The 72,089-nt window shown below is 30.9% G+C and overlaps 3 protein-coding genes across 6 annotated transcripts in view; 2 read left to right on the top strand and 1 right to left on the bottom strand.

Moving 5' to 3' along the window:
- The window catches only part of LOC143079456 (AP-1 complex subunit gamma-1-like), a 42,396-nt gene extending 21,089 nt beyond the window's left edge, over positions 1-21,307 (top strand). For all 3 annotated transcript variants that reach the window (XM_076254801.1, XM_076254800.1, XM_076254799.1), the window contains exons 18-23: positions 52-193; positions 1,396-1,522; positions 2,069-2,170; positions 2,863-3,023; positions 3,721-3,819; positions 17,802-21,307. In XM_076254801.1, coding sequence (XP_076110916.1) covers positions 52-193; positions 1,396-1,522; positions 2,069-2,170; positions 2,863-3,023; positions 3,721-3,819; positions 17,802-17,903 — 733 coding nt within the window. In that variant the 3' untranslated portion in view covers positions 17,904-21,307. The remainder of the gene's footprint in view (positions 1-51; positions 194-1,395; positions 1,523-2,068; positions 2,171-2,862; positions 3,024-3,720; positions 3,820-17,801) is intronic.
- A 5,180-nt stretch (positions 21,308-26,487) lies between these two features.
- LOC143079454 (epimerase family protein SDR39U1-like) lies at positions 26,488-38,621 on the bottom strand. Its single transcript, XM_076254798.1, has 6 exons — positions 38,339-38,621; positions 36,809-36,915; positions 32,023-32,108; positions 29,970-30,091; positions 29,108-29,254; positions 26,488-26,925 (listed from the first exon to the last, which is right to left on the bottom strand). Exons 1-6 carry the CDS (start codon positions 38,352-38,354, stop codon positions 26,516-26,518), a joined length of 888 nt encoding a protein of 295 aa, XP_076110913.1. The 5' UTR covers positions 38,355-38,621; the 3' UTR covers positions 26,488-26,515.
- A 168-nt stretch (positions 38,622-38,789) lies between these two features.
- Positions 38,790-68,512, top strand: LOC143079453 (E3 ubiquitin-protein ligase AMFR-like). Of its 2 annotated transcripts, none has more exons than XM_076254797.1 (15): positions 38,790-39,196; positions 40,136-40,228; positions 41,651-41,815; positions 42,107-42,259; positions 43,665-43,705; positions 44,790-44,922; positions 45,413-45,546; positions 46,229-46,339; positions 47,163-47,353; positions 48,447-48,562; positions 57,834-57,959; positions 63,802-63,867; positions 66,127-66,251; positions 67,063-67,185; positions 68,189-68,512. In XM_076254797.1, exons 1-15 carry the CDS (start codon positions 38,873-38,875, stop codon positions 68,460-68,462), a joined length of 2,175 nt encoding a protein of 724 aa, XP_076110912.1. In that variant the 5' UTR covers positions 38,790-38,872; the 3' UTR covers positions 68,463-68,512. The 2 variants fall into 2 exon arrangements, with proteins under 2 accessions (XP_076110912.1, XP_076110911.1); XM_076254796.1 differs by having other exon boundaries at positions 67,060-67,185.
- Positions 68,513-72,089: the final 3,577 nt, after the last annotated feature.

Genomic DNA, 72,089 nt, shown 5'->3' with positions numbered 1-72,089 from the left:
CACATCTGATGTACTCAGAAAATGTAATGATTTTACATCTGTTCGTTTCAGGTTCTCATTACTAGAACAAATGCCTTTAATAGAAACAAGTAGAAGTAAAAACATATTACATGAAAATAGTAGTGAAAACTTATTAAATGGTATCTCAGAAGAAGGAGATGTACAGAAAGAAAATAAAAAGAATTTACAAGAGGTAAAAAGAAGATTTTGTTGTATTATTGTATGGAACTACAAATATGAGGCTATAATGAGGGTCCTGAATTTAGTTTCATGTCAATATGCTTTACTTTGTGACAGGGTTTCAGTTTAATTGTTCAACAACTTCCTGTTTATGGGAATACTTATATATCTATAATACTAAAATAACGAGGTCCAATTTGTCAGCTGTCATGGGGTAAACACGACAAATCAAAGAATTCAACTTTATATATAGCTAATATAGGAAAATGGTGTAGATTAAAAATTAAACCACTCCAGACCCTTTTGTTTTCCACATAATTAATATTGCCAATAATTAACAAGTTCTGGGTTGAATCCGATACTGATACCAACAGTATATTCACCTGTTACCTATTACCTTATCTGTACGTTCCGCATCTGACAGGCACACCACCAAACGGTGTATTTAGGATTTTGCTATATACACGGGTCATAATCACAGGGTTGACACTACTAAATTCAATCATTGTCAAATTGTTCCCTATTGTAGTATTTTAATCAGTAAGACTTTCTAAGATAACAATACGAATACTAAAAATCTGGACTTAGAATAAGGCGTATAGGTACAGTTTTCAATAAGTTAGTGGGCATGACGTAAAACAGCGAATCAAAGAATTCAACTTTATTTATAACTAATATAGGACAATGCTGTTGATTAAAAAATACTCTTTTCCAGGACCTTTGGTTTTCCAAATAAATAATATTACCAATAAAAGTTCCAGGTCGACGGGTTCAAACAGAAAGATTTGAATGCAGAGAAAACTGTATCTTATAATCGGCATGACTTTATCAGATGGCAATACCAATACTAAAATAAGGCTTACACATAGTTATCAACTTTAATTCAGTCACGGACCCAAGATATCTCGGGTGTGTTCTAGTTATACTAAACCATACAGACCATTAATGAATTTTTTTGGTCACATTTTTCTGGGGAACTGCAAAAAAATACCTTCCAAAAATTTGAAACATAAAAAATGTTAAGAAACATAAATAATGATTTTTTCAAGGTGAGTTTGGGAATCAAGTAATGGTGCACATCATTTAGATTTCTACCTTACTATATTTGCATATCACCATATGTGGGTATAAGCTATGTTTAAATGATATAATACTGTCCTTGATTTTACATCTGTTATGCAATTTAATCAATTTGATTTGTCTGTTTAATTACAGAGTCAAAATATATTGGATATACTAGATGTGGGTTCTCCAACACAACCAGCAGAGCCACCTCCTAAATCAGGAGTGAATGATTTGTTAGATATACTAGGAGATGTTGCTAACGTTACCTCATCTACTGGTATGTATTTATACAATACTCTGGATAAATGATTAATCGTGGGATAATAAACGGTGGGATACCAGTTTTCATAGATTTCATGGGTATGGGCGAACCATGAATATAAATCTTCAACAAAGAACAAATCTTTTAAAGGCTTGTATGCAAACTTTGCAAAATCACGATTTTCCCTCAATCCGTGAAATTTGTACCAACACAGATATACGAATCCACAATATTTTAATTTTCTAGATCATTGAATTGTGTGCACTAAAAACTTTAAAATTTATGCTGTTGTGAAGTTGGTCAAATAATAAGACTGGTTACTGGATTTACCTGTAATATTTCGCAGCTGAAGGCTGATGTGGTTCAAAGAGTACAGGTCCAGTTGATGAACTTAAATAATGATAAAGAGTGTCCTGATTACCCCTTATTTTGATCTCTGACCATCACATTTTAATGATGGTTTCATCGAAATGATTTGACCAACATAGCAGTTGTTATATATACTCATTAGTTTAATCAATGTTTTATAAGGAAACTAATTGAATTATGTTTTTGTTTCAGCACCGGTTTCCATACCTAATACACAACCAGTGCCAATGGGTAATGATTTGATGGACTTATTAGGTGGTTCTCCAATAAATAACCAAATGAATGGAGGAAATGGTAAGTTTTATCTTACTTGGGGTTTGGTCAGATTTCATGTCTCCCAAAGTTTAGCAGAAATTTGTATTTGGTTTGACAATCATCTGATTGGCTAGGTACCAGCTAAGGTCAGGTCAACCTCTTCTTCAAATCTAATACTGTTATAAAATTTTATAAAAAGAAAATATTTATCCAGGTAAAAAGTGTTTATGTTTTGTATGTCATTGAAGAAATCGCATATGTCTGAGCACTGCCATGGAGAAATGTACCTGACCTTAACCTTTGGATGCTAACAATACCTAATAGTCAAAAGAAATGTCATAATACTGACTTCTGAAACTGGATAAGCCAATCAAAATTAATACAGCGTCTGTATCATTTTTTCGTATTACACTCTGTGCAGTGTGATAGATATCGCTTCATTCATTAATTAATAAACACATCAACTGTAACAGGAAAACAACAGAAAATTAAAAACACTGAAGTGCAACAAAAACAAACACCAACATACATTGAAACAGACTATTTGATAAAACTACCATATTCCCGACTTGATAAATACGTTTTAAGAAAAAAAAATGATGGGTTGAACCAGTATTTATGGTAAGCCAAACCTGTCGCTTATATGGCATTGTTAAAAATGCTGCTAAAATGATAACACTACTAAATACTTATCAAAACTTAATATGGATATATGTTATGATATATTTTAGGGTTCCCGCCAATGACTGCATTTAACAAGAATGGTTTACTAGTAGAATTTTTGATTGAGAAGGACATCTCTGATCCAGATGTCACATCAATAAATATCAAAGCTACAAACTCCACACAAAGTCCTATGTCAGAATTTGTCTTTCAAGCTGCAGTACCTAAGGTATCAAATATATATATAAGAATTCATGTTTTATGTTGTGTAAAATGTAACTTGTTATGTCTATCTGAAAATCACAAATGTCAAAAATAATTTTCACAAATGCAACTTCAAAATATTTATAGGATAGAACATTTGTGTTTGAGATAGAAAATTGCCTTTTCTATTTTTATGAAATGCAATCAAAACATAATGTTATTGACTTGATATCTAAATCTTACAAGGCTTATCACTACCTTTTTGATAAACAAAATACAGTGCATTGATCAAAACATTCTATACATCCCATTCATGACCGTTTCCAGATATTTATCAATGAACTATATACTCAGATATTCCAGTCACATAATGATGTTACACCTGTAAAGAAAATTACATAACTCTCCCATTGTCCAGAATTGTAGTTAAATAATGCAATATTTAATTTTACTTCACACTGATAAATTAAAGCTTTTTCATCTTTCGGTGCTTACAAGCACTTTGTTTGTAGAATTTAAATTTTAATCTGTTAAAATCACAATATATTGATTGAGGAATCAATAAACAAATGTGAAGAGATGTGAAATTGTATAAAAAACATTTTAGAAAAGAATAATATAATCAAATTCTAGATTATTCTCATGGTTTGTAGGATATATGCAAACAGACATGTGTTATTTAATAATTATTTACACTATCTGATATACCTTTTATTTTTCAGTCATTCCATTTACAACTTAATCCTCCTTCGGGTAATTCTGTACCGCCAGCCAACTCTGGTTCAGTTACACAATTAATAAAAGTCAAAAATCCTTCTAAGGTAAGTTCATAAACAAAACAGTAGAGAAAAATAATTCACTGGAATTCTAAATTATGTTGTTGAATATTAACAAATGATACTTTTTCAATATCAGCCCTAGAGCTGATACAGTTTGAGATGTAATGCTTGGGGTATTGTTGTTTTTCTGTCAAGTATTGATAATGATGAAGAAGCAGGTAAAAGCAAGACATGAAAAATATACCTATCAAAAAGTGTTGTCTGTCATAAATATACCCATCAAAAAGTGTTATCTGTCATAAATATACCCATCAAAAAGTGTTATCGCTCATAAATATACCCATCAAAAAGTGTTATCGCTCATAAATATACCCATCAAAAAGTGTTATCGCTCATAAATATACCCATCAAAAAGTGTTATCTGTCATAAATATACCCATCAAAAAGTGTTATCTCTCATAAATATACCTATCAAAAAGTGTTATCGCTCATAAATATACCCATCAAAAAGTGTTATCGCTCATAAATATACCTATCAAAAAGTGTTATCTCTCATAAATATACCTATCAAAAAGTGTTATCTGTCATAAATATAACCATCAAAAAGTGTTGTCTCTCATAAATATACCTATCAAAAAGTGTTATCTCTCATAAATATACCTATCAAAAAGTGTTATCTGTCATAAATATACCTATCAAAAAGTGTTATCGCTCATAAATATACCCATCAAAAAGTGTTATCGCTCATAAATATACCCATCAAAAAGTGTTATCTCTCATAAATATACCTATCAAAAAGTGTTATCTCTCATAAATATACCCATCAAAAAGTGTTATCTGTCATAAATATACCCATCAAAAAGTGTTGTCTCTCATAGATATAACCATCAAAAAGTGTTATCTGTCATAAATATACCTATCAAAAAGTGTTGTCTCTCATAAATATACCTATCAAAAAGTGTTATCTGTCATAAATATAACCATCAAAAAGTGTTGTCTCTCATAAATATACCTATCAAAAAGTGTTATCGCTCATAAATATACCCATCAAAAAGTGTTATCGCTCATAAATATACCCATCAAAAAGTGTTATCTCTCATAAATATAACCATCAAAAAGTGTTATCGCTCATAAATATACCCATCAAAAAGTGTTATCGCTCATAAATATACCCATCAGAAAGTGTTATCGCTCATAAATATACCCATCAAAAAGTGTTATCGCTCATAAATATACCCATCAAAAAGTGTTATCGCTCATAAATATACCCATCAAAAAGTGTTATCGCTCATAAATATACCCATCAAAAAGTGTTATCGCTCATAAATATACCCATCAAAAAGTGTTATCGCTCATAAATATACCTATCAAAAAGTGTTATCTCTCATAAATATACCCATCAAAAAGTGTTATCTCTCATAAATATACCTATCAAAAAGTGTTATCGCTCATAAATATACCCATCAAAAAGTGTTATCTGTCATAAATATACCCATCAAAAAGTGTTATCTCTCATAAATATACCTATCAAAAAGTGTTATCGCTCATAAATATACCCATCAAAAAGTGTTATCGCTCATAAATATACCTATCAAAAAGTGTTATCTCTCATAAATATACCTATCAAAAAGTGTTATCGCTCATAAATATACCCATCAAAAAGTGTTATCGCTCATAAATATACCTATCAAAAAGTGTTATCTCTCATAAATATACCTATCAAAAAGTGTTATCGCTCATAAATATACCCATCAAAAAGTGTTGTCTCTCATAAATATACCTATCAAAAAGTGTTATCTCTCATAAATATACCTATCAAAAAGTGTTATCTCTCATAAATATACCCATCAAAAAGTGTTATCTGTCATAAATATAACCATCAAAAAGTGTTGTCTCTCATAAATATACCCATCAAAAAGTGTTATCGCTCATAAATATACCCATCAAAAAGTGTTATCGCTCATAAATATACCTATCAAAAAGTGTTATCTCTCATAAATATACCTATCAAAAAGTGTTATCTCTCATAAATATACCTATCAAAAAGTGTTATCTCTCATAAATATACCTATCAAAAAGTGTTATCTGTCATAAATATAACCATCAAAAAGTGTTGTCTCTCATAAATATACCTATCAAAAAGTGTTATCTGTCATAAATATACCCATCAAAAAGTGTTATCGCTCATAAATATACCCATCAAAAAGTGTTATCGCTCATAAATATACCTATCAAAAAGTGTTATCGCTCATAAATATACCCATCAAAAAGTGTTATCGCTCATAAATATACCCATCAAAAAGTGTTATCGCTCATAAATATACCCATCAAAAAGTGTTATTGCTCATATATATACCTATCAAAAAGTGTTATCTCTCATAAATATACCTATCAAAAAGTGTTATCGCTCATAAATATACCTATCAAAAAGTGTTGTCTCTCATAAATATACCTATCAAAAAGTGTTATCTGTCATAAATATACCTATCAAAAAGTGTTATCGCTCATAAATATACCCATCAAAAAGTGTTATCTCTCATAAATATACCCATCAAAAAGTGTTATCGCTCATAAATATACCCATCAAAAAGTGTTATCGCTCATAAATATACCCATCAAAAAGTGTTATCGCTCATAAATATACCTATCAAAAAGTGTTATCTCTCATAAATATACCTATCAAAAAGTGTTATCTCTCATAAATATAACCATCAAAAAGTGTTGTCTCTCATAAATATACCCATTAAAAAGTGTTATCGCTCATAAATATACCTATCAAAAAGTGTTATCTCTCATAAATATACCTATCAAAAAGTGTTATCTGTCATAAATATACCCATCAAAAAGTGTTATCTCTCATAAATATAACCATCAAAAAGTGTTGTCTCTCATAAATATACCCATTAAAAAGTGTTATCGCTCATAAATATACCTATCAAAAAGTGTTATCTCTCATAAATATACCTATCAAAAAGTGTTATCTGTCATAAATATAACCATCAAAAAGTGTTATCGCTCATAAATATACCTATCAAAAAGTGTTATCTCTCATAAATATACCTATCAAAAAGTGTTATCTGTCATAAATATAACCATCAAAAAGTGTTATCTCTCATAAATATACCCATCAAAAAGTGTTATCGCTCATAAATATACCCATCAAAAAGTGTTATCGCTCATAAATATACCCATCAAAAAGTGTTATCGCTCATAAATATACCCATCAAAAAGTGTTATCGCTCATAAATATACCCATCAAAAAGTGTTATCGCTCATAAATATACCCATCAAAAAGTGTTATCGCTCATAAATATACCCATCAAAAAGTGTTATCGCTCATAAATATACCTATCAAAAAGTGTTATCTCTCATAAATATACCCATCAAAAAGTGTTATCTCTCATAAATATACCTATCAAAAAGTGTTATCGCTCATAAATATACCCATCAAAAAGTGTTATCGCTCATAAATATACCCATCAAAAAGTGTTATCTCTCATAAATATACCTATCAAAAAGTGTTATCTCTCATAAATATAACCATCAAAAAGTGTTGTCTCTCATAAATATACCCATCAAAAAGTGTTATCTGTCATAAATATACCCATCAAAAAGTGTTATCTCTCATAAATATACCCATCAAAAAGTGTTATCGCTCATAAATATACCCATCAAAAAGTGTTATCTGTCATAAATATACCCATCAAAAAGTGTTATCTGTCATAAATATAACCATCAAAAAGTGTTATCTGTCATAAATATAACCATCAAAAAGTGTTGTCTCTCATAAATATACCCATCAAAAAGTGTTATCGCTCATAAATATACCCATCAAAAAGTGTTATCGCTCATAAATATACCCATCAAAAAGTGTTATCTCTCATAAATATACCTATCAAAAAGTGTTATCTCTCATAAATATACCTATCAAAAAGTGTTATCTGTCATAAATATAACCATCAAAAAGTGTTGTCTCTCATAAATATACCTATCAAAAAGTGTTATCTGTCATAAATATACCCATCAAAAAGTGTTATTGCTCATAAATATACCCATCAAAAAGTGTTATCGCTCATAAATATACCCATCAAAAAGTGTTATCGCTCATAAATATACCCATCAAAAAGTGTTATCGCTCATAAATATACCTATCAAAAAGTGTTATCTCTCATAAATATACCTATCAAAAAGTGTTATCGCTCATAAATATACCTATCAAAAAGTGTTGTCTCTCATAAATATACCTATCAAAAAGTGTTATCTGTCATAAATATACCTATCAAAAAGTGTTATCGCTCATAAATATACCCATCAAAAAGTGTTATCGCTCATAAATATACCCATCAAAAAGTGTTATCGCTCATAAATATACCCATCAAAAAGTGTTATCGCTCATAAATATACCCATTAAAAAGTGTTATCGCTCATAAATATACCCATCAAAAAGTGTTATCGCTCATAAATATACCTATCAAAAAGTGTTATCTCTCATAAATATACCTATCAAAAAGTGTTATCTCTCATAAATATACCTATCAAAAAGTGTTATCTCTCATAAATATAACCATCAAAAAGTGTTGTCTCTCATAAATATACCCATTAAAAAGTGTTATCGCTCATAAATATACCTATCAAAAAGTGTTATCTCTCATAAATATACCTATCAAAAAGTGTTATCTGTCATAAATATACCCATCAAAAAGTGTTGTCGCTCATAAATATAACCATCAAAAAGTGTTATCGCTCATAAATATACCTATCAAAAAGTGTTATCGCTCATAAATATACCCATCAAAAAGTGTTATCGCTCATAAATATACCCATCAAAAAGTGTTATCGCTCATAAATATACCCATCAAAAAGTGTTATCGCTCATAAATATACCCATCAAAAAGTGTTATCGCTCATAAATATACCTATCAAAAAGTGTTATCTCTCATAAATATACCCATCAAAAAGTGTTATCTCTCATAAATATACCTATCAAAAAGTGTTATCGCTCATAAATATACCCATCAAAAAGTGTTATCGATCATAAATATACCCATCAAAAAGTGTTATCTCTCATAAATATACCCATCAAAAAGTGTTATCGCTCATAAATATACCCATCAAAAAGTGTTATCTCTCATAAATATACCTATCAAAAAGTGTTATCGCTCATAAATATACCCATCAAAAAGTGTTGTCTCTCATAAATATACCCATCAAAAAGTGTTATCTCTCATAAATATACCTATCAAAAAGTGTTATCTCTCATAAATATACCCATCAAAAAGTGTTATCTGTCATAAATATACCTATCAAAAAGTGTTATCGCTCATAAATATACCCATCAAAAAGTGTTATCTCTCATAAATATACCCATCAAAAAGTGTTATCGCTCATAAATATACCCATCAAAAAGTGTTATCGCTCATAAATATACCCATCAAAAAGTGTTATCGCTCATAAATATACCTATCAAAAAGTGTTATCTCTCATAAATATACCTATCAAAAAGTGTTATCTCTCATAAATATACCTATCAAAAAGTGTTATCTCTCATAAATATAACCATCAAAAAGTGTTGTCTCTCATAAATATACCCATTAAAAAGTGTTATCGCTCATAAATATACCTATCAAAAAGTGTTATCTCTCATAAATATACCTATCAAAAAGTGTTATCTGTCATAAATATACCCATCAAAAAGTGTTATCTCTCATAAATATAACCATCAAAAAGTGTTGTCTCTCATAAATATACCCATTAAAAAGTGTTATCGCTCATAAATATACCTATCAAAAAGTGTTATCTCTCATAAATATACCTATCAAAAAGTGTTATCTGTCATAAATATAACCATCAAAAAGTGTTATCGCTCATAAATATACCTATCAAAAAGTGTTATCTCTCATAAATATACCTATCAAAAAGTGTTATCTGTCATAAATATAACCATCAAAAAGTGTTATCTCTCATAAATATACCCATCAAAAAGTGTTATCGCTCATAAATATACCCATCAAAAAGTGTTATCGCTCATAAATATACCCATCAAAAAGTGTTATCGCTCATAAATATACCCATCAAAAAGTGTTATCGCTCATAAATATACCCATCAAAAAGTGTTATCGCTCATAAATATACCCATCAAAAAGTGTTATCGCTCATAAATATACCCATCAAAAAGTGTTATCGCTCATAAATATACCCATTAAAAAGTGTTATCGCTCATAAATATACCCATCAAAAAGTGTTATCGCTCATAAATATACCTATCAAAAAGTGTTATCTCTCATAAATATACCTATCAAAAAGTGTTATCTCTCATAAATATACCTATCAAAAAGTGTTATCTCTCATAAATATAACCATCAAAAAGTGTTGTCTCTCATAAATATACCCATTAAAAAGTGTTATCGCTCATAAATATACCTATCAAAAAGTGTTATCTCTCATAAATATACCTATCAAAAAGTGTTATCTGTCATAAATATACCCATCAAAAAGTGTTGTCGCTCATAAATATAACCATCAAAAAGTGTTATCGCTCATAAATATACCTATCAAAAAGTGTTATCGCTCATAAATATACCCATCAAAAAGTGTTATCGCTCATAAATATACCCATCAAAAAGTGTTATCGCTCATAAATATACCCATCAAAAAGTGTTATCGCTCATAAATATACCCATCAAAAAGTGTTATCGCTCATAAATATACCCATCAAAAAGTGTTATCGCTCATAAATATACCTATCAAAAAGTGTTATCTCTCATAAATATACCCATCAAAAAGTGTTATCTCTCATAAATATACCTATCAAAAAGTGTTATCGCTCATAAATATACCCATCAAAAAGTGTTATCGATCATAAATATACCCATCAAAAAGTGTTATCTCTCATAAATATACCCATCAAAAAGTGTTATCGCTCATAAATATACCCATCAAAAAGTGTTATCGCTCATAAATATACCCATCAAAAAGTGTTATCTCTCATAAATATACCTATCAAAAAGTGTTATCGCTCATAAATATACCCATCAAAAAGTGTTGTCTCTCATAAATATACCCATCAAAAAGTGTTATCTCTCATAAATATACCTATCAAAAAGTGTTATCTCTCATAAATATACCCATCAAAAAGTGTTGTCTCTCATAAATATACCCATCAAAAAGTGTTGTCTCTCATAAATATACCTATCAAAAAGTGTTATCGCTCATAAATATAACCATCAAAAAGTGTTGTCTCTCATAAATATACCTATCAAAAAGTGTTATCGCTCATAAATATACCTATCAAAAAGTGTTATCGCTCATAAATATACCCATCAAAAAGTGTTATCTCTCATAAATATACCCATCAAAAAGTGTTATCGCTCATAAATATACCCATCAAAAAGTGTTATCTCTCATAAATATACCCATCAAAAAGTGTTATCGCTCATAAATATACCCATCAAAAAGTGTTATCGCTCATAAATATACCTATCAAAAAGTGTTATCTCTCATAAATATACCTATCAAAAAGTGTTATCGCTCATAAATATACCCATCAAAAAGTGTTGTCTCTCATAAATATACCTATCAAAAAGTGTTATCTCTCATAAATATACCTATCAAAAAGTGTTATCTCTCATAAATATACCCATCAAAAAGTGTTATCTGTCATAAATATAACCATCAAAAAGTGTTGTCTCTCATAAATATACCCATCAAAAAGTGTTATCGCTCATAAATATACCCATCAAAAAGTGTTATCGCTCATAAATATACCCATCAAAAAGTGTTATCGCTCATTAATATACCTATCAAAAAGTGTTATCTCTCATAAATATACCCATCAAAAAGTGTTATCTCTCATAAATATACCTATCAAAAAGTGTTATCGCTCATTAATATACCTATCAAAAAGTGTTATCGCTCATAAATATACCCATCAAAAAGTGTTATCTCTCATAAATATACCCATCAAAAAGTGTTATCGCTCATAAATATACCTATCAAAAAGTGTTATCGCTCATAAATATACCTATCAAAAAGTGTTATCTCTCATAAATATACCTATCAAAAAGTGTTATCTGTCATAAATATAACCATCAAAAAGTGTTGTCTCTCATAAATATACCTATCAAAAAGTGTTATCTGTCATAAATATACCCATCAAAAAGTGTTATCGCTCATAAATATACCCATCAAAAAGTGTTATCGCTCATAAATATACCTATCAAAAAGTGTTATCGCTCATAAATATACCCATCAAAAAGTGTTATCGCTCATAAATATACCCATCAAAAAGTGTTATCGCTCATAAATATACCCATCAAAAAGTGTTATTGCTCATATATATACCTATCAAAAAGTGTTATCTCTCATAAATATACCTATCAAAAAGTGTTATCGCTCATAAATATACCTATCAAAAAGTGTTGTCTCTCATAAATATACCTATCAAAAAGTGTTATCTGTCATAAATATACCTATCAAAAAGTGTTATCGCTCATAAATATACCCATCAAAAAGTGTTATCTCTCATAAATATACCCATCAAAAAGTGTTATCGCTCATAAATATACCCATCAAAAAGTGTTATCGCTCATAAATATACCCATCAAAAAGTGTTATCGCTCATAAATATACCTATCAAAAAGTGTTATCTCTCATAAATATACCTATCAAAAAGTGTTATCTCTCATAAATATACCTATCAAAAAGTGTTATCTCTCATAAATATAACCATCAAAAAGTGTTGTCTCTCATAAATATACCCATTAAAAAGTGTTATCGCTCATAAATATACCTATCAAAAAGTGTTATCTCTCATAAATATACCTATCAAAAAGTGTTATCTGTCATAAATATACCCATCAAAAAGTGTTATCTCTCATAAATATAACCATCAAAAAGTGTTGTCTCTCATAAATATACCCATTAAAAAGTGTTATCGCTCATAAATATACCTATCAAAAAGTGTTATCTCTCATAAATATACCTATCAAAAAGTGTTATCTGTCATAAATATAACCATCAAAAAGTGTTATCGCTCATAAATATACCTATCAAAAAGTGTTATCTCTCATAAATATACCTATCAAAAAGTGTTATCTGTCATAAATATAACCATCAAAAAGTGTTATCTCTCATAAATATACCCATCAAAAAGTGTTATCGCTCATAAATATACCCATCAAAAAGTGTTATCGCTCATAAATATACCCATCAAAAAGTGTTATCGCTCATAAATATACCCATCAAAAAGTGTTATCGCTCATAAATATACCCATCAAAAAGTGTTATCGCTCATAAATATACCCATCAAAAAGTGTTATCGCTCATAAATATACCCATCAAAAAGTGTTATCGCTCATAAATATACCTATCAAAAAGTGTTATCTCTCATAAATATACCCATCAAAAGTTATCGCTCATAAATATACCCATCAAAAAGTGTTATCGCTCATAAATATACCCATCAAAAAGTGTTATCGCTCATAAATATACCCATCAAAAAGTGTTATCGCTCATAAATATACCTATCAAAAAGTGTTATCTCTCATAAATATACCCATCAAAAAGTGTTATCTCTCATAAATATACCTATCAAAAAGTGTTATCGCTCATAAATATACCCATCAAAAAGTGTTATCGCTCATAAATATACCCATCAAAAAGTGTTATCTGTCATAAATATACCCATCAAAAAGTGTTATCTCTCATAAATATACCTATCAAAAAGTGTTATCTCTCATAAATATAACCATCAAAAAGTGTTGTCTCTCATAAATATACCCATCAAAAAGTGTTATCTGTCATAAATATACCCATCAAAAAGTGTTATCGCTCATAAATATACCTATCAAAAAGTGTTATCGCTCATAAATATACCCATCAAAAAGTGTTATCGCTCATAAATATACCTATCAAAAAGTGTTATCTCTCATAAATATACCTATCAAAAAGTGTTATCTCTCATAAATATACCCATCAAAAAGTGTTATCTCTCATAAATATACCCATCAAAAAGTGTTATCTGTCATAAATATACCCATCAAAAAGTGTTATCTGTCATAAATATAACCATCAAAAAGTGTTATCTGTCATAAATATAACCATCAAAAAGTGTTGTCTCTCATAAATATACCCATCAAAAAGTGTTATCGCTCATAAATATACCCATCAAAAAGTGTTATCGCTCATAAATATACCCATCAAAAAGTGTTATCTCTCATAAATATACCTATCAAAAAGTGTTATCTCTCATAAATATACCTATCAAAAAGTGTTATCTCTCATAAATATACCTATCAAAAAGTGTTATCTGTCATAAATATAACCATCAAAAAGTGTTGTCTCTCATAAATATACCTATCAAAAAGTGTTATCTGTCATAAATATACCCATCAAAAAGTGTTATTGCTCATAAATATACCCATCAAAAAGTGTTATCGCTCATAAATATACCCATCAAAAAGTGTTATCGCTCATAAATATACCCATCAAAAAGTGTTATCGCTCATAAATATACCTATCAAAAAGTGTTATCTCTCATAAATATACCTATCAAAAAGTGTTATCGCTCATAAATATACCTATCAGAAAGTGTTGTCTCTCATAAATATACCTATCAAAAAGTGTTATCTGTCATAAATATACCTATCAAAAAGTGTTATCGCTCATAAATATACCCATCAAAAAGTGTTATCGCTCATAAATATACCCATCAAAAAGTGTTATCGCTCATAAATATACCCATCAAAAAGTGTTATCGCTCATAAATATACCCATTAAAAAGTGTTATCGCTCATAAATATACCCATCAAAAAGTGTTATCGCTCATAAATATACCTATCAAAAAGTGTTATCTCTCATAAATATACCTATCAAAAAGTGTTATCTCTCATAAATATACCTATCAAAAAGTGTTATCTCTCATAAATATAACCATCAAAAAGTGTTGTCTCTCATAAATATACCCATTAAAAAGTGTTATCGCTCATAAATATACCTATCAAAAAGTGTTATCTCTCATAAATATACCTATCAAAAAGTGTTATCTGTCATAAATATACCCATCAAAAAGTGTTATCGCTCATAAATATAACCATCAAAAAGTGTTATCGCTCATAAATATACCTATCAAAAAGTGTTATCGCTCATAAATATACCCATCAAAAAGTGTTATCGCTCATAAATATACCCATCAAAAAGTGTTATCGCTCATAAATATACCCATCAAAAAGTGTTATCGCTCATAAATATACCTATCAAAAAGTGTTGTCTCTCATAAATATACCCATCAAAAAGTGTTATCTCTCATAAATATACCTATCAAAAAGTGTTATCGCTCATAAATATACCCATCAAAAAGTGTTATCGCTCATAAATATACCCATCAAAAAGTGTTATCGCTCATAAATATACCCATCAAAAAGTGTTATCGCTCATAAATATACCTATCAAAAAGTGTTGTCTCTCATAAATATACCCATCAAAAAGTGTTATCTCTCATAAATATACCTATCAAAAAGTGTTATCGCTCATAAATATACCCATCAAAAAGTGTTATCTCTCATAAATATAACCATCAAAAAGTGTTGTCTCTCATAAATATACCCATTAAAAAGTGTTATCGCTCATAAATATACCTATCAAAAAGTGTTATCTCTCATAAATATACCTATCAAAAAGTGTTATCTGTCATAAATATAACCATCAAAAAGTGTTGTCTCTCATAAATATACCTATCAAAAAGTGTTATCTCTCATAAATATACCTATCAAAAAGTGTTATCTCTCATAAATATACCTATCAAAAAGTGTTATCTCTCATAAATATACCCATCAAAAAGTGTTATCTCTCATAAATATACCTATCAAAAAGTGTTAGGCCACAATTAAAAATATTTCAGTTTGCCCAAACCCGACCCATGATGACTGGGTGTGGGTAGGTAGGTAGGCAAATTCTTTTTTTTTTTTTTTTTTTTTATCAGAATTTGCATGAAAATATTAAAAGATCTGTACATCTTTTTTTTCCGTCAAACCTTTGTAGAGAAAACCAAAAGCCATGAATTTAAAACCTCTATAAATAAATTAGTCTACTATATGATTTGTATCCTGAGATGTTTATAACACTGACAATTGCTAGCTGTGTAAAAGGGCTTGTGGATTTATGAAGTGATTTTCAACAGTGCCATCAACACGATGTTTGTGTAAAAAAAATATCAGCTGATTATGTAATGATTAAATTTGTTTGCAGTTTTTAAATCCTATTTCTATTAAAATAGATTAAATGTCCTAAAATATTTATATGAATTATTATCTACCATCCTTAGTTTGTGTCTTTTTTATGTTTTGAAAACAAATTTGTATTTACATTATCACACAGGTAAACTAATTTGGCTATAAATAGATCAAAGCATGTTCTGTAGAATCTCAAAACTAAAAACGTATTTGTTATAACTTTATTTCTTTAAAAAATCAAGTTTAAATTTTTGAAAATAATCATTATTGATAAAATATAATTGCATAAAGTTAACGTTTTCTGAAGACTATTGATTTTTAGGTCATGGTTCTAGAGGCTTCCTCACAAATTTGTATACAAATCCAATATGGCGTCCATAACATGTTTTTACTTTTGCACATGTGAAAAAAATATTTCTGTCAAAAGTCAGATTTCTCTTGTCAAAAGGGATTTATATTGCAATAAATTATTCAGAGGGAGTTACATTCAGTTAAGATTATATTTCTGATTCTGTGAACAATTATAGTTTTATCAAATTCTCCCAAACAGCAATTAACGTACTGATCTTGTCTAATGAGACTTATAAATTTGAACTATTTGAATAAAAGGGCATCTAATTTACATGATAAAGAAAGATTATAATTAAAGACAACAATTTATCAAGAAATAATTCCTTTTTATTCTGTAAAAACAAAATCTTCTTGCAAGATTGTAAATTCGCAACTTCCGGATTCATTTCCTGTCAGAATAACATTGAAAATATTCGATTGCACATGGTTTTGAACAAATCTACCTGAATATTCTTATCAGATATTCGATAACACGATGAAATTAACATTGAGCATATAGGTAAGGGTTTGGTAGTACAGACAACTACAGGGTTAAAAAAAACTGTGCCACTTCACATGTTTTACTTTACGTTCGTTAAATCAGAAGATAAAAAGAGAGAACATCGAATATCGATTAACTGCGTCTTTTATACGCTTTCTTTTAATCTTATTCACAGTTACTTTCAAACGCAAAGATGACAAACATTAAGTTTTGTACGATGACGGAGCGGACCCAAAAAAAATCCGAAAAAAAAATTCTTCAAAAAAACGTCAAAAAAAGAATTTGAGTCGGCGGGTTTATTTTGGGTCGGTCGCGTTTGGGCAAACATACAATCTTTTTATTTTGGCCTTATCTGTCATAAATATACCCATCAAAAAGTGTTATCGCTCATAAATATACCCATTAAAAAGTGTTATCGCTCATAAATATACCCATCAAAAAGTGTTATCGCTCATAAATATACCCATCAAAAAGTGTTATCTCTCATAGATATACCAATCAAAAATTTAACTACAGTTCGCTAAAATCACATATCACAATGTGAAACAATGAAATAATGTCAGGGTTATTCCAGAAAAAAATGTATGGGGGGGGGGGGGCGGGGGGGGGGTTGGAAGGCACATTGTATTAATAAAACATGGGTGATGGGTATCAGAGCAACTTTTCACACTATAATGCACTATAATTCTCAATTACAATTGTCTGGGTGGCGGGTGCTGACAAAAACTGCCTTCCAACCCTCCCATACATTTTTTTCTGGAATAGCCCTCATAAAAATCCAACCATAAATATGAATAAGATGAACTATTTCTGTCTAAATAATCTTAAATACCAGATCTATATTTTATTCAATTATTAAGAACTATTTCTGTCTAAATAATCTTCAATACCAGATCTATATTTTATTCAATTATTAAAAGAAAACTTGACCTGTAAATTTAATATTTGAAAATTATATTTTTCAGCAAACCCTGCGTATGAGGATTAAAATTTCTTATAGTCATAATGGACAAACTGTTACAGACATGGGGGAAGTCAATTCATTCCCTGCGACATTGTGGCAATGATAAAACGTTTTACCGACCTTCATTCTTCATCTAGTGCAAGCTTCATTTGTGTCACATGATCACCATAGGATCTGTGAATGACAATTGTAGTAAATTATTGCTCATCATGTGATAATCTGTGTCCAAGACTTAATGTCGCTATTTGTTAAGATGTCAAAGTGGCTAATATATTCTTTAATATTATATGAGGGAATGTGGACTTTAGCATATTTAGAAAAGTTTGCAGGCAGATTGGATCTGAAGAATTCTGAAAATGTTTGCTAATGAAATACTGATTGACTTTTAACTGGATAATTTGGAGACACATTCTGATGAGTTTGTTGAATGAGATATCCAGCCAGCTGTTACATTTGTTATGTCTGTAATAGAAATTACACAAAATGTTTTTGATGTTTGAATTTTTAAACTGAATTCAGCAGTCTTTATCATTATCAGCATTTATTTATTACAAATACACGTTTCTTATGCAAAAATTTGGTATTAATGAGATTTTCTGTTCTTTCAGAAATAGATATCAGTATAAAAAAAGTATCAAAATTTTAAAGGAGCATTGAATAAAATACTTGGTTGTGTGGAAGAAGAATGCAATTGTAGTGACATGTTTTTTCTTAGCTTATTATGCCTTAAATGTTTAATCCAAAAAATTTAAGAATTAGCGTTTAAAGTCATTATTTCTATTGAGGTCCTGTTAGTCAGAGTTCAGACATAATGATGTTAGAATTTTCTGACTTTCTGGAGGCAGAATGAGTTTGGTTTTAGAATCAAATAAAGTAAAAGTCTGACTGAGTGCATTGTCCTCACTTAAATCACAATCCCTTTAGAATACAACCATTGTATAGCATATTAGTTTAGTAACTGCCATTGTTGATGACTTGTTAAAGTAAAACTCTTACATAGGCATTATAATGCTTGAAATCAATTGGTACTCAGTGTGGAAAAAACATAATCAGTGTATGGTTGTTAATATTTCACTTTTTTCATACATGATTATATAATTTCACCATTGTATTGAATTATTTTTCTTAACATTTTCATTTTTCACATTCATTGGCATTGTATCGTGTTTCTCTTGTACAATATTCCAATCTAGATCATGCAGTACTGTTTCAGCATTAAATATTTCTATAAATCATGGAGTCGATTATGCAATACTGGGATAAGACACAATTAGTCATAAATTGAAAAAAGTAACATGTTTGGAATACGGAACTGAACTTTATTCTTGTGCACGAATGTACTACTATTTCAGAATAAATTTAACTGCATATATTATTCGATTGAAAATATCTTAATATAATAAATTATACATATACACTAATTGCATGTCATACTAGTATAATTCAGCTGTGAAACCATTATGCATTGAACTCTGATAAGTCTAGATTAATTGTCTAAGCTCATGGGCACAATAGTAGAGGATTTGACAAAAGTTCACATAAATGCACAGTAGGAACAAAATCAAACCCATGGCAGGCACTATAGACTGCAGATAGTTAAGGTTACTTATAAATTTCTTAACACAATGTAGAAAAAATGCAGGGGTATACAAATGTAAATACTTATTTGGATATGATGTTCTAATTTTGGATGTTAAATTGGTTGAGGATTCACTAAAATATGAATGGTTCTGTATAACTAGATTCCACTGTAGTGTTGAAAATATAATGTATATGATGTTTTCTTTTCAATCCCTTTGTTAACATTAAAATTATGTTCAACTCTTAGTTTATTGAAATATAATTTTACTTCTGGGGAAGTATATGTGATAACAATCAAGTGCTGAGATAAAAAAAATAATATTGCTGTGGATTGATTTATATTCATGGATACCAACTTTAATGGAGTGCAAATTTTTTTTTTTTCATGGGTATTGAACTTCCTTAAAACTCTTCATAAAATATCCTTTAGAAAATTTATACTTCTTTGTTGAACATTAGAATTGTTGGTTCACAAGATTTACACTCTAAGAAAATTAGAATCCCACGAATAATAATGAATCCACAGTACACCCAAAAGTGCTACTATACATGTATAAACATTCCATCTGTATCTTTTATGTTTATTTTTTTTGGTAAAACAAAATTAAAATTTAATATAATTGCTATGGTATATCAGCAAAACACAAGAATGTCTATGAAGACATGTTGTTTGAGGCATTTGAAGAATTATTTGTACGAAGGAAGTATGAAAAGATAATTGTAATATTGTCTTAATATACATGTCTATTTGCTGGCTAATGTTAAACAACTACTAATCATTCAGTCAGTGTGGCTTTAAATGTAAACAGATATAGTTTCTATTAAATATCAATCTATTTATCATATGCATGTGATTTTAAAATAGTCCCTTTGTATTGACTTGTATAAGATAAGATATTTTTATTCCAATTAAAGGGCCCATGAATAGCTGATGAACATTGCAACTGTATGCTCCAATTCAAATCATTGATCGTTCAAAAAAAGAGGGGTTCCAACCCCCAGAACCCCACCTCCTGGATCTGCCACTGTGGTCCAAGGGTAAAATTACATTGAAATTATTTTGATAGATTGAAATTTCACAAATCCCCCCCCCAAAAAAAAAGCTTATACAGGATAGTCATTGCATACTTTGAATAATATAACTTGTTGGTAACTTGAGAACATGATATTGAAAATTTTGTTTTGATAGAATTCATCTGCATTGATGTTAAAGATGTACATTCCTATTCTGCTTTCAATTATTCATCTAATTTGACAGATAAATATTGTTGTAGTGTAAGTATTGAAACTTGGTACAAATGGCTTTAAAGAATTAAGCTGTTTATTAGAAAGTCAATATTTTAATAATATAAAGGTATGGAAACTTAAAAGATCAGAGGAAATTAATATTCAATAATTTCTATTGAATTAGGCAAATAGCTGTTGGATATCTTACAGGAAAAAAGGTTAAGGTTGGGGAGGGGGGTTACCTTTTTTCTTTCCTGACATTTTGTACCCATGGGTTGGTTTGCTTTAATAAGGAACCCTAGGACTTTGTATTAATATACATGCACAGTTGTCAAAAATGGATAATGAGAATAGTTATTCATTCTCTACTTTATTTCACTGTAGTGCTAACAAATGCAAAATAAAATGAAAAAAATATTCTTATCTATCAATAAAACTAAATGAAATGTTGCTTAGAGAAATTTTATTTTGCTTTATAACTGTGTTTGCCATTCTGTCAACAAATTATTGAATGTTAAGTTTATTTTATATATGTGATCCTTTGTTTACATTCTAATTTATATCATGCAAAATATAATGTACATATTGTAAATTTCAGGCAATGTGTAAAAAATGGAGATGCTTTTGATTGTTAATGTATTTGTATATGTATGAAGCAGAACAAAAAAGATCCATAAATAAACTGACAACAAAGAAAAATTGTATTCAAGTGTCTTTTTACCTAAACAGCCAAGGTCAATAACAGTTCCATTTACCTGTCAACTTCAACCGGGAAAATACTTTCGTAAAAGTTTTCCTGTCTTTGAAAAGGGAATGATTTTATATTTGCTTGAGTGTGCTCAGTTGTAGGGTTTAAGCAATTGTTCTATCTTCCATGCAGCAATGTCCTGTTTATCCAATTGTTTGAAATTTTACAACACTCTTTGAACACCATCAATTTATGAAAAAAAGTTCTTGGATTCTATGGAAATGAATAATTGAATAATTCAGAAGGGAAAAAAATGGGGACTGCTGCCAAAAGTTGCTGTGCAATAACTTATGGACTGTACAACCAATGCATATCAAATTTTAGTATATTGCACTCAATAACAAAATGGAGGACAAGGTCATTGTAAATTTCCATTTTACATTCCATTGATAAGTTATTGTCCCTGATAGATTGAGGTAAATTTAGATATTGAAGATTTTCACCTATACCATTTAAATCTTATCCTCCTTGATAAATTTGAAAATGACACTTTATTCCAAATCTGTGCAGTAACTTGTGAAAAGTAAAATCACAAAAATACTGAACTCAGAGGAAAATCAATTCGGAAAGTCCATAATCACATGGCAAAATCAAATAACAAAACGCATCAAAAACGAATGGACAAGAACTGTCATATTCCTGACTTGGTACAGGCATTTTCAAATGTAGAAAATGGTGGATTGAACCTGGTTTTATAGCTAGCTAAACCTCTCACTTGTATGACAGTCGCATCAAAACAACTGTTCCACAAATGCTTTTCAAATTTGTATACAAAAGTAAATAACAAAAATACCAAACTCCAAGGAAAATCCAAAACAGAAAGTCTGTCATCAAATAGCAAAATCAAAAGCTCCAACACATCATTAGAATACCAAACAAACCTGTTATATTCCTAACTTTTACAGGCATATCCTTATGGAGAAAATAGTGGATTAAACAAGGTTTTATAGCTGTTATTGATGACAAATGGAAATCAAGGTCAATATTGTAAAATTTGATTTAGTAGTTCATGACTATGGTCCTTGATAGATTGGAAAATGGATCTTTGTGGTTTCCATGCAATAACTTGTGAACCATTCAACCAAACGTTTTAATTTTAATATTTTGTTAGCTACTGTAGTCAAGTTCATTATTGATGTTTCATTTACCCCTCATTAGTCATGGTCTTTGATAGATTGGAAAATAGCACCTGGTCTTATCTTGGCAATAATTTATGAACTATTCAACTAATAGTTCAAAGGAGTAGGTCCGGTAAGACCTCAAATTTCAGGTTTATGTAACGAAATATTTTGGACACTTCTTAGTGTCTTTTTCAATTGATTCAATTAGTTTATGTGAAAGTCATTAAAAACGCTCCGATTCAAGCTTAAATATGAAAAATCTATCAAATATGCAAAAAATCGTCACTTTTCAGATGGATTTTGTCAAAAATGAAAGTGGCCGCATCTGTGTTCATCCTCAACCTTTATATATGTTATGTATTATCATCAAATACAACTTACATTTCAATATTATGAATGAACACGAATGCGGCCACTTTCATTTAAGACGAAAACTGTCTAAAATTTAACTAAAATGCTAAAATTGTGAAGATTTCAGTAATTTAGCAATGATAGTAGTACCTGATATATGTGCATTGTATTGTCAAAAACAGCCCATATTTGTTTAGAAGGAGCATTCTGCTTTCCAATAAATAGCTAAAGGATTACATTTTCACAATTTTGTAAAACTGCTATATTTTGGGGCCAAAAAGGGTTCTTACTGAACCTACTCCTTTTCCTTTTTCTGCCAAACTATTAAAGACGGGAGCAAATAACCAATAGCCTGCAGCACCACTACTGAGTGACATGTTCATCTTAAAATATTTCCATACACCAAATATAGTTGACCTATTGCATATAGTATTAGAAAAAAAAGACCAAAGCATAAAAGCTTATCTTTGACCTCTGAAATATGAAAATGAGATCAAGGTCAGATGAAACCTACCAGTTGCACATGTAAACCTTACAAACAATGCATACACCAAATATAATAGACCTATTGCTTATAGTATCTGAGATATGGACTGAACCACAAAAACTTAACCTTGTTCACTGATCCATGAATGAGGTCGAGGGCAAATGAAAACTGTCTGATGTGCATGAGCACATTGCAAGTTACGCACATACTGAATAAAGTTATTTAATTCTTTTACTCATAATAAGAAAGACATTAACATTCCAAAAAAATTTTAACTTTTTTTCAAGTAGTCGCTGAACCATGAAAATAAGAACAAGGACAATGGACATATGACAGATAGAAACTTCATAGCATAAGGCATATATATATATATATAGATACAAAGTATGAAACATCCAGATTTTCCACCTGAAATATAAAGCTTTTTTATACGACCGCAAAAATTTTAATTTTTTGGTCGTATATTGCTATCACGTTGGCGTCGTCGTCCGAATACTTTTAGTTTTCGCACTCTAACTTTAGTAAAAGTGAATAGAAATCAATGAAATTTTAACACAAGGTTTATGACCACAAAAGGAAGGTTGGGATTGATTTTGGGAATTTTGGTCCCAACATTTTAGGAATAAGGGGCCAAAAAGGGCCCAAATAAGCATTTTCTTGGTTTTCGCACTATAACTTTAGTTTAAGTGAATAGAAATCTATGAAATTTTGACACAAGGTTTATGACCACAAAAGGAAGGTTGGGATTGATTTTGGGAGTTTTGGTTCCAACAGTTTAGGAATTAAGGGCCAAAAAAGGGCCCAAATAAGCATTATTCTTGGTTTTCGCACAATAACTTTAGTATAAGTAAATAGAAATCAATGAAATTTTAACACAAGGTTTATGACCACAAAAGGAAGGTTGGGATTGATTTTTGGAGTTGAGGTCACAACAGTTTATGAATTAAGGGCCAAAAAGGGGCCCAAATAAGCATTATTTTTGGTTTTTGCACCATAACTTTAGTATAAGTAAATAGAAATCTATGAAATTTAAACACAAGGTTTATGACCATAAAAGGAAGGTTGGGTTTGATTTTGGGAGTTTTGGTCCTAACAGTTTAGGAATAAGGGGCCCAAAGGGTCCAAAATTGAACTTTGTGTGATTTCATCAAAACTTGAATAATTAGGGTTCTTTGATATGCCAAATCTAACTATGTATGTAGATTCTTAATTTTTGGTCCCATTTTCAAATTGGTCTACATTAAGGTCCAAAGGGTCCAAAATTAAACTTAGTTTGATTTTAACAAAAATTGAATCCTTGGGGTTCTTTGATATGCTGAATTTAAAAATGTACTTAGATTTTTAATTATTGGCCTAGTTTTCAAGTTGGTCCAAATGGGGGTCCAAAATTAAACTTTGTTTGATTTCATCAAAATTGAATAAATGGGTTCTTTGATATGCCAAATCTAACTGTGTATGTAGATTCTTAATTTTTGGTCCAGTTTTCAAATTGGTCTACATTAAGGTCCAAAGGGTCCAAAATTAAACTAAGTTTGATTTTAACAAAAATTAAATTCTTTGGCTTATTTGATATGCTTTATCTAAATATGTACTTTGATTTTTGATTTTGGGCCCAGTTTTCAAGTTGGTCCAAATCAGGATTCCATATCAAGTATTGTGCAATAGCAAGAAATTTTCAATTGCACAGTATTGCACAATAGCAAGAAATATCTAATTGCACAATATTGTGCAATAGCAATTAATTTTCAATTGGAGTTATCTTTCTTTGTATAGAATAGTAGTTGATAATATATGTTGGAAATTTGCCAGACATGACTATGATGTCATTTTCTATTTTTATTTGCCAATAACTTTATGTAAATAACTTCATTGGAAATTTGCCAATATAAAATGTTGCTGATGAAGCTTTTTTTCCTTATCTTATCTAAAATGTTTTTAGATAATGTATGTTGGACATTTGCCAGACATGACTATGATGTCATTTTCTATTTTTATTTGCCAATAACTTTATGTAAATAACTTCATTGGAAATTTGCCAATATAAAATGTTGCTGATGAAGTTTTTTTTATTGTTTTATACAATAAACAATGTATATTCACTTTTACTACCAACCAATCTTTACCATTCAGTGATAACAAGCACTTTATTTTACATTTTAATATTTTATGATGTATTTAAAAGAGTAGTTATTGTTGCAAACTCCATTAGAAATTTGAATTGATATCAGTTTTGGAAAAAGGGAAACGGGATGTGAATAAAAAAAAAAGGGGGGGGGGGGGGGTTTAAATTTTTCTCATTTCAGATTTCATAAATAAAAAGAAAATTTCTTCAAACATTTTTTTGAGAGGATTAATATTCAACAGCATAGTGAATTGCTCAAAGGCAAAAAAAAACTTTTAAGTTCATTAGACCACATTCATTCTGTGTCAAAAACCTATGCTGTGTCAACTATTTAATTTTAGATTTAAAAAGTTTGAAGAAGAAATCTTTAATTGATTTGTAAAATCTTGACATTTGTTTTGTGTAAAAAAAACCCATGTAATGTCAAAAATTTGATCACAATCCAAATTCAGAGCTGTATCACGCTTGAATGTTTTGTCCATACTTGCCCCAACTGTTCAGGGTTCGACCTCTGCGGTCGTATAAAGCTGCGCCCTGCGGAGCACCTGGTTAAGAAGTAAGCTAATGCAGCCGCCTCAACACTATCCCTATGTCGGGCTTTTTGGGACAGAAGACGAGACTCGACAAAAACTATTTCACCTAATTTCATGAAACTTATAGTTTATATCTATTAATATAGAAGAGATGACTGTGGAAATGTCCTCAGCTCTGAAGGTAGATTGACTTACTTCTGTTTCCTTATGTGCTTTTCTCATGAAATTCTGTGGGATTTTTCTAAGGAACTACAACTCAAAGCTTCTTAAAATTTGTTATCAGTCTTCGTGTGAACATGCCATACGAAGTATGTAATGCTTTTCCAGATTCTCAATTTCCTGTTTTCCAAAGTTTTATATACATGTATACATTTACTAACAAATAATAATCTGCATCTGGATTTATTTATTATTTTGGATACCAATTTGAATTGAAAATGATATTTCCTTTGAGAAACATAGGATTGATAATACAGTGTAGGTCAATTATCCTAAAAACAAACACTTTGAGACAAAATAGAAAACAATTTTTAATCATTCACACTTCAACTAACACAATTTTTGCATGCAGATTTCACATCAAAATATTTATACTGGTACCCTGATTCTAATGTTTTTTGAGGCTTAACATTTTGTCCCTCTAATATGACTTTAGCACGGTCACTACCAAAAACAATGTTCATAACAAATCCAGGTGTTGGAAAAATGGCGGGCCTACATAATGCACCTGCAAATGCTTTTGTAAAGTCTGCATTTGTTGCTGATTCAGCTGTTCCATTTAATATGCCACGAACGTTATCATTATTTATTGCATGCATGAAAATTCCAGCTAAATCTGAAACATGTATCCATGGCAACCATTGGTCACCACGTAAACCAATGGTTCCACCAAGACCTAAATAAAATGGGAAATACAACTGCTGGATCATTCCACCATCTCTTCCGAGTACCACTCCTGTTATATAAAAAATAAATATACTTGAATCTTTTTTCTATATATACTTGCATATGGAGCATTTCTACTAATTTTTGTGCTGCCTTTTATTTGATAGCATTGTCTTACTGTATTTGATGTTCACATTGACTTACAAAATATAAAAAATATACCTAGGAAATTACCAATATATGAACAAGGAACTTTCCCTTTCTTTTGACCAGTTTGACAACTAGCCTTTGACTATAGATAATTTTGTCTTAACTATCTTAATTAAGTTGGACTGTTCTTGATATGAACTATATAAACATTGATGTTTTGTTTTTGTTGAAGGAAAATTCTTCCTGCAAAAATACCTTAGACCTTTCAAGGTTATATTCTTGTCAAAATACCTATGATCTTTCAAGATTAATATAACTAACAAAGCAGATCACCATTAAGTTAGCTTTTTAACTTTATGATCTTGGACAAACAATTCAGTTCTCTCATTCTTTCAAGCTTTTTCTAATATGCCAGGAGGATTTTGAAAATAAACAACTTGGCCTTGATTATCACCAAAATAAATGGTTTGTTCTGTGGTAGTTTGAAAATAAATTACCTGACTTGCAATGTATTGAAAATAAATAACTCAGCAGGAATCGAAAGTATGAGATGGCACCAGATTCTTCATAAATTCATCTTTTTTCCCCAAAACATCGAAGAATCTTCCCAATTTTTTTAATAATAAAAGTATAAATATTATTTAAATATACCTGAAATGTCTGAAAATTGGTTTCATTCAACTTGAGGTATATTGTCTCAGGAAACCTTACCTCGCTTTTATTTTAGCAGGGCCATAACTACATTGAGACAAATGCCTCATGTAGGAAATTTCAAAATCAAATGCTTATCTCCATATCAAATTGTGTTCACAGTGAGTGCCTTGCAAGAAGCAAGTTCTGTTTTCCCTCAGACATAGCCCTGATTTTTCGTGATCAATGTTTCTTATTTATTTGTCTTTTGTTTATTGATTGCACTTCTGTATTCTGTTCCTGTTGCATTCCTTTTGTAATCTAGTAATTTTGTTATGAACTTGATCATGAGTTTAAAAAAAACCAGCAGCCACAGACTTAACTGTGTGAATTCCATTTTTGCTTTATCATGCACATTGGTCTATTGATGTTGTCCCTAGAAACTTAAGTCTTACACTGAATTTATAAATTTTGCTTTGAGATCAAAATATTGTCAAAAAATTATTAAAACAAAACTTGCATTTTCAGATTATAAAAGGGTCTTTTGAACACCAAGAAAGCCTGATTTTGCATTATTTGTTCTATATAGCTTCTTAGGCCTTCAGTGGCTCCAAAACCCTACAAAAAAAATGTTGCCTCGCTCCGCTCGGCAAAATATGATTGATAATACTTTTAAAAGAGGTAAGTTACAACCAATGCATGTATATGCAGTTGAGAATATAAAAAGATTCATTTCTGCAGAGGATGATGATTAGTTTTGATTAAATGGTACATAATAACTTGACTTAACATGTATTATTTATAATAAACAAATCATTTAATAATTATATGTTTTCGAATATCATAAATATAGTTGTGAAAATGAATAACCAGTCCCTTGCTTTAATGAAAATGAAAAATCTTGCTTCAATAGTGCAGAAAATGAATAATTTGTCCTCTTAGTTGGCGAAAATAAATAACCGATCAAAAACAAATCCTCCTGCCCCCCCCCCCCCCCCCCCCCAGAATATCAAATGGTCGTCCCCTTACTGTGATCTTAACTTTAACCTATAACTTTAAAAAACACGTGAATTTTGTTTAAAAATTCTTGCAATGATAAAACCTATTCCAAGACTGAATTGTACTCCCTTATAATTATCAAACTATAACATGTCTGTAGTTGCACACTTCTGATTCTGAAACTGGTTCTCAATTAGGATCTACAACTGTTTCATCTGAGCTATCAACATATTTTACACTTAAGGTGGTTCAGGTGTCTTCCTCCATCTTGAATTTTGAAGATAACATTGGTCTAGATCTTTGATGAAATGTTCAAATTTTAATTAAGACGCCCAAACCACCTTATTTCAATCATAAATGTTATGAGATTTGAGTAAATTTAATAGAACTGAGAATGGAAAAGGGGAATGTGTCACCAATGGGTCTGTACATTCCCAATCACTTTAAGTTATCAAAGACAAAGTATAAATTACCTGATCTAACAGTAACTTGTCTACAGCTATGAGATTCTGGTAATTTGGCTGCCTGTTCCCAATCTACTACTAACTGTGACAGGAAATCATATGGTTCTACATCACTGTCCTCTGTGTATTGTAACGTGGGGTTTGGTTTGTATATTGCTGTAAATCAAACAAACATAATGAAATTAAACTGTGTTCTTTGATATTGATAAACTTTGGAGAGTGGAGGTTTATTTCAGAATCATCCAGTCCTACCATGTGGTTTGTAAGTACAACTCCGCCAGATTGATACTGATGAAACTTTACACAATTGTAGAACATCAACTGAGAATATGCAGAAAGGAACATATACCTGTCAAACATTTTTAAACTAAAATAATCAAATTTGAGGGGCAGGGAAATCCTTTTGTAAGCCAACTCACAGTTCTAGTTTTCATTTTTCATGTCAATTTATCTTTGTATTTTGAAGAAATGTGTGCCACATATAGAGCAGGATCTGCTTACCCTTATCTGGGATCAATTCCAGTTTCTGGGTGGGGGGGAGGGGGGGGGTCATGTTTATTTTTGACTTATGAGTTTGAATTTTCCTTTGGTATCTTCACACCTCTTAAATTAACATTATAAAATTTACATGATACAATTTAAGACTGGTGTCCCTATCACTTGTATTTATTTGTCATGACTTCAATCAAATCTAATTTTAAGTTTTCAGTTACATGAAAAAAGGCAGTGTGGTAACCTCTTAATGTTGTTTTTCTTTAACTAGAATTAATGGGTTGGTGTCGGATCAACTTTCACACAGGGTCTCTTAAACTTTTGCAAAATAAAGATATAAAAAAATCAGTTGTATGTACAGAACACTGAATATACCTACCAACACCAGAAATTGTAGCAAATACTTTCGGAGGGATCTTAGATGATACTATTGCATTAGCTAAGGTTTTTGTTGTTTCTACTCTGCTACTGACCACTTCATCTTTAAATGCTTGATTCCACCTGCAAAAAATACATGCAAAAGTCTCAATGAAATAGATTTAGTCAATGTACAATAATAACCAAGTGCAAAATACTTAGTGGGGTAGTTCCACTTAAATTCTATCTTTATGTTTTAAGAGAATACTTGTCCAGTCTTATTACATAATATGAAAGTATTGTTTTCGTCATTTATGATACATGTGATATTTAAAAGTTGTGTTTCAACTTTCTATTGTAGCCAAAAAAATGTCAATGCACAAAAAAAGTGACATTATTCAGCAACTCACAGGGCTCACACTACTTCAGAATTATAGGGAGAAGTGACTTCTCTTTTTGAAACTGATAGGGAGAAGTGGTGAGATTTGAAAGAGAAGTGCTCATTCGCGCAGTCCGCTACAATGTTTGGATTTTACAATAGTATAAAGGGCCATATGTAAATAATGTTCTTTTTATATTGTTCAATTCATATCTGAGTAAAAAAAATACAATTAAAGTAACATTTGAAATTAAAAGTTGTTTAAGTTTTACTAAGGTTCTTGTGAGAAACTTATTCCAACTAAATATCTAGCACTAAAAAAAAAAAATATTTTAAAAAATGTAAAGAAATTATAATATATCATTTATATTACAATTTAATTAAAAATTATCTTGTGTATGAAATTCAGTGTTTCTCATAAAAAAATATAAAAGTTATTAAGCTGGGCCATAATATATTGAAATTAGTATAATAGTCTCAGAGTTAAGCAACTGTAATCAATAGTTTGAAACAATCCATAAAAAATATAGGGAATTATATACACCAATTAATTAGATGTAACCAAAAGTCTCTTAATGTGTGTGGAATGCGTAATTTTTCCCTTTGGGATCAATATTCTTCTGTCAGCTGTTCCGTCCGTGCGTCCGTAGTAATTATTGTAAAAGTACGGATTTCGGTCATAGCTGGTCCGGTTCAGATCCGTAGTTTAGAAATCGGTCAATGGCGGACGAATGCAAGAAAATTTACAAAAATAAACGATGTTTGACAAGTTATTTGAAAAGGAACATGACGTTTTTAATGCAATAAATGGATTAAACATTTACTGGAGGCAACTTTTATCACGGTTAAATGAAGTAACAAACTTATTTTGCCGCTGAAATTTAGGTTTATGTACGTTTTTGAGTAACAACCACCGGAACTTCCGAAAATGCATGAAGTGATAAAAAGTTGTATTTTTATCAAATAACCTGCTACACACTGCGAAGACAATGCTTCAACCTCTTTTCTAAAGATAATGAATCGTTTATGTCTGAATTTCTTTAATTATCAATAAAAAATTGATGTTTCATCAACTTGGTAAAAATTGAAAATGTCCGATGACGGAAGCGACTGAAAGCGAGTATCGTCAAGAACAAGGCGACTTGATTTCGCTTTTGGGGGTCGGGGAAAGCGAAGTGACGGTCAGGAAGGCGACTTCTTCGCCCAAGTCGCCTGGTAGCGTGAGCCCTGCTTGAACTCACCCTCCTCTTTAAAATTTGTATACTTTATTGAAGTTGGAAACATCATTTTATCCTTCTTTGAAATGACATTAAAAAGGTGATTATATAGAGGAATCAGTTTGGAGAATTGTGTTAAAGTGAGGGAAATATTTATATATAACAGAATAAAATAAATGATTGAGCTTTCAACATCTGAAAAACTTGATACATTACTATCTCTTAATGTAGATTCACTATATACTGCCAACTTGAAATGTGCAATAGCAAAACTAGTGATGTAGCCAATGAAATTTTTCCGATAGTGTGTGTGGTTCAAGCTTTTTGAAATTTTCATATTTTTGTCAAAGGGTGACCGGTCAAAGTAAATATTTTTTCAAAATTTTATGAAAATTAAAAGAGCCAAATCAATTTTAGTCAAGGAGTTTGATACCACCTTAAGCATTGTTTAGGCAATTGTACAAGGTATGAGATCTTACCTTTTAAGAGGATTAAGTATATTAGCTCCAGCTAAATTCACTACAGCTGTAACATCATCTGGTATTCCATTTTTATTTATATCTTTCTAAAAAAATACAATATTAAATATGGACCATAATTTGCTATTGGGCTCCGTTTCCTATAACTATAGAAAAGTGATAAAATTTGAATTACTGTAAGAAAAGTTGTAACTACATCTAAAGATGCCATTATTTTTATTAACATATCCAGGTGTAATGATAAGTCGTTATCCTAAGGCTATTTTTTTTTTATTTTTTTTGTACACTTAGCTTTCATTTTTTATTACCATGCATTATCAAGCTTGGTAACTCATAATTATTTGTCAGTAACTAAATGTACGATGCTGTCCCATACTGAACCTTCTGACCTTGTTTGTTTACATTTAAATTTCAATGGCGTCAAAATCACGTGATGTCAATTCGTTCTACCCAATCAAAACGAGCAGCTATATCCTCCACTAAAAGTCCCAACCTCAAACGCACGAGAACAGCAAAAAACTCATTGTCAATAGAAAGACTTCTAACACGTCCCCGATTACCAATGTGGCCTGTTGTAGAAGTTTGTTTCCCTCTCCAGTATGTAAGTCTCTCTGCTTTTGGTCTTAAGTATTCTAATAAAGCATTGAATGTTGCAATATTAGGAAGTCCTGTATAAAATTGAACATTTTCATCATTTGTCAGCAAGGTCTCCATACAAAATTTGTGCTTCGACAGTTCATTTTTGAGTGTTTCTTTCTCCTTGTGAACAGTCTGTAGTTTTGAGGATAGTTCCGATATCAATTTCTGTTGTTGTCTACATTTGATTTGCAGCAAGCTTGAAGTTGTTGTCACCTGAGTAGCTTTCTGAACTGTTGTTATGGCATCCACAGTTTGCTGTACATGTACATGGTTTGTTTGTTGAAATTTATTTTCACATCTTGGTTGACATTGAACCCCTGTTTCTGTTACTTTAGTTGCATTCGGATGAACCCAAAATTTATGGTAGGCATGGTCTGATGTATATGTGTGCACATTTTGTCCTGGAATAATTAACGTTGCTGTATACAGAGAAGGGTCAGTGCTTTCTACTTCCACTTCATGTTGCACGTCATTAATATCAATAGGATACGATATTTGTCCAGTTCTAGTCAGTTTCTTCTTCTTACGCTGTGTCCCATGTTCAACGGCCCGGTCAAACTCAATAGCCCTTTTGCTTGCCTGTGTCTTTCTTTTTGGCGTTTCCGCGTTTGAACTTGCCAAAGGTAAATTCATTGTAGGAACATAGTCAATATTAGTTGGATCTGCATTTTTTCTACCTAGAACGAAGTGATGTCCACAAATTTTAGTATTATCTGTAACTACGAATTTATATTTTCCTGTAAGGGCACGGCCAGTAGCATGAATCCACGAGTTTCTTCTAGACAACGGAGCCTTTGGAAATTGATGAAATGCGTAGCCCTTAGGTAAATCTGACCGTCTGTTGCTGCACCCGACAACACAACAGTAGTCTCTTCCACCCATGTCAAAATATGTTCATTTATGTATTAAACTATCTTAAATTTGCCGAGTTATAACATGACCTAGTTGTTTTGATCAATAATAGCGTCCAGGTAAAGGTAAACAGTGATGCACGTGACTGATCGTAATCAGTAGGTCAAGCATGTAGCCCCCAGTAAACGAAATAACGGACAAGTATCGTGAAATCTCGTAGTCAACTAATTAGGTCACGCCTGCGCAATCAAATGTGAAACTGGTGTATTGCTCTACTGTCAATTAGGGGATTTTCCAGTCTACGGCAGTTACGTTATTTTTTTGTGGGATATTGCTTCAAAATAGTTTGCAATAATTTTGGGTTTTATTCAACAGGAAAACTCTTTTTTTGCCATCCCTTTTGACATCAATGGAATTCTGTATGAATATTTATCTACAGTCATGATGGTCAGAATATCGATCTTTTTATAATGAGCAAAAAGAAAATTCTATGAAAAATAAATGTAAATTATTTTTCATTACCCTACTCCATATTCCTGTACAAAATTATGGCATGGGCATCGTTTTTTCAATTAGTTTTCCTTTCATTTTGGTTTGGCTTTTTTCGGCGGGAAAATCGCGAAAGACGTAAGGAGCATGTCATTTTAAAATTCCTAAAAATACGATTTGCTTGACCTGTATTGCCTGCCACAAGATTGATGACGCTGAATGGAATGTACACAAAGCAATGGAGGCCGGAAGTAGGATTTTGTGAAGTTCTAGAATGTTTTTAGACATTCGGAAGTCGGGATTGAAACGGGCATTAGAAATTTGGCATTTTTTAGCAATAATTGAGAACAGCAATGAAAATTTACCTTCAGAAATGTTTTTTTATTCAAAAGTGCAGAAAAAACGTATTCTACATTGTTTTTCTACGCCGGAAGTAGCGTAGTGACGTCAATGCGGAGTTGCCCCGTGTGTTAAGTTCAAACACAAATACCTAACGAACTGACAAGATGAACGATTTTAGACTACGGTAGGATACAAGTGTATGCTACTCTTCCCTAGAAAAAAAATTGAAATATACGAATTTCAAAGATTCTACAACCGTATTTTTGTGTCGTTTCTCGCGTTACTTTTTGCTTCCGAAGAGCATAACGCTGACTGATTTATAGATAATCGTCACCGGCAAATTCGTAACGTTTGCTTTCAAATAACAAAGAACATCGACCAATAAGAATAGTGAGAAGAAAATGCCGAGAACTATAAGTATTTATGTAGCAGATGTAAGAACAGTGGCATGATTTTTGTGTCCGATTTCGTAACGCAAATTTTAGATGATGTAATCTGCTTTGTTGTAATAGAATTCTTAAAAACAATATGCAAATATGAACTCTCGCGAGATGTTCAAACAGGTAAATCAGAGATGATTTACATTCTTGTTTTGATCTTCGTAATAATTAAGTAAGAAAATGACGTTATCGTTATGCGTTACATTTCACACGAAACAGAAGTCCAGTTATTTATTAAAATTGTTTTTGTCCTTAAGTTCTAATCATTTCCGGTCATACGTGAAACATGTGACTAACATGTGATCACGCCCTTACAGCCGGACATACGATATACTAGTTCTAAACATTGTTTTTGTTTCCAACGGGATGTTAGCAAACATAATCTGTAGACTTGTTTCGACTTGTTTAAAAAAGGAAAATACAATTTTCAAAGAGATTGCGCCGGGGGTCTATTATTATTCCTATGTGCATAATGTTACATACGATCTTGTGTGAAAATAAATGCCCAATGACTTGACAAAATCGATTTCAAATTTGACCGACGTTTAAACACACTACGTTTCCCAATAACGATGTAAAGAGTCCTTGGAAAATTCAATCGAAATTACGTCTCTTATCATGTTGCCGATGTTCGTTGGATTGATTTTGCTTCAGCAGTAAATATTACTGGATATTTTAGGTGAATAAAGATAATTAAATGAAAAATGCATGTTAATATACCGTTACACTAGGAATGTACAAAGTTGGTAACTTTGTCACAATTTTTAATTATTTTTTTTTATTCATGTTCTGCAAACACTTTTCAGAAACTCAATAAACTTGTCAAAGGAAAAGTAAACTTTTACCAGGCATGACTTGAAAGGAAGTACTTTATTGATTTTAGCCCACTAAAGTAGGTTAAAATGTGGAAACCATGTAGATGGTGTACAGGTCACAAATATCACATGGTGCCTATTTTAAAGATTTTAATTCAAAGTTAAAAGTTTTTTTCTTTACTGGATTTAAAGAAGTTTACATTGCCAATGATTTGGAATAAATTTTATATAACTGGAATTTCAAAACCAAATATAAATATATTTTTTTGGCCAAAACATCAAGATACAACGATTATGGTATCCTGTATCAATGAAGAAAATATGGAAAATTCTGAATAAATTGTACTAATTGTTTTCAAAACAAGCACATATTTAGGAGTTTTATAATACTGTTAAATTTAAGATGGATTTTAAGAAAAAGTATACTGTTCAGATTATTTTAAGCAGATTTTGCAATAAAATAAAACTAAAAAAATGCTTTCGGTTTCTTATGGTTTCCTGTCACGTTTAAAAAAAACTTTAATATAACATTGAAAATAGATTTTGAATATTAACATGAAGCAAGTAACACTAGTAGTGGTGTTTATTTATGCCTTTTGAATTATATTGTGCAAAATAAAGAAAATAAAGATTGGTTTCCTGTTTGGTTTCCTGTCACTTAAACGGTGAATCAAAATGTATTAATTTTTTCTCGAAAAACTCAATTGTTCCATTCATACTATTCTAACACCAACACAACCCACAAAATAAAAGTTAAAATTTTAGAACTTATAAAAAAGGATACAAAAAGAAACCAAAGGCCGAATACCAAATTATGGTCCATATTCAGATACCAGGTAAGTCAATGAAAATTGGTATCCCTGGATTATTAACAAATACACATTAGTTAAAACAAAGTACCAGTATATATAGTGCTTCTGTTAACATGTGTAAAATGTGCATGTACCATTAGAAGATCAGTCATAAAGTGTTGTATAGCTTCATGTTGAAATTTACGGTTACTCATGGTTGCATGTACACATGTAGTTTAAAAAAGATTACTTTGTCATGTTTATGGTTTGTGTTTTGCTCATTGCACAATGGCCATGGAGGATAGATAGAATCAGGCAAATATATATGTACAGTTATTAATTAAAATTTGGAACCTTTCATTGAAATTCTTAAGATTATATATACGTTTAACCACAACTTATAAAGCTCATTCTTTACCCAAGTAATAGTATCTGGTCCTGTCTTTCTGGACACTTTTGTTACTTTATAACCCTTCTCTTGTAAAGCTTTAGTTAAATGACGGCCCACAAAACCAGTACCTCCACCTAAAATAGACATATAAATTAAATGTTAATTGTTTTTTACAAACTTGTTAACCATGTTAACAGATGTTGAATTATATCAACATAAATTTTGTTCAAACTAAATTACGGCAGTTAAATCTTTGTCGTGTCAATGACCTTGTTTTTAAAAATCGTTAAAACATTGAAAAGTGGACAATTTCGCAAATTATTTGTTTTAAATTAGGCCATTAAGTTATCTTTATTGAATTGTCTCATATTTTTCAAATGGTTTTCCTACTACAACTGGATATTTGTAGATATATTTTTTGGTCAATGATTCAATTAAGAAGTGTCAATACCTCAGTATAATGGGGGTCTCATTGGGGGGTTCCGATCCCGGATCCCGCTTACTGTTTTGTCAGATTCCAGTTTCCCGCTTACACTATGTATGTAAGCAATTTTCAATTCTTTTCTCATTTCCCGCTTTCACGACACAATAATTTGACTTTCACGTGTCACGCTTACAAAAAATCGGCAATCCCGCGTCAGGCTTAGACTCCAATGAGACCCATTATAATGACAAAGTTCAGGTGAGATTAAGACCCCTATACATTGTGTAAATGGCAAATCCCAAACACACTGCTTGATGATGTGCCTGACAATGGCAGAACATACAGATAAGGTAGCAAGTTACATGTGACATCTATTATTGGTATCTGTGTAGGATTTCGACCAAAAACAAAGGGGCCTGGAATGATGTGATTTTGATCAACACCATTGTGCAATATTGGTTATATATAAAGTTGAATTCTTTGATAAGTTGTTTTAACATCATGCCAGCTAAAAAATTAGACTTCGTTGTTTCAGATAGTGTAGATGAGGGTACTAACAATGTGTTACACTCCTGACGAAAAACAATAAAAATTCTTGCCAAATGACGTGACCAGTAATATTTGATGATAAAATGTACACTTTCTTTTATTCTAAATAAAACAATCAACTGATTTTGATGAATCACATTAAATTTTATCCAGAAATGACGGTAACAATAATTACTTGGACATGTTATAGATCTCTGACGAATCATGTTAAGGATATTTTGATGAATTATGGTAAAATTTTAATCAATTGGAAGCTAGCCGAAAATGACCATTCCACGCCTGACGATAAATTAAAGGGCATTTCATATTCTCATAGATGTCTCTTATGCAACATATAATTTATAATTGTATAAATAAACCAATTTTTCAAGACGTTTCGTCTTTGGTTTATTTATTTATACAATTATAAAATGTATGTTCCCTATTGCAATTTTAAAAACAAGGATATAATTTATATATAAACAGCTAAAATATCTTGTCCTCTATATTTTTTTATAAAAGTCATTTGGTTGTTTTTGTTGTTCTTTTGATGTATCATTGATACATATTAACCATCTCCCTTATTCTCAACAATAATGCATCACCTATTAAAGCCCTCATTCTATGTGAATCAATGTATACGCTGACAACTGCTTCAGTCGTTTAGCCGGTGACAGTCAAAACAAAATGTTGCGTAATCACAACTTTATAGACAATCGGAAATTATAGTTTCGCATGTATAAATTTGTTGATTAAAACTTTTAAACTCTTAACATGAAAGATTTTCATAACCGCTGTGAAAATTTAACAATGTAATTTGTTTTTTTGTTGAGGGAGTGATTTTCTACGAAACAGTGGCGATTCATGCAACAGGTGCGCTCGATTTCTTAAGATTTTTATTCTATTATTTTTGGGGAAAACTTTTTCAAACAAAGGGTATCTTCTTTACTTATTTATATTTTATTCGTCCATTTATTGAATTAATACAAACAAAAATCTCTATTTTGGTATGTTTTATGAAAGAAACGATTACAATGCCGCCATAATACACAAAATTTCAAGTCGAGTGTGACACAATATTTGACAGATCGCCACACAATAATGATTTGTTATCTTTTCTAAAACACAAATAAACCACAATGCCTGTGATACTTCTAGAACGGATACCGCTGCCTAGTCTTCGTACATACACTAGTCTCTCTGTTGTATTGTTGTCATGTGCTGTGTTTTATGCCTATCAATGTGTTCTTGCTTTCCAAACAAACCCACATAATTCTGATCTAAACGGAGCCGGAATCGAACATAATGTTAACATCGGTAATTCAAAAGAAATCAGTGACATATTGAATGATCCAGATGTAGTAAAGGAACCATTACCAAGTGAATTTGACATACAGCTGCCATATGAGAGTTTTTGGTGGAATGTAGTCTATGTTCTAACTTCAGAAATATGGTGCATTTGGGTAAGTACACTTTGGATCCCTGTCTGTTAACATAGATTCATGGTCGTCATGATTGAGGTTTCACTTTGAAATCCTGTCTGTTCACCCAGATTCATGTTCGTCCTGGTTCAGGTTTCACTTTGAATCCCTGTCAGTTCACCATGATTCATGTTCGTCCTGATTCATGTTTGGATTTGGGTAGGTTCACTTTGAATCCCTGTCTGTTCACCCTGATTCATGTTTTGTCCTGATTCACATTTGCCCTGATTCATATTTGTCTTCATTCATGTTTACCTTGATTCATGTTTGCCTGAGTACCTGTTCACCCAGGATCTATTGTTCCTGATTATCATTTGAACAGAGTTTGATACAGTTTGTTAAAAAAATCGCTGGTTATTAAGTTATTTGTATTGCTGCAACCAAATAATTATTTTCCCTTGATTTGCATAGTAGAATACAATGTATTTATATGCATATATTAACATAGCACAGAAAAAATAAAAACTTAGCAACATAAACCTCAACCAAAAACCAGTGAGATCTCTGCAGGTTCTCCAAAAGGGTAAATAAACAGATCCTGCTCCATATAAGGCACCTGTTGTGGTGCATTTTTAAGTACAGACTCAGTGATAAGTAACCAATTTAATTCTCTTTCCATTTGTTACATATAAAAAAATGATAGTCAATGAGACAACTAAGAGGACACAGATATATATATACTCTTTATATGTCACTCACTGTATAGTCTTCAACAATGATCAAAATATTTACGATAACTTAAACTCTAAAAGATTTTAAGACATATGGCATGATGATTTTTTTAATTTCTTATATATACTGTATAAGTATTCTAACTTTTGATTAACTGTGTACATGCATGAATGTGTTTAGGTTCTGATATTTGGATTTATTTTAACATTTCTTATAAGTCATTGTAAGTGATACATATTTATTTTTCAGACTGTTGTTAACACAGCATATTGCTGTCTTATTCTGCTTGCCAAGTTGATTCAAAAAGCTGTATTTGGAGAGTTAAGAGTTGTAGAAAAGCAGGTAATGTTTACATATTGTTTTGTGTATTTTGACTGATAAGGATTACATAATTAAAATTTCTTATAATAATTAAAGTAAGTCTATTTAAATAGTTGCAAACAAGCAGAAGGATCTGTTATTGTCTGTCTTGTGAATACATAAATGTTGAAGAATTACATGCTTAAATCATGTTTACCATGTTTACATTGTCTTGTACTTTGTACGTCTAGGTTCATGCTTTAATCAAATTAATGAATTGTATACATGTATGTTATTTATCATAGAAAATTATTTCCTTTGATTTTCACATTCAAAGTTTTATGTGAAAATCAAAGAAAAAAAGTCCAAATCATGATAATGATTTTAAAGATAAACATGAAAAAATGATTCAACATACAATGTATATTTAAGTACATAATTTTATTATCAGTGTAAACATGGTAAAGGACTGTCGAAGTATTTCTAAAGAACAATGAGAGTGTTTCTTAAGGTGGTGCCTAACACTACAGGGAGATAACTCTGTAAAATCAGCTAAACCTTTTAATTACGTTGTGTTGTAAAAGGAATATTAAGCTTCTCAATGATCAAAATTGGTGTTTGTCAAATTGCTATATAACCAGTGTAATTTTTCTGACAAAACGGTTGGTTCAAAAATTTTTATATTTCTATATTTTTGTTAAAGTGTCAAAGTAAATACTTTGACAAAATTTTATGAAAATTAAACAAGCCCAATTAATTTTAGTGAAAGTGTTGGGTACCACCTTAAACATACATGTAGAGAATAATATAAGCATCAAGGTTTAGTGATTTACAGTACCTGGATAAAAGTATTTCGTCACCTGCATTTTTTGTCTATATATTTCATATAAATACACATTTTTTCTAAAAAAAATTTGAGCGCATTTATGGTTGGATTTTTATCAACAAGGCCTTAAAAGACGTAGAAGTAATTAGTATGTTTATATATTTGGAAATAGTTTTGTCTTCAGGTGTTTTTTTTTTCTTCTCTTGAGTTGATGTGAACACATACAGTAAATTGTTGAATATATAGCGAATTTCTGAACAGAAAATAATATTTGTGTTTATCTTATGAAAAAATGTAAACGTTCCAACCAAAAAAATATAACCAAATAATCAAATAAACCTGGGACAATTTTGCTTCTATTGGTACCGAAATGCCTAAAATCAAACCAAAATTGACCCCTAAATATTTTTTGAAAAAATGTAGTTTTATATACAATTTATAGCAAAAAATCTTGAGTGACGAAAACTTATGGCCACACTCTGTTCTTTGCAGCGCTGTCTTAGATCTTCTTTAATTGAAACTTTTTCTAAGATTTAAAAAAAAATTTGGAGGTCTAAAGTGACACTAAACTATGAAGTTTCTGTTTTTTAAGTAAAAGAATGGGCAAAGAATTAATGATTATTGTTTCTTTCTTATAGCATCTGAAGGATAAGTTCTGGAACTTTTTGTTTTATAAGTTCATTTTCATCTTTGGAGTGATGAACGTCCAGACAATGGAAGAAGTCTTTGTATGGGTTGCTTGGTTCAGCTTCCTCGGATTTTTCCATCTCTTGACTCAACTGTCTAAAGATAGGTTTGAATATGTAAGTTTTATTAGTCACAGCTGTCTAAAGATAGTTTTGAATATTTAAGTTTCATTAGTAAAGAGACTAACACTTGAAATATCAAGCTTATTCTTGTCATACACATATTACTAAAACATGTGTAAACAAACTTATTTTCATGAGGGATTGATTTAAAAACACGAAAAAGACCAAAATGATCATTTGAAGGCCACCACTGTTGTGTTCTTATGAAAAATTTCAATAAAAAAATTGTAATAAAAAATGCATGCAATAATTTCTGAATTTACAGTATATATTATACAATTTCAGTTGTCATTTTCTCCAACCACACCAAGATTGATGCACATGAAGCTGCTGAGTTTATTAGGATTTATACTATTTAGTTGTATGGTATTGTTATGTGCATGTACCTACATTGGATTACACGCTGGAATCACAATCTTTGCTTTTATGGCTGCAGAGGTATAGTATGAAAGACTAAATAAGTAATGGTTTAGATGCCAATGTGAAAAAGAGGCAAGATAATCCTTTGTTTGTTTGTTATTTGTTGATAAAAACCAAAACAGCTTGAGTGGTTTTAAATGTTTGATCATCATTTTGAATTATGCAGAATTTAATAAAGTAGAAAAAACAAGTGAAGGGATTTATAGTTGCTAATTATAACAAAATGAGATAGGCTTCATAGCTATAGTTTCCAAACCTGATGATAGATATAAGAAGAAGATGTGGTATGAGTGCCAATGAGACAACTCTCCATCCAAGTCACAATTTGTAAAAAGTTAACATTAAATGTCAAAGTATGGTCTTTAATAGTTATCAAAAGTACCAGGATTATAACACAGAGCATTTCTATTAAGGGCCCAAAAAATGACTTGTGTAAAACCATTTAAACCGGAAAATCAACGGTCTAATCTATATAAAAAACGAGAAACACTTATGAACCACATCAACAAACAACAACCACTGAAGAACAGGTTCCTCACTTCAGAAAGATGCAAACAAATGCAGTCAAAATTAACACAACTTAAGGATGTACTTAGGTGAGGTTTTGGAATTCATGTCAAATGTTGAGACTCCTCGGTGTTTTTCCATACAATACAGGGTAAAATATTTTGCCCCAAAACACCCATTAATTTTTTCATATAAGACTTAATAGCTCATGAAAGGTCATTTTCCAAAATTTAAGAAGCTTCTTGATTTTCTTTCTTTTGTTTTGAGACCCAAATAATACCAATGCAAATGTAAGGTAAAAGTCTGAGTCAGCCTTTTTCTGATATATGTTAAATCTTAAATATTTCGAAAAAGGAGGTCCATGACCTATCAATATTTTTAGCTTATTTTTATCCCTAAAGAATGCTCTACAAGCTTATAGTATCAATTTTAAATTCTTGATTTATTAATTTTCACCTAACCTCACCTAAGTACATCTTTAAGTGTTTGAATATGTTTGATCATCATTTTGAGTTGAATATACATGTAGATAAAGTAGGAGAAAACAAGTGAAGTTGATATATGAGACTAGCTTGAAAGCTATGTTTCCCAAACCTCATGACTCCTTTTGCATGTTTTGAGAGAACAAAAACTTAGTACATTGTTGCACATTTCTTCATATTTTACCATGCATCTTTCAAAGCAATTTTTGAAATGAAATGTATACTCAGATACTTTGAACAAACTACAATTATAGACAAAATAAGATATTTCTAATTCAAGAGAATGACTTCCACAGTTGCTAATATACTGCAATGTTTAACTTTAAGTTTCCACTTCAAAATGATTGCAATCTTTATCCTATAGTCATGATGGTGCTCTCAAGCACTTTGATTTCATATGCCATGTAAATTCAATATATCTTTTTCTATTTTAGTGCCTTATCCTAGCAATTAGATGTCTGCATGTCTTAGGAAGGTAATAATTATAACATTTACAGTTTCTTTAACCATCTCTTAATTTGATACTGTGAATTTATTATTATCTGTGGAATACCGATTTTCGTTGAATTAGTTGATAGACTTGAGTGCAAATTTTCCTATTGGCTTGAAGTAGTCTTTGACAAGACAATAAAATCAAGTATCTGCCAAAAAAAATGTTTTGCTATCAATGAAAAATGATAACTATGAAAATAAGGGAATCCACAATATTAGCACTTAGCTTTTTACAATTTTTAGTAATATGAGGTAAGCAGAGGCATGTCTACAGACTGTTATGGATGGCAAATTACAATGATTTACAAATAATTATAAATATCATTGTAGAATATAGCATTTGGTCATCTGTAGCTGCTACTTGGCATACTTGCATATCACAATAAAAAACTACCAAATTAAAATATTTTAACATATTCTTCTGTATAATTTTATTTTCCTCAGTAGTCGATTGTTTTTGCCAATTATACATTAATTACAATCTAGAATAAATAGCACATGTTCTCATGAAATTCAGATGGAAAATAGTAACACAAAATTATACTTTTAAAAGTCATATGCATGCATAAATTCTAAGTTGAAGTCTGAAATATGACAATTCCTATTGAGACTAAGAATACAAACAACTATTTGAATGGAAGTACATACATGTGATTCTTCAGGCGGGAGTTAAAATCTCCCGCTTTTCAGCCCCTTTTCTGTCCCTCCTGTTAAAATTTGAAATCTTCCGCTTTTTGAAAATGTCAATCTCGAACAATTTAGATATGGACAGGGGACAATTCAGAGAAACTCGAAATTGATATGGGAAAAGTCCGAGAAAAAAGAAAGTCACCATCTCCTGTTATTGAATTAGTGTCAAAAGGTAAATAGGAAATTAGCCTCCAGTAATCAATGAAGATGTTAAGGATTAGACTGTATATACAACAATAAAAGTACATTTTCATGATACATATGTATTCAAATTACACATTTAAGAATAAGCTTAAAAAGACTTTGCATAATTTCTCTACAGACACTTTCATACATGAGAAAACCCTAATATGAGATATTTTTCTTTCTAATTTTAGATATGTGATTCACCTGTATGAAATGAATGTTGATGGAGTATGGGAAAACAGATCTATATATATTTATTACACTGAATTAATATTTGAGCTTTCAGCCATATCAATAGACTTTGGTCATCATCTTCACATGCTTGTAAGTTTTACTACTTTAATGCTCCAATTTAGATGGAAGAAATGTTAAGTATCAGTATTGAAATTACTAAGTGATCTGATTTTGATTATAGAAATAAAAAAAATAACAAGATCTTTACCTTAAGGTGGTACCCAACACCTTGACTAATATTAATTTGGTTGTTTAATTTTCATAAAATTTTGACAAAATCTTTACTGTGACCCTTTGGCAAAAATATAAAAAATTCAAAAAATCAGAAAAATTTTGTTGGTTATATAGCAGTTTGACGAACACTAATTTTGATCATTGAGAAGCAGAATATTTCCTTAACAAAACAACAATTTTTACAGAGTTATCTCCCTGAAGTGTTAGGTACCACCTTAAAAGGGAACATGTGGTTTCATGTGGAACAAAGTTAAAGAAAGTTTATTTACAATATGTGTATACTTTGATATACAGTGTATTATGTGCTATTTGTATGAAATTCAAACACAAGCTATTTTATTTTCAGTTATGGGGTAACATTTTCCTGAGTATGGCTAGTTTAGTTATCTGTATGCAGTTAAGATTTCTGTTTTATGAATTTAAAAGAAGATTGAATCGTCATCAGAATTACAGAAGAGTTGTAAAGAATATTGAAGCTAGGTAAGTAGAAAACAATGGTAAAAAATGGCAATTGGGTTTGGTTGATAGGAACACAGTGTTCTAATATCTAAATTTTATGTCAATACTTATATTTCGTACCGTTTGTTTTTTTACTATAAAAAGTATAGATATTTATATATATATCCATCTTAAAAAGCAAGACAGATCTTTCAAGATTTTTGATATTTTGAATTTGTTTAGTTTGATCTGAACATCTAAAAAGAGACATGAAAGACACCAAAGGGATATTCAAACTCACAAGTCGAAAATAAACTGACAATTCTGTGACAAAAAATAAAAAACAGACCAAACACGAACTATATAAAAAACTGAAGACTTACAAACACAAACCCCTCCTAAAATCAGGGGTGCATGTTGAAATTATTACAATTTTAGGGAAAGCCACATACAAATAATTGTATTAGATATCAGAATCTGAGTTATTAGTATTACAATACTTAAGGAGTCACGTTATTTCGCCTTAATAAAACCTGACAATAATTTCTGTATTTACTGTATTATTCTCTATAAAGATTTAAGTAATGAGTAAATGCTAGTTCTGTATTTTTTTACTATTAGAATTTGAACCATATCATGAAAAGAAAGAAGCTTTGTTGAAAGTTATCTTGTTTAGTAAAATTTTCAATGTGTGCTTATATAATATGATACTTTATCTAAAAAGGTTTCCAATGGCAACAGAAGAAGAAATCAAAGACCATAATGACAACTGTGCTGTTTGTTGGGAGAGAATGGAATCATCCAGAAAATTACCCTGTGGCCATCTCTTTCACAAGTAAGTTTGGGAATATAGGTTTCCATCATATCACCTTTCACATTGGAGCCTATCATTGAATGGGATTAGACAGAAATGATTAGAAGTAAGTATAAGAAACTACTTTTATACTAGTAGGTCAACACTGAGGTCAGTTTGAACCACACACAACTCTAATCTGAATTGACTAGGATTGTTTGTTTTCCTAATGAAGGTCATTGTTTCTGTCCGGCCACTCTGACTTCCTCCACAAATAAAAACTGACCAATATGAAATAGCAAAAAAGTGTTGAAAGTGGCATTAAAGTGATTAAACACCAACCATTCAATCTGTCTATAAGAAATTTAAATGAAGATTTCATGGTATATGAATGTATAACCATGAAATCTTTTAACACCTGTGTGAGGTAAAGTAACCTATTGTCACCATCTGTCATAAATACACAGAGAACCCTTGTAGCAGAAAACTGAGGGGTATGTAGGTAATCTGTTGAAAGGCAAAATTTATGCACTATGACAACATACCCTTTAAAATATTCAAATCTTGCTATAACAATTAACAATAATTTGGAAGTCTGAAATTTACATAAATACCATTGATCTACAATATTCATGTATTTTAATTGGTTGGACCTTCATGTGTGATAATGAACAAAATTCTAACACTTTTGAATTGAGTTGAAGGCTCAACACAGCACCATGCAACACAGGTACAGACACTGCAATGGTCTTTTTACTGAGAAAATAGGATAACGAGTTACAATCTTAAAGCTGTATCGTAGTGGACCACTGCAAGTTATAAAAAAATAGTTTTTTAACTTTCCAACTTTGTTTTTTGTTTTCAGTGCTTGTTTGTTGTCATGGTTAGAGCAGGACACATCATGTCCCACATGTAGGATGTCACTAAGTGAAGGACCCCAAGGTGATCCAAATGGAAATGTTCCAGATGAAACAGGGGATGCCAGACCTAACGTGCCACACCCACCTCATCCCCCTGCAAATCCCCAGACTACCAACCATTTCTTCCACTTTGATGGTGAGTGTTTAACATCAACCAAATCCTCATGCTACCAACTGTTTACTAACATCTAAATGATTACTTCCACAGCCAACCATTTAATCCACTCTGATGATGATTAAGGAAGTTTGCTACTTAGTTACAAAATAAATAGCTTTCCATAACACTAGTATATATTGATAGGGGATTAATTGAGGAATAAAAAAAGCAAAACAAATATAGGGGTCAATGTGCTTGTTTTCAAGATATTAATCTTTGGAATTTTGGTGGGAAAATGTTCTCTCTTGATTTTTCATAGCTTTATCATTGACAAGTTAAAGTTATCAAAAACTATTAAAACATAAATAAGATTTTATAAGACTTTTACAAATGGCTTATGATTATACATGTAAAAAATTTATAAAAAGAAAAAATGGGGGTCAATAGCCAAAATTTATAAAGGCATTGAAATGGATAAAACTAGAGGATTCCAAAATTCTGACAAAAATTCCAAAACATGACAAGCAAACATCCTTAATCCACTCTGATGATGATAAAGCCAAAAAAAAATATATAGATTGTTTCCAACCTCTCAGCCAAAGTAAATTATTGTGCATACCCTAACACATTTATGAGAATTCTTGGTGAAACAATGTTAGTTCAAAACTGTTTCATATGTAACTTAATAAAGATATGTGAAAGAAAACAAATGATCTATTCCACTAACCCATCCTATTTATTTCGGGTCAAGTTTATATTTTTTTTGCCTCAAAAGTACCACCAATCACAACCAGAAAACATTTGAATTACTCATCATTAATGGGCATTATGTTTTCTGGTCTGTGCTTCAGGTTAAAGTTTTTGATCAAGGTAGTTTTTGATGAAGTTGAAATCCAATCCACTTGAAACTTAGTACACATGTTCCCTATGATATGATCTTTCTAATTTTAATGCCAAATTAGAGATTTCCCCCCATTTTCACGGTCCACTGAACATAGAAAATGATAGTGTGGTTGGGGCATCCATGTACTTGGGACACATTCTTGTTCCATTTAAATCCAGCATATTTTGCTATTGTACATTACATATATGTAGTTGAATGATGAATTAGATTTCTTTTGATTATTTTCAGGCTCCCGCTATGTGAGTTGGTTACCCAGCTTTTCTGTAGAAGTAACACATACACAGTTATTACCCCATGGTGGAGCTAGACTACCAGCCTTACAGACTTCACAGCTAGATAACATGGTAAAATATACCAATTGAAGTCACATTATTGTGTTTTCAAGAGAATTTATTAAAGGTGCATGTAAACTTTAGATAAACCACAGCTTAACATAAATGAGGGGGGGGCAAGGGGTTTAACTGTTATGCTGTTATGGGGCAATTTAATTTTTTGTTATCTGTTATTTTGAAAATATGTTTGCTGTTAGCTGTTATTGTCTTATTCTTTGTTAGCTGTTATTGGGCTATTAGTTTTTTTGTTATCTGTTATTGTGATAATGTATTTGCTGTTAACTGTTATTGAAAATTGGAATGTTAGCATTTTTTTTTTGACAGTCAATATTCGGTATTACTAATATGTTTGTCCCGTATTCAGAGAAGGATTCCATTAACATTTACCCATCACAGAAGTGAGGACCAAGACAATTCAAGTATATCTTATGATTATCCTTTGTAATAAATTCCATTTTTTTATGAATGTGTATTTAGAACTATCTTAATTTTTTGTATGAGAATAATGTTTCTTGTTTCCCGTACGAACATATCAAATTAAACAATTCTTAATATGACAAAAAGGAAAACATATGGCCAGGAATATCTGACAAGGATCTCAATTAAGGACTAGGTCCTAACATGGAAGTATTATATTGACAGGAACTACAACGATTAATTAGCATTTATTTATAACCCGGGTAGCCCTGTAGAAAAGATATGGAAACTATCTAATTAGTACGCTGTCGTTAATTTCTTTTGTGACTATCTGCGATGCCGCGGTCATAAATTGACCAGAGATATTCTTATCAATCACGTGGTTTTTATCGAGACAGCTTAACAATATTACCGGTCGTAAAACACCTTACTTATTTCAATCGCGTCGGTAGACCTTTATTCGTGAACAAATTATTTAAACAAATCGACTGATGCATAAAAAATGAAAATCGGTCCAGAATTAATTATTCTACAACGATTTGAAATAGTGAGTGACATTATTTCATAAGTTTGTGGGTAAAGTTTAAATCGCGATTAAGGTGTGTTCCGGTTACCGCCGGTTAACAATAAATATATTCAATAAATATTAAAACTGTGAAGTTTAGAGTAATATATATGGTTAAGTTACTGGATAATCCTGGAAAGTAGAAATTTCTAGTTTACAATACGAAAATTAATCGAGCAAGTACCAATCAATAAAATACAGCAGAGGAAAACAGAGATCTAACTACGTTATATAGCTATTTATATAATACATTTCTGTCCCCTAAAATATGTTATCACTATCCAACCAAACGAAACAGTCCAAATGATACTGGTAAATATTATTGAACAGTCGCACAAGAATTTTTAACGTGTCACTATACAAATCCTTGAGTCACAGTACTAAAAAAAATTCAACATATCGGGGTTCAGCTGAACATTGGTTTATACTAATCAATGATCTTACCCTGGATTTAGAGCGAAGCTTAATAATTCCTACATTTATCTAAAATCTCTTTGATCTTTTGATTTTATCAGAACGATAATTTACAATCGTCTTAAATATGCAGGAAATGTGTGCCACTCAGTGGAGAAAACATATAACAGTCATTCCCAAAAAATGGGTACAATTACAAAATTTCAGTGTCGCCGGCAAATAACCACAAAATGCAAGCTTAACATATGTCACAGATAATCTTTTTCGTGTTCTAAGTGATTAATATGTATACTAAAATAAAATTATATTCTTTTGTGATGTATATCGTAAATATATTTGTGTGATTTTCTATTCAATATATGGAAATCACACGAATTCCGAATGTCGCCAAGAAAAACTCCAAATATCGGTGTGAATTAAAATACTTTATTTCATCTAAATCATGATTAGATTTGCTTTTTTTATTTGACACTATATTGATTTTTATCCACAAAAATATTTTAGAATCAAAAGTTATAATATACACTTTGATTTACCCATTAAACCAATGTCGCCGATAAACGTATAACCTACCGTAACGTATCTTTAGGTACAGTCAAAACATATTTATATGATTGGAAATCATGCCCAAAGTGACTTTAAGCAAAGTTGATACATCAAATTTTAAAATCCTGCCTTTAACTTTTATTGCAATGAAACGAAAAATAAAAAAAAATCTTCTCTTTCTCTTTTTTTCGATTGTCGCATATAAGAATCCAACCTACGTAACGCGTATTTTGGAACGCACTAACCAAGAACAAATCAAAATGATGATTATTTCATTGAAAGCACCCATAAAGCTTCTCAATAATCAGTTTTGAGAAAGCAACTCAACAATATTGTTACATATTTCCATGTATAATGTAAATAAAACTAACCTCCGTTTAAATAACCTCCGTGACGCAGTTATTTACAGTTAAGTTGTCAGACCTTTTTTTATCAGTATCAGCGGCTGCCGACACTGCCGAAAGTCATTTTTGTAGCAGACATCATTTATTATAACATGTATAAAGAAAACAGACAAACAAAATACAGATTTTGAGAAAAAAAATGTTGTTTTGAGAAAGGTAGGTTAACTTGTTTTTTCCCTACTATGTGAGCAACATTATAACGTTTAATAAACATTATATCAGCCATTTTCTTAGATTTAAAATAGTCTACAACACAACTTGTGTAATTACGACGACAATCATAACTTTAACAGCGGTTTATGGCAAACATTTTCAAGATTATTTAGGACTAATCAATGTAACGGAGGTTATGCAAATAAAAAAAATCTAAAGATGCATGTAAACACGATCATACCAATTGAAATTCTTGTACATTGTTATAGATACCAAATCAGTTCATAAATTATCACTAATAAAAATCAAAAGGTGATGTCAATCATAGACGACATCATTGATTTACGTTACGGAGGATAGAAATTTAAGGAAAAAGTTTTTTTTTCTCTAACATGACTTTACTCTTTTTAGATAACGATTTACTAAGAAAATGTTTAATTCTGTTGTCTTGTTTGTCTTTTAATTCCAATATTTACATTCATTTACATGTTTGCTGTCGGTAAGAACTGGAATTGTCCGTTATGCAGGTTTTAAATGTCGTTACAGAGGATAGAAATTTTCGAAATGGAACTATTTTGACTCCAAAACTTCATAGTTGAGTATAATACATACACTATGGTGTGAAGGAAGATGACATTATCTGTATAGAGCTAATAAAATAAAGTTGAACAGTATTCGGTTTAGGTAAAACATATTTTTGAGTGAAAGTTCATGAATCGTTACGGAGATTTTGACAAGAACAAGTTCATTTGACTAAAAGAAACATATAACTTGATAGAAAACAGTTTTTATACGACCGCAAATTTTGAAAAAATTTTCGTCGTATATTGCTATCACGTTGGCGTCGTCGTCGTCGTCCGAATACTTTTAGTTTTCGCACTCTAACTTTAGTAAAAGTGAAAAGAAATCTATGAAATTTTAACACAAGGTTTATGACCATAAAAGGAAGGTTGGTATTGATTTTGGGAGTTTTGGTCTCAACATTTTAGGAATTAGGGGCCAAAAAGGGCCCAAATAAGCATTTTCTTGGTTTTCGCACCATAACTTTAGTTTAAGTGAATAGAAATCTATGAAATTTTGACACAAGGTTTATGACCACAAAAGAAAGGTTGGGATTGATTTTGGGAGTTTTGGTTTCAACAGTTTAGGAATAAGGGGCCAATAAAGGGCCCAAATAAGCATTTTTCTTGGTTTTCGCACAATAACTTTAGTTTAAGTAAATAGAAATCGATGAAATTTAAACACAATGTTTATGACCACAAAAGGAAGGTTGGTATTCATTTTGGGAGTTTAGGACCCAACAGTTTAGGAATTAGGGGCCAAAAAGGGACCCAAACAAGCATTTTTCTTGGTTTTCGCACCATAACGTTAGTATAAGTAAATAGAAATCTATGAAATTTAAACACAAGGTTTATGACCATAAAAGGAAGGTTGGTATTGATTTTGGGAGTTTTGGTCCCAACAGTTTAGGAAAAAGGGGCCCAAAGGGTCCAAAATTAAACTTTGTTTGATTTCATCAAAATTGAATAATTGGGGTTCTTTGATATGCCGAATCTAACTGTATATGTAGATTCTCAACTTTTGGTCTCGTTTTCAAATTGGTCTACATTAAGGTCCAAAGGGTCCAAAATTAAACTTAGTTTGATTTTGACAAAAAATGAATCGGTTGGGTTCTTTGATATGTTGAATCTAAAAATGTACTTAGATTCTTGATTATTGGCCCAGTTTTCAAGTTGGTCCAAATCGGGGTCCAAAATTAAACTTTGTTTGATTTCATCAAAAATTGAATCCTTGGGGTTCTTTGATATGCCAAATCTAACTGTGTATGTAGATTCTTCATTTTTGGTCCTGTTTTCAAATTGGTCTACATTAAAGTCCAAAGGGTCCAAAATTAAACTAAGTTTGATTTTAACAAAAATTGAATTCTTGGGCCTCTTTGATATGCTGAATCTAAACATGTACTTAGATTTTTGATTATGGGCCCAGTTTTCAAGTTGGTCCAAATCAGGATCCAAAATTATTATATTAAGTATTGTGCAATAGCAAGTCTTTTCAATTGCACAGTATTGTGCAATGGCAAGAAATATCTAATTGCACAATATTGTGAAATAGCAATTTTTTTTTTAATTAGAGTTATCTTTCTTTGTCCAGAATAGTAAGCAAGAAATATCTTATTGCACAATATTGTGCAATAGCAAGAATTTTTTTTAATTGGAGTTATCTTTCTTTGTCCAGAATCAACTTAAATCTTTGTTATATACAATATACAATGTATATTCACTTTTTACTACCAACTGATAAATTTAAATAATCTTTACCATTCAGTGATAACAAGCAGTTTTTTTACATCTTAATATTTATGATGTATTTAAATGAGTAGTTATTGTTGCAAACTCCATTAGAATATTTTTAATTGAAATTAGTTTTGGAATAAGGGAAAGGGGGATGTGATTAAAAAATTGGGTTCAATTTTTCTCATTTGAAATTTCATAAATAAAAAGAAAATTTCTTCAAACATTTTTTTGAGAGGATTAATATTCAACAGCATAGTGAATTGCTCTAAGAGAAAACAAAAATTTTAAGTTCATTAGAACACATTCATTCTGTGTCAGAAACCTATGCTGTGTCAACTATTTAATCACAATCCAAATTTAGAGCTGAATCCAGCTTGAATGTTGTGTCCATACTTGCCCCAACCGTTCAGGGTTCAACCTCTGCGGTCGTATAAAGCTACGCCCTGCGGAGCATCTGGTTTAGTTTGTAATGTCAATAAATTGTTTAGAAAAGCTAGCATTAAAGAGTTAAGTGTTACTATGTATCAGCATTCAGATACTGGTTTGATATCAACCTCCGTAACAAAGATGGGGGTATGGATTAATACAAGCATAAAAAAATACATACAAGTGATTCAAAACATAAATGATAGGGTTTTTCCTGGAAAGCTGTAATATGAAACTAAAATATTATACAGCATAACATTTCATTAGTTTAAATTTATTACTAAATAAGTTGTGAAAACTACTTATTTGAATTATTTTTTAAACACTATATTAATTCAACGTATAAATCAGTTTGTTATGGTGGTAAATGTAATCCGTTTCACATGAGCCTGGATTTAAATCTTGTGTTTTTCTCTAATGCAATTTTTAAGATGACTTTACACAACACTAACCTCCGATACGTTCATACTTACCTTGTCTTACAAAAAATACTAAAACTAGAAAACAACTAAAATGGTGTAAGTAAAAATTAAAAAAATGGCAGACTAGATATAGACACAGAAGAAAACAACACTCTCTCTCTGCTCAGTTGAAATTTATTTTTTAACAGTGTCTACATTCGAATTGTACCCATTTTTTGGGAATGACTGATAATCACAACTTGCGATATATATTACATATAGTCCAATTTCCAAAAATAAATCAATAAAAATGGGGCATTTATTCAATAAATTTGGATAAATTTCCATCGTCAATGTGTTTTTATCGTCCAGTATTTATTGGAAGAGTGATGGAGTCTTTCGGAACACCGGATGTTATTCGGAACACTTCTGTTCTTTCTATGACCACCTTTCAAATACATGCGCAATAGCTACAATGTATGACCACCTGTCAAATACATGCGCAATAGGTTACTAATCTGTTGAATATGCATTAGCAGCTTAAGTTTCTATAGAGATATTTTACGTATGGTCTAAAATTTATTATGATATAATATTTTATTGCACACGATTACAAACTGCTAATATTAACCTACATGCGTAGTATTTTAATCAAACGATGTAACCACTGTGTTTAGATATGAGATAAGATTTCATGTAAACAATGCGCTTTATATTCTGGACGAGAATAATTAAAAATAAAATCTTTAGAAAGAGTTTTAGAAGCATTTTATTTTAGATTTTACGTTTAGTGAAGATGTACATGTTGTAAATAGCAAGCTATTTTTTTTTTTTTATACTGAAATTAAAGGGAAGTCTTTCTTGCATATGATTAAATTACAGTTATTATAAATTTGGGGTTAAATATTGCAACTTTAATTAAAAAAAATGGTTATTAGAAATAAAATTAAATAGATATTGAATATGAAAAAATAAAATATTTTTAACGAGAACAATTAAAACTAAAATCTTAAAAAAAAAGTATAAGCACTTTTTGAAATTTTACGTCTAGGGTAGACCAAGGACATGGAAATATAATCATAAATACGTGTCTCAAATAGGTGTAAAAACGAGGATTTAAAAAAAAAATCTTTTATTGAAAATAGCGTAAAAATTAATTATGAAAGTTATGTCCGTATTTATTTTCATTAATATTGCAAATTTAAAGTTATTTTTTTTGTTTAAATACTGCAACATTATTTACTTTTTTAAAAAACAAGGAGGTCACATAATAACCTCTGAATCCTTTTCGTCATTAAAATGCGACTGATAAGTATAGATATTTAATATGAAGGGGGGAAAAATAACCGTGACTGAAATCTAAATCTAAATTTTATTTTAAAAAAATACACATTTGACCATGCAGATGTAAGAAATGATACTTCAAGCAATGAATCAACGAATTAAATATGCCACTTTAATTACGACTGATAACCTAAAAATGAATCATGCATGCATTTTTAGCAGACTTCACCAGGTCGGCGATAAGATATCGAATATAAAAAAGAAGATATGGTTTGGTGTCAATGAGACAACTATCTACAAGAAACCAAAATAACACAGAAATACAAAATATGGGTCACCGTACGGCCTTCAACAACAGGCAAAGCACGTACCGCATAGTCGGCTATAAAAGGCCCCGAAATGACAATGTAAAACAATCAGTCAAAAAAGAAAATTAACAAAGCTCGTATCATCGTATGCTTAACTTAGCTGCTCACCAGAGGAACGCTAAGCAAGCGTTTAAACCCGCGTTCCATAAGTTTGAAGTACGTCAAAATGCAAATGTATACGCTTGGTGAACGGTTTTACTTCAGGAAAATTTTAATGGAACATAAAAAAATTCATTCAGCTCAAGCGTTTGTCAAGCGTATACCTGTAAACTGCACGCACATAATATACACGCTACACGAGCGTTGAAAACGCTACAGATAAGTTTTAGACACGTTAAGGGCACATTGCATACAAAAATACTCGTCGCCTTAAAGCTTTCATTCAGGAGAAGAAGTCCGATACGGGTGAAACTTCATCAAACCTACAGAAGATATTACACCCTCTCCAACCATGCAACATGGGACTAGACATAGAAGTACAGGAACTACTCCCATTAGTTTGAGCTGTACAAGATCTACAAAAATATCCCGCCTGCCTCAAAGGAGCATAGGATCGACCATGGTCCAGCACTAATGATATAAGTACCAACCAGAGTTACAATGACGTGGTAGTGAGTCTTTAAAGGCCACCGAGTGGCCTCCAAAAATGAATAAAAAAACACTATTTAGTCGGCTACTTAATGCTCCGACCATTAAGATTTAAAAACAAAAATCAAACAAAACTAAACAGCCTTATTGACAAAATAATTTACGAAAAAAACTTGACCGACATGAATTATGAACAACAACCACTGTACTACATGTTCCTGGCTTTAGAATGGACATTGGCACATAAACAATGTGGTGGCCATAAACCCAACCCTCCCAAATGAACCAAACCTTAAGGACAACACATCGCAAGAAAAAAACTGTAAAATATCAGTTGCAATTCGCGTCCCTAAAAATATGGGTACGGTGCACAATAATCACTTACATAAAAACAATAGACACAAATCACTGAAATAATCGCATTTATCAAAAGCTATTTCAAAGCTAGTGAACATGTTGACGAACCAGTGGACATAGAAAGACTGGTAAACATGTAAACAGACGGGCGAATGTGACAGACTTATTGACAAACATTCACATATAGACAGACCTGCAGTTGGGAATGTAGAAAGACTAGAGAAACCCTTTGGTACGCTTTACGCACACCCAATACACGCTTTAAGCTCGTTGTGCACACGATACAGATATGATTTACAGGTTGATTGCATCAAAATTACTAGCGTATTGGTAGCGTGCATGATTTTTTTTTTGCCACGGCCGACGTACGTCGGATCTATACGGTATAATGTACCATAATACGTTCCGTAAACGAGCGTATAAAAAATATTATAATATAGATACATAAATTAATACTAAAAACATAGTCATAGAAAATGGAATGCATTACAAAGGATTATATCCGTAATAAGAAATACTGATTTGTCAAAGACCGAATTATTTTAATATTTCATTTACTGTTATCTGTTTTTGTCCATTTTAATTCCTTGTTATCTGTTATGAGCCAAATCAATTTGCTGTTTTGCTGTTATTGGGACCCCCCTTGCCCCCCCCCCCCATAAATATTATCTGTTAAAAAAAAGTTAATTTTGGATGCTTTAGTCCAAACAATTTCAGAAAAAGGAATGGAAAGGGAATCTTAAAATAAAGTTCCAATATGCCTTTTGAGATCCCAAATGGATCATAACAATTTCAGGAAGGCTCTTAAAATTTCTACTGCAAAGAATTAATTATCTTTGAAGATTGCCATTTCACATTCATGTTTGCAATCAGTCAATCTCTTGAAATTGTACTTAATTTATTAGTAAAAAATTAGGGAACCAAAAGTATATTGTTGCCTATTTTGGTACTTTTTCTATATTTTGATCTGCTTTCTGGATCAACATTACATTTGTGATATAATGCTTTTGTTAACCTTATTCTTATGCAGTAGCAGTAATTGAATAGATTGCATTTACTTTTGTAGGCAAGACAGGTTTTATCTGTGTTCCCACACATGCCAGTTAATTTAGTAACAGAAGATCTGAGGAATACTAGATCAGTAGATTTTACTATCGAAAATATTTTAGAGGGACGACTAGAGGCTCCTCCTGTAAGTAATAATTATCTGATTAATTTTGTATAGCATTTTGATACCATCTCAGGGCTCACACTACTTCAGAATTATAGGGAGAAGTTACTTCTCTTTTTTGAAACTGATAGGGAGAAGTGGTGAGATTTGAAAGTGAAGTGCTCATTCGTGTGGTGCGCTACAATGTTTGGATTTTACTATAGTATAAAGGGTCATATGTAAATAATGTTCTTTTTATATTGTTCAATTCATATCTGAGTATACAATTAAAGTAACATTTCAAATTAAAAGTTGTTTAAGTTTTACCAAGGTTCTTGTGAGAAACTATCAACTAAATATCTAGCACTAATAATTTTAAAAAATGTAAAGAAATTATAATATATCAATTACAATTTAATTAAAAACAATCTTGTGTATGAAATTCAGTGTTTCTCATGAAAAAATATAAAAGTTATTAAGCTGGGCCATAATATATTGATATTAGTATAATAGTCTCAGAGTTAAGCAACTTTAATCAATAGTTTGAAACAATCCATAAAAAATATAGGGAATTATATACACCAATCAATTATATGTAACCAAAAGTCTCTTAATGCGTTAGGAATACGTAATTTTTCCCTTTGGATCAATATTCTTCTGTCAGCTGTTCCATCCGTGTGTCTGTAGTAATTATTGTAAAAGTATGGATTTCGGTCATAGCTGGGACGGTTCAGATCCGTAGTTTAGAAATCGGTCAATGGCGGACGACTGCAAAAAAATTTACAAAAATAAACGATGTTTGACAAGTTATTTGGAAAGGAACATGACGTTTTTAATGCAATAAAAGTATTAAATATTTACTGGAGGCAACTTTTATCACATTTAAATGAAGTTACAAACTTATTTTGCCATTGAAATTTAGGTTGATGTACGTTTTCGAGTAACAAGCACCTGAACTTGCAGAAATGCAGGAAGTGATAAAAAGTTGTATTTTTATCAAATAATCTGCTACACACTGCAAAGACATTGCTTCAACCTCTTTTCTTAAGATAATGAATCGTCAATAATGTGGTCATTTTTATAAATTTCCTGTTTACAAAACATTGAATTTTACGAAAAACTAAGGATTTTCTTATCCCAGGCATAGATTACCTTAGCCGTATTTGGCACAACTTTTTGGAATTTTGGATTGTCAATGCTCTTCAACTTTGAACTTGTTTGGCTTTATAAATATCTTGATATGAGGGTCACTGATGAGTCTTATGTAGACGAAACGCGCGTCTTGCGTACTAAATTATAATCCTGGTACCTTTGATAACTATCTACACCACTAGGTCGATGCCACTGCTGGTGGACGTTTCGTCCCCGAGGGTATCACCAGCCCAGTAGTCAACATTTCGGTGTTGACATGAATATCAATAATGTGGTCATTTTTATAAATTTCCTGTTTACAAAACATTGAATTTTACGAAAAACTAAGGATTTTCTTATCCCAGGCATAGATTACCTTAGCCGTATTTGTCACAACTTTTTGGAATTTCGGATCGTCAATGCTCTTCAACTTTGTACTTGTTTGGCTTTATAAATAATTTGATATGAGCGTCACTGATGAGTCTTATGTAGACGAAACGCGCGTCTGGCGTACTAAATTATAATCCTGGTACCTTTGATAACTATTATGTCTGAATTTCTTTAATTAATCAACTTGGTAAAAATTGAAAATATCCGATGCCGGAAGCGACTGAAAGCGAGTATCGTTAAGAACAGGGTGACTTGTTTTCGCTTTTGGGGGTCTGGGAAAGCGAAGTGACAGTCGGGAAAGCGACTTCTTCCCCCAAGTCGCCTTGTAGCGTGAGCCCTGCATTTTATAAAGTATTATAGGAATAAACAGATTTTTTAATATGAATAAAAGGAGATGTGGCAACCTGACAATAAAAAATAATACAAAATACACATCTTTTAAAGGTCACCACATTGCTTTTTGTTTATGTAAAAAAAAAAAAAAATTACCAAAGTGATTGTTACACAAGATGTAGCAAATTCATGAAGTTTTCTCCCTACTACCTCTAATAAACTTTCATAGTATGTACAAAACCTGAAGTAGTTGCAGGAGTAACATGTAATGTTCAAGTAATAGAGCTTATTTTCTAAAGCTTGTAGATTAAGACTTTGGTTAGCTTGCTTAGTTTGTTTGTGTAAACATTTTCTCAAGCATTGAATTAAGAGGATAATGTCAAATCAAATCTTAATATAATGTATAAATGTTTAACCCCGCCTCTTTATATTGTTTGCAGATGTCAATCTTAATTACTTTTCTTTGAGCAAACAGTTATGCAAGAAAAAGCAAGCAAGCAATCAAAGTCTTAATCTACAAATTAGCTCTAACTATTTAATTTTTAATCTCATTTATTATTTCGATGATTTCCATAGCCAAGCAGGATTTTTTTTAATTATTTAGGATTGGAAGTATTGCCATCTTAAGTTTTGACCTTGTTTGTCATTTTGTCAGCTATATATATGTAAGACTCAGATCGACGTCCGGTCTCTGATCGACATCCGTTTCTCAAATCGACGTCCAAATCTGACGTCACAATAAAATATCCTTCCAAATCGACGACCAATTTTATGCCTATCTAATCGACGTCCATTTTCATGGCTTCTCTAATCGACGTCCAATTTCTAGCTTCTCTAATCAATGTCCGTTTTGGACACACAATACAAAATTGACCAGAACCGACAACAGCTGAAACCTTTAGACCTTTAAACATATTATGTGTGACAAATATAGGATCTATTTAAAAAAGATTTATAATATACTAGACTAAATATGTAAACAGGTGCTAATATCAATTTTTAAATTTTAGAGATTACATAAAAATAAAGAGATGTGGTATGACATGAATAATAAAAACAATTAAATTTAGAAAATTAACGGTCTTATTTATAAAAAAAAATCTGAAAACAAAAATGACAGACATAGACATAAAAGAAGATGTGGCATTATTGCCAATGATACAACTCTCAACAAGAGACCAAAATGACAGTAATGAACAACAATAGGTCACCGTACGGCCTTCAACAATGAGCATAGTCCATACCGCATAGTCAGCTATAAAAGGCCCTGAAATGACAATGTAAAACAATTCAAACGAGAAAACTAACAACCTTATTTATGTCCAGTAATTTATTATATATTGATATTGGACATTGATTCAAGACGACAACAATCAATCGAGCGTAGTTTTGGCAATAGATGCCGTCACATTGGACGTAAATTAGAGTATCAAAATATTGAACGTCGATTTGAGAATGTGACGTCAGATTTGGACGTCGATTTGAGAAACGGACGTCGATTAGAGACCGGACGTTGATCTGAGTCTAACACTTCGGTGTTGACATGAATATCAATTATATGGTCATTTTATAAATTTTCCGTTTACAAAACTTTGAATTTTTCGAAAAACTAAGGATTTTCTTACCCCAGGAGTAGATTACCTTAGCCATATTTGGCACAACTTTTAGGAATTTTTGATCCTCAATGCTCTTCAATTTTGTATTTATTTGGCTTTTTAACTTTTTTGATCTGAGCGTCACTGATGAGTCTTATGTAGACGAAACGCGCGTCTGGCGTATAAAATTATAATCCTGGTACTTTTGATAACTATTTACACCACTGGGTCGATGCCACTGCTGGTGGACGTTTCGTCCCCGAGGGTATCACCAGCCCAGTAGTCAGCACTTCGGTGTTGACATGAATATCAATTATATGGTCATTTTATAAATTTTCCGTTTACAAAACTTTGAATTTTTCGAAAAACTAAGGATTTTCTTACCCCAGGAGTAGATTACCTTAGCCATATTTGGCACAACTTTTAGGAATTTTTGATCCTCAATGCTCTTCAATTTTGTATTTATTTGGCTTTTTAACTTTTTTGATCTGAGCGTCACTGATGAGTCTTATGTAGACGAAACGCGCGTCTGGCGTATAAAATTATAATCCTGGTACTTTTGATAACTATTTACACCACTGGGTCGATGCCACTGCTGGTGGACGTTTCGTCCCCGAGGGTATCACCAGCCCAGTAGTCAGCACTTCGGTGTTGACATGAATATCAATTATATGGTCATTTTATAAATTTTCCGTTTACAAAACTTTGAATTTTTCGAAAAACTAAGGATTTTCTTACCCCAGGAGTAGATTACCTTAGCCATATTTGGCACAACTTTTAGGAATTTTTGATCCTCAATGCTCTTCAATTTTGTATTTATTTGGCTTTTTAACTTTTTTGATCTGAGCGTCACTGATGAGTCTTATGTAGACGAAACGCGCGTCTGGCGTATAAAATTATAATCCTGGTACTTTTGATAACTATTTACACCACTGGGTCGATGCCACTGCTGGTGGACGTTTCGTCCCCGAGGGTATCACCAGCCCAGTAGTCAGCACTTCGGTGTTGACATGAATATCAATTATATGGTCATTTTATAAATTTTCCGTTTACAAAACTTTGAATTTTTCGAAAAACTAAGGATTTTCTTACCCCAGGAGTAGATTACCTTAGCCATATTTGGCACAACTTTTAGGAATTTTTGATCCTCAATGCTCTTCAATTTTGTATTTATTTGGCTTTTTAACTTTTTTGATCTGAGCGTCACTGATGAGTCTTATGTAGACGAAACGCGCGTCTGGCGTATAAAATTATAATCCTGGTACTTTTGATAACTATTTACACCACTGGGTCGATGCCACTGCTGGTGGACGTTTCGTCCCCGAGGGTATCACCAGCCCAGTAGTCAGCACTTCGGTGTTGACATGAATATCAATTATATGGTCATTTTATAAATTTTCCGTTTACAAAACTTTGAATTTTTCGAAAAACTAAGGATTTTCTTACCCCAGGAGTAGATTACCTTAGCCATATTTGGCACAACTTTTAGGAATTTTTGATCCTCAATGCTCTTCAATTTTGTATTTATTTGGCTTTTTAACTTTTTTGATCTGAGCGTCACTGATGAGTCTTATGTAGACGAAACGCGCGTCTGGCGTATAAAATTATAATCCTGGTACTTTTGATAACTATTTACACCACTGGGTCGATGCCACTGCTGGTGGACGTTTCGTCCCCGAGGGTATCACCAGCCCAGTAGTCAGCACTTCGGTGTTGACATGAATATCAATTATATGGTCATTTTATAAATTTTCCGTTTACAAAACTTTGAATTTTTCGAAAAACTAAGGATTTTCTTACCCCAGGAGTAGATTACCTTAGCCATATTTGGCACAACTTTTAGGAATTTTTGATCCTCAATGCTCTTCAATTTTGTATTTATTTGGCTTTTTAACTTTTTTGATCTGAGCGTCACTGATGAGTCTTATGTAGACGAAACGCGCGTCTGGCGTATAAAATTATAATCCTGGTACTTTTGATAACTATTTACACCACTGGGTCGATGCCACTGCTGGTGGACGTTTCGTCCCCGAGGGTATCACCAGCCCAGTAGTCAGCACTTCGGTGTTGACATGAATATCAATTATATGGTCATTTTATAAATTTTCCGTTTACAAAACTTTGAATTTTTCGAAAAACTAAGGATTTTCTTACCCCAGGAGTAGATTACCTTAGCCATATTTGGCACAACTTTTAGGAATTTTTGATCCTCAATGCTCTTCAATTTTGTATTTATTTGGCTTTTTAACTTTTTTTATCTGAGCGTCACTGATGAGTCTTATGTAGACGAAACGCGCGTCTGGCGTATAAAATTATAATCCTGGTACTTTTGATAACTATATATATATATATATATGACACAATTAACCCCATAAAGGTCATAGTATCTCTATAAAGTATAGCAGTTTTAAGAACTTCTTTTTTGAATTATTTAGCCTGGTACCTTGGTAACAAGAGCAACATTAGGAGATAGTGAATCAGAAGAAGAACCAGAAAATCAGGTTTGAATATAAATTTATATCTGGACTGTAGTATGAATATTTATTTTGACCTAATTCTAAGAACTTCTCATACATTGGAGCCTGGGATGTGTGGATTTAAGGTATTTTCTTGACGAGTCATAATTTCAAAAAAGGTGACTTTATGATTTTAGAGTATTTTTTAAACATTACCCAATATAAGGGATGTAAACCTTGAACCTGTGCAAATTTTAATGCCTTAATAAGATAAATAATTGAAATCACTGTATTAGGATACAAGTTTAAAATATCCTAGGAATACCAAATTTCCATGGTAAATTTTCGCTGTGTTATATTTCATGTCATGTCATGTAAAAAAAGATAGATATAAAAAATTTACAAGGCTAAAACTACTTCAGAATCATTTGAAAAAATGGTTTCTCTTTATGAAACTGATATGGAGTAGTGCTTGTTTGTGGTGCTATAATGTGTAGATTTTACAATGATATATCTTTCTGTAACTATAGTCCTTCAATAACATGGTTATGAGACTTTACTAACAATAGTATTGTCCATAGAATCAATATTATGAGTACAGTTTTCTTTTAGTTATGTCCTTTCTATACGACCGCAAAAATTGAAAACTTTTTGGTCGTATATTGGTATCACGTTGACGTCGTCGTCCGTCGTCCTTGTCCTCCGAGGACATTTGGTTTTCGCACTATAACTTTAGTATAAGTAAATAGAAATCTATGAATTTTAAAGACAAGGTTTATGATCACAATAGGAAGGTTGGGATTGATTTTAGGAGTTAAGAAATTAGGGGCCAAAAAGGGGCCCAAATAAGCATTTTTCTTGGTTTTCGCACCATAACTTTAGTATAAGTAAATAGAAATCTATGAAATTTAAACACAAGGTTTATGACCATAAAAGGAAGGTTGGGATTGATTTTGGAAGTTTTGGTCCTAACAGTTTAGGAAGAAGGGGCCCAAAGGGTCAAAAATTAAACTTGTTTGATTTCATCAATAATTGAACTATTGGAGTTCTTTGATATGCCGAATCTAACCGTTTATTTAGATTCTTAATTTTTGGTCCCGTTTTCAAATTGGTCTACATTAAGGTCCAAAGGGTCCAAAATTAAACTTAGTTTGATTTTAACAAAAATTGAATCCTTAGGGTTCTTTGATATGCTGAATCTAAAAATGTACTTAGATATTTGATAATTGGCCCAGTTTTCAAGTTGGTCCAAATCGTGGTCCAAAATTAAATTTTGTTTGATTTCATCAAAAATTGAATAATTGGGGTTCTTTGATATGCCAAATCTAACTGTGTATGTAGATTCTTAATTTTTGGTCCCGTTTTCAAATTGGTCTACATTAAGGTCCTAAGGGTTCAAAATTAAACTAAGTTTGATTTTAACAAAAATTGAATTCTTGGGCTTCTTTGATATGCTGAATATAAACATGTACTTAGATTTTTGATTATGGGCCCAGTTTTCAAGTTGGTCCAAATCAGGATCCAAAATTATTATATTAAGTATTGTGCAATAGCAAGAAACTTTCAATTGCACAGTATTCAGCAATAGCAAGAAATCTTCAACTGCACAGTATTGTGCAATAGCAAGAAATTTTCAATTGCACAGTATTGCGCAATAGCAAGAAATCTTCAATTGCACAGTATTGTGCAATAGCAAGTATTTTCAATTGCACAGTATTGCGCAATAGCAAGAAATTTTCAATTGGAGATATCTTTCTTTGTCCAGAATAGTAGTTGAATCAACTTAAATCATTGTTTTATTCAATATACAATGTATATTCACTTTTACTACCAACTGATAAATTAAAACAATCTTTACCATTCAGTGATAACAAGCACTTTTTTTACATTTTAATATTTTATGATGTATTTAAATGAGTAGTTATTGTTGCAAACTCCATTAGAAATTTGAATTGAGATCAGTTTTGGAATAAGGGAAAGGGGGATGTGAAAAAAAAATTGGGGGGGGGGGGGGGGGGGGGGGGAGGTTTCAATTTTTCTCATTTCAGATTTCATAAGTAAAAAGAAAGTTTCTTCAATCCAAATTTAGAGCTAAATCCAGCTTGAATGTTGTGTCCATACTTGCCCCAACCGTTCAGGTTCAACCTCTGCGGTCGTATAAAGCTGCACCCTGCGGAGCATCTGGTTTTGTTTAAATTTATTTTAAATCATGAAAAAAAACCCATAAAAAGCATGTGCATGTATTTACCTTATAGGACTTTATAGTTATTCATAAACTTGATTGAAAATTTATTCTAATTTTAGCAATTGTTGCTTCCTTCGGTCATATCACAGACAGGAGCAATGGCATTAGCTGAAAATTTGTACCAAGAACAGAATGACAGACAAATATATATTGATGATAATATTCCTTTGTTAGAGGAAAACAGGTACAACATTTGTATAAAAGTAAGAAAAAGTGGTATGATTGCCAATACGACAACTATCCACCAAAAATCAAATGAAGTGGATGTAAGCTTTTATAGCAACTTTACGGCCTTCAACAATGAGAAAAACAAATATGGCAGACATAAACCAACAACAACCACTGAAGTATAGGCTATTTAGTTATTATACTTTTTATTTCATTACAACTTCAAATAGTTATAAACAAGTTCAATTCAGAATCTTTTGAATTTGAAAACAAGGAGTCAGAGATGCTGTTTTAGGGTTTTCATGTTATTGTATTAAGTTCAAACAAAATATCATTCTTGAAAGTTATATTCAACATACACAGAGACACATCACTATTATACTAATATGCCATGAAAACATAATTGTCTCCCTTAGCCCTTGAAAATTATAAATATTTACTTGGGATTCATTATTATATTTTTTGGATACCAATTTTTTGTGGGTTTCATGGGTACAAGAGAACTATAAATTCATGCCAAGGCTCTGTGTTGAAGACCTTTGAACTATAATGGTTTACTTTAATTGTGACTTGTATGGAGAATTGTCTCATTGGCACTCATACCACATCTCCTTATATCTATATATGTCCAATGAATTACAAATTTTTTATAGGCTTTATACGCAAAGATTACCAAAACAACTAAATCAAATATCAACAGAAATGCAATAAAGTAAAATGAGATGTATGGTAATTACAAATCATACTGCATGCTTACAGAACTGGATGTTTTATTTTTCATGCTTAGCAACCTGTAAATTATAATATATTTTATATTTTTTTAGAAGGGAAGAAATTACTGAACCAGTTGCAGGTCCTTCAACATTTGGAGGGAGATTCTCAAAGTCAACAAATGAGAGGGAAGAAATGTTAAGCGACAGAAAAAATTCTATGTTAGAAATGGCGAGAAAGTAAGTTAATGAAACAGTTTTTTTTTTCAACTTTAGATATTTTATTTCTCTACTAGTTGTGAACAATGTCCCTTAGCGCTACAACAATGAAGCTAAGGTTCCTCACTGTGTTATTAATTGATAATGAAACCAATAGAATTTAGTCGAATTATATTGTCAAAAGAAAAGTTATTTTTGAATGATGTCCATGTCTGATTATGCTCATGATAAATTAGCATTACTTGTATAAGATTTTCTTTATACAAGTGAAAGAAGTTCTAGTGAACTAGAGTAATGTATAATCAAATACCAGAGGATTTGGCGAGAGTGAATATAAAAAAAAAAGCAGTTTGTTTCCTATAGCTTAAGTAATTTACTTTAGAAAGAAGAGTAATTGAAAAAAACATTTTCGGTATTGTTTGTAATATGATTAAATTGATTGATTGATGTTTAATGCCACTTTGAGTACTATATGTATTGTGCTATTTTGTTGTGGTGAGTTTTAATTGGTGGAGGAAACCAGAGAGAACCATGAGTCAGAAGGAAAACTCATAATCCTAGTCTATCAAGATTGGAGTCGAGTGCACCTGCCACGAAGGAATTATTTACACATATTAGGTTTTAAAGGCAGTTATTTATAGAAATGCTCCAATACCAGTAATAGGTATTTATACGATCGCAAAAGATTTTGAGGTCGTATATTCGTATCAAGTCGTCGTCATCTGCGTTGTCTGAAGACATTTCGTTTCAGGACAATATCTTTAGTAAATGTAAATAGAAATCTATGAAATTTAAACACTATGAAATTTAAACACAAGGTTTATAATTGTGTCCATTTTTGCCGTAACTTTTCAGGGTTGGACCTCTGTGTTCCTACCGGTATCCAGCTGCGAAGATATTTATTAATATATGAATAAGGTTATTACTATGCTATTGCTTCAATTAATATACAAAGTTATCTTGAAATGGTCTATGATGCTTATATAAATTAATTATGAATATTGCTATTATTGTATATTAATAGGAAATATTTAGGCAAAACTAGTTCAAACCAAGGTGATCTGAATTGTGAAGAAGAAAGTGGAATTAAAAACAACATTTTACACACACAAACATCAACAGAAGAATATCTTAGAAGGCCAGACTATACACAAACACCAGATTCTCTTAGAGATTATACACAAACAGAGGACTCTCTTAGAGATTATGCACACACATCAACAGAAGATCCTCTTAGAAGGAGAGAATTACATTATAAGGCAGCACAGAGAAGATTTAATGGAGAAACTCAATTGTAAATTATTAATGTATTTTATTTGTTAATGTAATTAAAAATTTTAAAATATTGTTTTGAAATGTGATATTTTCCTGTTGTTATATTTTTTTCTACAATTAAAATTGTTCTATGTACCTTTCAAAAACAGTCCCTAAAAGCAAATTTTTTGCAAATGTAGAAACGGTTGGCAGAATATACATTAAAAATAGAAAGTTGATTTATTATCCAATAAACCTTATCGTTCTTTAGTATAATCTTGAAACAGTCACTAAGACAACTTCCTGTTTAATCAAGTGTTGCCAAAAAAAATATCATCAGTAACAAGCTAAGAATAAGTTTAAAACACATTTTTAAACTTTGATAGATTATGATTTACTTTAAACTCAAGTTTAAGTAATAAAAATACTTTGACTAAAGTGTTTACGATGGTTTGAACATTTCTTTTTGAAAATATTGAGCATAATACATTATTTAAACAGGGCCCAGATAGTTTCAACTGAATGAAAAGGTTATGTAAATTTAGAACTTATCCAGATTTGAATAGATAGTGATAAGGTGTATAAGAAGGGGAAAAGAATAATAAAATGTATCTCAATAAATTGAAATAAAAATCCAATTGAAATGGTTTTTTTTCACCTTTATCGATATCAGTAAAATAAAGTTCAAGTTATTAAATTAAAGTTTTATTGTAAATTTATTATATTTGTACTCTTTACTGGTGAACATTTCCTTGTGTTCAATCTTTATGTTTATTATATTAGCCACTTATGTATATAATATGCGTTTCTGTATCTATGATATGTGGCATGCATATATTTATGAAAAATCTCAATATACAATCAAATAGAACTGGTAAACATGCAATAAGAAAGAAAAAGAGAGTACTGACTGTTTCTGAATATCCAACTCCATATTGATATGTTTCCGTATTAACTACATACTCGCGGCAAATATAAACAACGCAAACATAATCTTAGTTTGCTGACAACCCGTCATGCTCGATAATTTGAAACAAAAGATAACAATTTGTTCCTTCTTATGAATGAGTATGAGCTTTATGCAAAGTTCAGTAGAAAAATAATACAAATGAAAATCTTAAATATATTTCAGTAAAGTTTTTTGTAAATAGTCTGTGGCTGTATGTACATACACTTATGTTTGTGAAATACTCTGTGATATTGTAAATGTACATAATTTTAACATTAAAGCATAGGCATTTTTTTTACACAATTAATAATCTACAAAATAACCTTTTTTTTAATTCTCAGTTTCTGCTTCTGTTGTCCATGTGCTTGTTTCTTAATGTTATAAACTCTTTTTTTTTCTTTAGAAAATAAAAAAAATCCTTTGTTAGAAAGTGCCTTTTCACTAAAAAATAATTTTGATATGAAATATAAACATTTTAACCAAGTAATTGGTTTCAGTTGTACATATATAAAATGTATGTAAATTTAATATGTCAAACTAACATACTTTATATTTTGTTGTTCTCACAACTCTATGATTGATTAACTATCATTTTACATACAAAAAATATTCATAAAACTATAACTGAAAAATGCTTTTTATGCCTCAACTGTGGCAGAGGGGGCCATTAATTGTTACATTTGTCTGACTGTACTGTACGTCTGTATGTCCCAAAATTAGTCTCAAATCTCTGACTTTATTTTGCCTCAACCAAATTTTATGAAACTTAAACACAAACTCAGATCAAGTTTTAATTTTGGTGGCATCACTTTTATCATTGTATAGTTATGTTCTCTAACATTAGTTTGCCTCATCCAAAGGTAATGATATTATACACAATGCCTATTAGCACTAAACTCAGTTCAAGAATGAATTTGGGTAGGGTCACTATAACTGTTCTTGAGTTATGTCCCTTTATAATGTTGTATTCAAGCGAGGGCATAATCTGTGTCCCATGGACACATTCCCAATTTATCTCATTTAACTAAACAAATTGAAATCAATGGTACAATCAATTTTGATATTAAGTGATCCTTCCTAGATTGTAGTAATGAATTAAACAAGACTAGAAGAAATGAAAGTCTAGTTGTCAGTATATCTTTTTTAATGTGGTTGATTTATGAAAGAATTTCTGTTCAAAGACCTTCAAAATGGCAACAGAAGAGAGGTAACTCTTGCTCAAAAGGTTTCAATTGAAAATTGTGTTAAACAAAGAGTTTATATTTTCTACAATAATTTTTGTTGGTAAATAATGCATAATATAAACAAACAATTGTATGTATTTTAAAATGAGTATAAAATTTTATTATATTTTCCAAGGTTTTTATTACTACAGTTTTATTTTTTAAAGTTAGAAATGCTACTTATAAACAATTGACAAATTGCTGCATTACGTATCAATGATTATTACACTGGTTGCAATGAATTACATTGATTTCCCAGTCAAATAAAAACCGATAATTTCACATGTGAAATAAACGTGGTTATTTCACTCTCTGACGTCATACAACAATAGGCGTTATCAAGACGTCGATAACGTCGGATCAAAACATTCGTAGGAAAAACATATAGTTCCTTACATTTTCCACATTAATTTCATAAAAAAAAGAGCCATTTGCCAATGTAATAAAAAGAATAACTAATCAAAGAATTCAAATATCGAAAAATATTCAACTCGTGACCGAACAACACCGATAATTAACTCATGCGCTACGCGCATTCGTGAATTAATGTGTTGTTCGGTCACTCGTTGAATATTTTTCTCTATTTGAATTTTTCGATTAGTTATTCTATAAATAATAATAAGTAAAATTTTATGCTGTAGATGCACAATTGAAGTTGCTTGTAGTTTTAAACTTTTGCAAGCAGAATAAAAATTGTAAGCAGACTTTAAAACATGATTTAAACTGTTTTCAAAGTGAAATTTGTACTAAAAAGATTTATAATGGCATGTGAAGTTCCAATTGATATACATGTATCATATGAGTACTGTAAATTTAGAAATTAGTATGTGCATTTATTATTGTGATTTTCTCATTTAATACATAAAGTGATTAATATTTTTTCTATACTGAAAAAAAATCAGAATGTGAGTTTAAATTATTGCAATTACAACCCTATCAGATTTTTCGCAATAATGAAAACATCACAATAATTTCTGAATTTACAGAAAAAAATTCTGACAGTAAAAAATGGAACAGAACTATTTGAACAAACACAGAGAAAGACTATATAAGTTTGATTAACTTGTGTCTCATCCCTTTTGCACATTTACGCAAATAAAATATGTTTAAACTAAACAAACACAGATTTCTGCTGTTGATTACCTTAAAAGAATTTAAAAAAGATCATTATTTAAAAACCACCTTAATTGAAGTTTCAGTTAAAACAAAAACTTTTTGTTTCAAATTAATAAGTGTTAGGTATTATAGTATATGTTTGTTATGATTAAAACCACATCAAATTATTAAAATAAGTATGATTATCTATGTAGATGTATTTTATAACCATGCTTATGATGATGTTTCATATGTTTAAGTTATTCAAGTTGTATGCTGGGAGTTCAATGTACATTTGTTAATTTTTTAAATGACTAGAATTTAATTTTGGCTGTTTAAATTATAGTTATATAAACTTGTTCAGTTGGATGTCAAAAATTTAAAACATAATAAAAATTATTATT

The sequence above is a fragment of the Mytilus galloprovincialis genome, chromosome 6 (genome assembly GCF_965363235.1).
Source record: "Mytilus galloprovincialis chromosome 6, xbMytGall1.hap1.1, whole genome shotgun sequence".
NCBI classification, from domain to species: domain Eukaryota; kingdom Metazoa; phylum Mollusca; class Bivalvia; order Mytilida; family Mytilidae; genus Mytilus; species Mytilus galloprovincialis.
This window is presented reverse-complemented; position numbering and strand designations above follow the sequence as displayed.

Coding starts and splice junctions, on each gene's coding strand:
- LOC143079454 (XM_076254798.1), bottom strand. Junction 32,109..36,808: donor GACCAGATACTATTACTTGG/GTAAAGAATGAG, acceptor GTATTTTTTTAG/AAAGATATAAATAAAAATGG. Junction 26,926..29,107: donor ACAAGTTACTGTTAGATCAG/GTAATTTATACT, acceptor TTTATATAACAG/GAGTGGTACTCGGAAGAGAT.
- LOC143079453 (XM_076254796.1), top strand. CDS start 38,873: ATGCCTGTGATACTTCTAGAACGGATACCGCTGCCTAGTCTTCGTACA. Junction 47,354..48,446: donor CCATTTCTTCCACTTTGATG/GTGAGTGTTTAA, acceptor GATTATTTTCAG/GCTCCCGCTATGTGAGTTGG. Junction 66,252..67,059: donor CCTTTGTTAGAGGAAAACAG/GTACAACATTTG, acceptor ATATTTTTTTAG/AAGGGAAGAAATTACTGAAC.